Source organism: Rutidosis leptorrhynchoides, chromosome 8 (genome assembly GCF_046630445.1).
Source record: "Rutidosis leptorrhynchoides isolate AG116_Rl617_1_P2 chromosome 8, CSIRO_AGI_Rlap_v1, whole genome shotgun sequence".
NCBI lineage: Eukaryota > Viridiplantae > Streptophyta > Magnoliopsida > Asterales > Asteraceae > Rutidosis > Rutidosis leptorrhynchoides.
Window position 1 is genome coordinate 44,025,457 of NC_092340.1, and position 72,089 is coordinate 44,097,545.

The window sequence follows — 72,089 nt, forward strand, 5'->3', positions numbered from 1 at the left end:
CTCCGCGACTCGCGGAGGGACCAAATTACAGAAAAAAAAATAAAACAGCTGAAACGATCAGTCACTCCCACACACACAAAACACAGAAAAATACTGCGAAAAAGAACTCGAAAATACACCCAAAAACACTCCAAAAATCTCAATTTTTAACCGTTAATCACCAAATTTTTTGCTAAAATCATGTTGAGAAGGATGATATCTAGGAACTACTCAAGAAAAACGGTAAATTTCTACACCTAAACACCATTTAATTCGAATTTTAGTGTTCTTGAGCTATTTTTCCCCAATTTGATTTTGATGCTTTCTAGTGTAATTAGACTTAAATTGTTTATGTATTATGCTTGTATAACCTAGATTGATGCTGTTTAACATGATTAGAAGCCTTAAACTTCAAATTTTGAATAATCTAGGGTTTGTGTTCTTGAGCAATTTGGGGCTTTTTGATATAAACAGGTTATGGCCGATTTTTGTCATGAATTGTTGCTAAATTGAGTAGTGTAACATGTCTAGGTAGTTAAATGATCCAAACTTTGAGCCTAAACATGATTTTGAGAATTAAAGTGGACTTTTTCAAGTCCAAAATTCATGAACTTGATTTTTGAAAGATAATGCCATTTGAGACTTGTTTATTTGCTAGTAATGATTATTTTGACATGTTATTTGAGTTGAATGCTTATGAACTTGGCGAAAATTTTCGTATATGCTTATTTGAAAAAGTGTAGATTTGATAAAAATGTGAAAATAAGCTTAAGTTTGATATAAATTGATAATGTCATTGTAATTATTTTGATTGATGGTTTTGCTGACACTAATGCATATTTGGATGCACAAAATTTGTGTTTGATGTGTTTTGCAGAATGAAAGGGGTGAATCTTCATCCCAAGCCCGCCATGCTCCTGCTGAGAACTTGGAACAACAGGAGGTAGATAACTACTACAAGCAGGATGTACCTCATCCAGTCATGACCTTTTCAGATATGCACTTGGAACAGTTGCACCCGAACCTGCGATTTGACAGACTTTGGATAGATTATCCAAAATATCAACGGGGTTTGCATACTCTTCATTCCAAGGTTGTTGAGGTACCGAGGGTCATAGAATGGGGACCCTTGGAAGCTGTAGAATTGGCCGGGCCAATTAGGGAATTACTGGTACAGAGGTATGGTAATTCTTATTTTAATGACTGGATATGTTTATTCACCATACGCAGACCTGTATATAAAGTATGGTGTGAAGAGTTGTTATGTAGTATAGAGTTGAATGATCGGGTAGCTAGTTTAACCGATCGTTCTTTTATTAGATTTTTGTTAGGCGGTTCGATGCGCCACATGTCTTTACTGGACATGGCTCAGGCTTTACGTATATATACGCCTGAGGAATTAGCGTCTGCCGATTGTAGAGGATTGATACTAAACGGTAGGAAAATAGATGAGAATTTTGATACACACGGTGTGTGGAGTCAAATGACAAGCCACCACCGTTTCAAAGGGGGAAACTACTCTTATTTGGATATAGATAGAGCCGAATTAAGAGTAATACATAGGTTTTTAGCTAATTCGATTACACAAAGGGGTAAAAACAAAGAAAAGGTAAATGAACAAGATTTGTTTTACCATATGTGTATTCGAGACCCACACAGCGCTGTAAGTATACCATATTGTGTGGGTTATTATTTATCAGCTATGGTTCGAGGGATGCGTCCACATAGCATAATAGGAGGTGGTATTTTTATTACTTTGATTGGTGAATATCTCGGTGTGGATATAAGTCGGGGGGGATTATTAGAAGAAGAGCCGGAACCCCGCGACACTATAGGTTTAAATGTATACCATGGTGCGAAAGTTTTGAAGCGGCGAAATAACGCCGCAGTACGATACAATGGTAGACATCCACAGGTAGAGAGAAACCAGGAACAAGGTAATGTAGGAGGGGGGAACCAGATGCAAGAAATGCATAGGTTTATAGCTTCTCAGGAATACGAAAATGCTAGACAGAGAGCATTTGAAGATTGGCAAGTTCATCAGAACCAGATCATAGCGCATTGCCAACATATAGGTAGAAACTATATTCCTACTCCGAAACCCGTCTTCCCTCCTTGGTCGATAGAGATGCAGCCACCATATCCTACGTATGACCCTGCCGAAGCATTCTATAGCACTTATGGTTATGCGTGGAACCCCTATTGGTACCAATATCATCCTTAGTTTACTTATTTTGTTTTATTATTTTGTAATTTGTAATTATTGATATATTTAATATTTTTGTTAATATTGTAATCATTTTTATAATTATCTAACTTTTATTCTTAGATTTTAATAATTTTTGAATGTGGGGTAATATACCAAACTTCAAAAATATGTATATATGTTTGCAGTTTATCTTATGTACACAACAGGGTAAAACAACGCATTTTCAAAGACTGGCATTAAGTTCAGCAAAAGCAAGTAATTTTGACGACAATGATGCAAAATATATGTGAAATAACAACAAGACGGAATGAACAAATGACGTGCACCATTTATCATTCAGCAAACAAACGCCAATATATTTGGAAACTTTGGTAAAAATTTAATCATTTTCACACAAATCACCCTCAATAATTTAAATTGTTACTGATTTCTTGCAAATGAGGGCATTGCAAGATCTTAAGTGTGGGAAGGGGTTAAATTCTTTCGGATTTTAAAAATTTTTATTAAACACTTGGTTACCATTAAAATACTAGTAAAGCAGTAGTTGTATTAGAATCTAGTGCTCTCTGATAAAAAAGAACAGCCCTAGTCTTATATACTGACTACCCAATTCTAGTAAAATTTTTCAAAATTTTCAATTAAATGAATTCAAATCATGTTTATACATATTTATGAACGATAAAACTAGGTTTTAACACCGAAATTATTGTTACCTAGGAAAGGACATAAATTGAGAAACAAACTAAAATGTTAAAATTCATTTAAAATGGAATAGAGGACGATAAAAAGAAAAATAAAAAGCCAAGTGTGGGAAAATTTACCAAGTTATTTTAAACATATGCCACATATATTTGTAACAAATAACTGAAAATACTTTTGCTTTGAACTAAACTAAACTGTTTTACCCAATGAAAGAAAAGAAGAGATGGATCTACACGATGAATCAATTCCATCATTAAAAGGAAGTAAAGTCTTCCGAAAAAGACACGCGCTTCTTGATTTAGGTCATGAAGTTGTCGTTCAGACCAGCTGTAGGTTGACGAAAAATCTAGAAAAATCATCACTAAAATCAGCAGGAAATCCACGGACCTCAGCATTAAACAGGGTCGTCAAGTGGTCAGATTTATCCTAACCATGAGAAGGATTTATCTCGTACAATGGGGAGGCACCGTGCAAATTAGCTGGATAAGACTAATGAATCAGATCCCCAGAAAGGATAATCTCCTTAAAGATTAAAAATCAGCTTTTAAGACTGATATTACTCAATCCTAGAGATTGACCTTAAAGATTGAGAATTCAAACTCATGGAATTCAATGATATCTAAACTCGAGCTTAAACGAAAAAATATTTTGATCAAAATTATAAACCGATTTGTTTTCTGAAAACCCTATTTTCAATGCGTTCATTACCATTGAACGTAAAATCCTAGGAATTCACCTGGAATTCATTAGGTCACCTGAATCAAATCGGGTGTCAACCGTAAGAACGGTGGTTGCATAGCATGGTCAAAGACAGGACCTTGTGCCAGACCGACAAATTATAAGGGTGAGCTTTACTATTGCTCCTACCAAGGATAGTAATTGCGTCCGACACGTTATAGACCATAATCAAAAGCATGTCACGGGACATTGCCTTAAACAGTTGCTTGTTCAACGCTTTCCTTTACAACCGGACGGTAGTTTGCCGAAAGGTAATATACGGAACAAGTAAACTGGACGTGTTGCTTTCCAAATACAAGGTTAGCAAGTGGGTGACACAAAACCGCAAGTTTTGAGCTAAAATTTTCAAATCTGAAACCCACCAAACCCACAAAAATATTTTGCAAACACCGGTAAAGGGTTATTCCGGAAAATTTATCTAGGGTAAAAACTAGATTTAATTTTCAAAAGATCAAATATTTTCATAAAGATCCAATTTCCTTAATGGATCTAAATTTTTATAGTCATGTGGGACTGTAAACCATATCGTTACTACCATTGTTTATACCGCCGTATAGAAATCACTGATGTACAAAGTGTGAAGAATAAAAAAGTGATTCTAGTATTTCAAGACGATATTGCTTGAGGACAAGCAACGCTCAAGTGTGGGAATATTTGATAATGCTAAAAACGAACATATATTTCATAGCATTATTCCTCAAGAAAGACAAGCTTTTAGTTGCAATTGTTCTATTTACAAGTGATATTCGTTTAAATAATAAAAGGTGAAGACAAAAGACAGATTCGACGATTTGAAGACGCAAACGACCAAAAAGCTCAAAAGAACAAAAGACAATCAAAAAGGTTCCAATTATTGATAAGAAACGTCTCGAAATCACAAGAGTACAAGATTCAAAACGCAAAGTACAAGATATTAAATTGTACGCGAGGACGTTCGAAAATCCGGAACCGGGACTAGAGTCAACTCTTAACGCTCGACGCAACGGACTAAAAATTACAAGTTAACTATGTATATAAATATAATATAATATATAATTAATTATATTAATTATATATATATTATATATATATATATTAAAAACTGTCGGCAGCCAGAAACTCCAAGGGTGTGAATTGAAAATACCTCTCCGCGACTCGCGGAGTTTGAAGGGCTTTTTGCCGCAAGTCGCGGAGCCCCAAATTTCACTTCTGGCTATAAAGCCAACCGAATTCTGATCGAATTTATCATCATTTTTTCTTCTCATTCATACGAAGTAATATATATTTATATTTATAATTTATATTTTAATTTTAATTATAATTCTAATAATAAGGGTATGTTAGCAAATGTTGTAAGGGTGTAAGTCGAAATTCTGTCCGTGTAACGCTACGCTATTTTTAATCATTGTAAGTTATGTTCAACCTTTTTATATTAATGTCTCGTAGCTAAGTTATTATTATGCTTGTTTAAAACGAAGTAATCATGATGTTGGGCTAATTACTAAAATTGGGTAATTGGGCTTTGTACCATAATTGGGGTTTGGACAAAAGAACGACACTTGTGGAAACTAGACTATGGGCTATTAATGGGCTTTATATTTGTTTAACTAAATGAAAGTTTGTTAATGTTAATATAAAGATTTACAATTGGGCGTCCCTATAAATTACCATATACACTCGATCGGACACGATGGGCGGGGTATTTATATGTACGAATAATCGTTCATTTAACCGGACACGGGAATGGATTAATAGCCACTAGAATAATTAAAACAGGGGTGAAATTACATTCAAGGGTAATTGGTGTAATTGTTAACAAAGTAGTAAAACCTTGGTTTACACGCAGTCGATAACCTGGTGTATTCATTAAACAAAGTATTAAAACCTTGTTACAATTCGAATCCCCAATTAGTTGGAATATTTATCTTCGGGTATAATAATAATTTGACAAGGACACTTGCAATTTATATTTATGACTGATGGACTGTTATGGACAAAAACCAGACGGACATATTGAATAATCCAGGACAAAGGACAATTAACCCATGGGCATAAAATTAAAATCAACACGTCAAACATCATGATTACGGAAGTTTAAATAAGCATAATTCTTTTATATCATATTTAATTTCCTTTATTTTATATTTAATTGCACTTCTAATTATCGCACTTTTATTTATTGTTATTTAATCGCACTTTTAATTATCGTACTTTTAATTATCGCAATTTAATTTTATCGCATTTTTATTATTCGCAATTTCATTATCGTTATTTACTTTACGCTTTAATTTAAGTCTTGTATTTATTTTATATTTTACATTAGGTTTTAACTGCGACTAAAGTTTTAAAATCGACAAACCGGTCATTAAACGGTAAAAAACCCCCCTTTATAATAATAATATTACCTATATATATATTTGTATTTTTATAAAAGTAAACTAATATAGCGTTGAGCTTTGTTTAAAGATTTCCCTGTGGAACGAACCGGACTTACTAAAAACTACACTACTGTACGATTAGGTACACTGCCTATAAGTGTTGTAGCAAGGTTTAAGTATATCCATTCTATAAATAAATAAATATCTTGTGTAAAATTGTATCGTATTTAATAGTATTTTCCTGCTAAAATTTAATAGTATTTTATACCCCTCTGCTTTGACATCATATATGTACTCATAATTTAATTTTATATGGTTCAGGATCACCCGTAAACAATACGAGAAGATTAATCATAAGATTCCATGATTGTACGCAACACGTCATTTGATAACACCGGTACTTTATGTACGCAACACGTCATTTGACAACATCGGTACCGTGGGTCAAGATTAATCTCGACCAATTCAAATACATCGGGGGTTTTATTTATTTCGATGGGGGTTAAACACCTAAATATGAACCATTAAAAATTGAATTACTAACATCGGACTGCTAACTACGGACTAAGGAATTATTAAAAGTATTAAAAGTATTATAAGTATATATATGTAACGATTGTTTAAAAAGAAAAGGTATTGATATATTATATATGGATAGGTTTGTGATATCAATCGGAGACCAAGTCGAAATTACATATCTTCAAGACAAAAGTGAGTATATAGTCCCAATTTTAAACTCTAAATATTTCGGGATGAGAATACATGTATTTTATGTTTTACGTTATGGACACAAGTAACTGAAAAATATATTCTACGTTGAGTTGTACCACTGGCATACTTCCCTGTAGCTTGGTAACTATTATTTACAGCGGTATTGTAAACGCGAATCCTGTTGATAGATCTATCGGGCCTGACAACCCCAACCGGACTGGACGACCAGTATTCAACGGTTGCACAGTACTTCGTTTTGCGACTACACTTGGTACGGTGTAGTAAGATTTCATAATAAAGGGAATATGCGACGTGATTAAATGTTAAGTATGGTTACCAAGTGCTCAATCACTTAGAATATTTTTATTAAAATGTTTATATATGAAATCTTGTGTTCCATTGTTATAACGCTGCTAGCATCAAACCTATATATCTCACCAACTTTATGTTGACGTTTTAAAGCATGTTATTCTCAGGTATGAATTAAGTCTTCCGCTGTGCATTAGCTCATGTTAAGGATACTACTTGGGACCTTTTAAGCCATGATACAAAGACGTTGCATTCGAGTCATTGGAGTTCAATAGAGAATATTAATAAGTAAATGACAGATTAGGTCATTTGGATATTATGAAATGTTAGACGAAAATGTCAAATATTGATGTAATGATAGTTTTCCTTTTAAGAATAAATGCAACGTTTGTAAAATGTATCATATAGAGGTCAAGTACCTCGCAATGTTATCATATGTTATTGTATTCTTCCCTATGGATTGGGTCGGGTCGTCTCATGTGGTATCAGAGCGTTGGTCTTAGCGAACCAGGCCTTGCATTAGTGTGTCTAACTGGTAGTTGTTAGGATGCATTAGTGAGTCTGGACTTTGACCGTGTGTACATGTCAAAAGTTTTGCTTATCATATCTAGTCGAAAATCATCTGCTTATCATCCTTAGGAATTGCCTGCTTAGTATTCTTAAGTCTAGACACGTCTTACTGCATTTAGTGCATCGATAGTGTATAGACAAAATTCGTATCCTAGCGTATCTGTTGCTATAGACATTGCCTGACGAATTTCAAAGATTCTCCGTAATTCACGGGATTTTGAGTATTATAAATACATATGTAAATTATGTATTGAAGAATACCAAACCCAACTCCTATAATCTATTCCAAACCAAAAATCCATTTCCCCGACTATACAAGATGAACTCCGCGTCCAGTTCGAATTCTTCCGACTCCGACAGCTACGCTGATATGGATTTCCATTCGGGCTCCGAAGGCAGCGTCACTGGAATGGATCAACCAATTTCTCATCATCTATTCTGGATGAATTGGGGATGGGTTCGTAGTATACTAAATTATTGGAGACAAGAAGAAGGTGATCCCTTTCACCCACCGAATTGCCCCATTGGCGACGAACCTGAAGCACTTACCGGCGAACCTGTTCGAGAAACCATTTTCTCTCTCATTTCTCGAGTATCTCGTCATGATTATATCCTATCCCATATTTCGGATCTTGTTCATTCACTCACTCCAACCGCCAATCATCCTGGTGTACTAGCAGAAATTAACGAACTTCGCGCTCGTGTGACGGCTTTGGAGAACACGGTGCGAAGGTTACAAACACCAGCAGCAGCACCAGCAGCATAACCAGTACCGTTAACAACATCAACCTCGCAATCTGTAGTACCAGTAGCATCATCGACGTCAACGGCATCATCAGCATCAACACCAACCGTATCATTACCACCACCAACAATCACATCCGCACCACGTACCTCAACATCATCATCTGAACTTCGAATATGATCTTTGTTCTACATATCATTCTACACCGATTACCTCTTCTTTACGTATCGTTCTTCGTTCGACATGACGATTATGTAATCTCTAATGTTTTGGAGATTATGTAATCTAGTAATAACGATAAATCAAATGAGTTGAATATTTTATTGACTCATTAAATTCATAGTTACATCCGAAGAAAATATATATGCAAATATATTTTCATAAAGATTGTAATTAAAAATTTCTTTCGTACAAACTGTTAATGATGAAAATATTTTAACGGGTGGGTAGTACCCAAGGAATATTTAGAATTCACATTAACAAGTTACACTGTACATTCTTCGAATCTGATTCAACGATCATTTATTATCCTGCTTACAATTACCGATATACGTATCCGTTCACCCCAGATTAACCATTTCCATTTAAATTTCATATTTGGATTTTTACCTATCGGAATCCAACAAGTGGCATAATGAAGAAACATTGGCAAAATAAAAATTGTTAGAAACAGATTGTGATAAGATTACACGCTAACTGTTCCGGCTAACTGTTCCCAGCTAACTGATTAATATTTAATTTATCGCAATTTACATTCTTGCAATTTTAATTTCTGTACTTTACATACCGTCGGGACACATGTACAACAACACGTCGGATTAATTCTGAGACAACACGTTGTATAATGGGTCATGATATATATTTATTTATTTTACGCATTTTAAATAACGGGACACGTATACAAGGTTTCGACTTATCATATTGACCCATCTGTATATATATTTCGGAACAACCATAGACACTCTATATGTGAAGGTGGGAGTTGTCTATACAGGGTCGGAGTTGATTCCAAAATATATATATACTTTGAGTTGTGATCGACACCAAGACCGGTACACGGGTCACGATACGTATTAAGTAATTCGAATATTATATATTTAGTTCATATATGAATTTATTGAACCATTGGACAATCGGACTATTGGACTGCTAACTTTGGACAATTAAAAATGAGTTAAAATGATGATTATTACATATGAAACTAAACAATCCTTCAAGTATGCCACTTGATTCTATTTTAAACCTCATTTGTATCTTGACGATTACAATTCGCATTCATAACTTTTCATGATTCTTGAAAACATCTCGATCGAGAAGTTGAACCAGCCGCACCTCGTCTACGGAAGATAGATTTATGCATACAATTATGCACCTGAAAATTTTCGAACTCGAAGTTATAGTTAAAACGTATCCGCATCGAATTCCTTGTCATCCATTAGCAAAAACAATCACGCGATTCCTTTTCAATTAACTAATTTTGTCACAGCTCAACTTCGATATCTCAGTAAGACTACTCTTATTACAATCTCGATATATATACGTTGTTCTTTCGCCATCGTTACCGGAGAACCTTTTATATTCCATCATATTACCATCAGCGTTTAATCATCTAAAAATACAATTCTCCTTAAACCATCTTGGTTTGATAACCAATGACCCAGATCCGATAACTTTAAAAATACTGACGAAGCAGCATGTTGTAGAAGGTCTTAATGACCAAAAGTTGATGATAAAAGAAGGAAGTGTTAGGAACGCTCGATAGAAAATTAGTACTGAAAACCGGATTGAGCAAACCATGAAGGAGACTCTGAACAAGTTACAAGGACTAAACTTGTACATAAAGAATTATGACGATTCTATAGCAAACACCTTGCTTCTGAATCTAAACTCTTACGGGTCAATCATCATCATCATCCTTCGACATTAGAAATTCCAAGATATTATCATATCTTTCATTATAAATATCCTCAATATTTCTGAAGATATTTTCACCACTATCCTTATCTGAAATCATTTATCTCTCTGTAATATCTGCGTTACAATATAAAGGAAACTGTGTTAGTTTCTAAATCCTTCAAGTTTAAAATAGGAATGTTCTGAAGCAGTGTTAGGAACTGATGCATGAATTAGTATAATATAATGAAACTTGATCAACTTCATTATATTACAGTAAGTCATGTTAAGTTTCTAATGGAATGTGATGATTCACAGTACCGTCATCATGTGCCATGTTACACGGCTTTTACATTCTATCCAATTCCGAAACGTATTAAGAACAAATCATCTTGATAGTTCTATTTTCCTGGATATTCTGGTAATTTGACAAATCAAAATCGTGCCATTACCATTCCTTTCTTAGAGCATTAGCTATGTTCATTCCGAATTTTATACCTACGAATTTCGAACTATTGATCGCTTGACTCAAGGACGGGAAGAAGAAACGAAGGGACAAAGTCCCAAAATAGAAAGTGGGGTATAGATCACAGCAAATAGAAGAGAGTATTAACTATGGATGACAATGATTATGGAAAACAGAAGCAGGAGCATTGAAATATAAGGAAAGATATCAAACCCAATAACCACCCAGAAACTACAAACCGTGTATATCAATACGTATGGCGACGTAGAGACACTGGAGAATTAGAAACATTATAATTCCAAGAAAATCATAAAAGTGAATAGATTCTTCTAGCGGTAGATGAAAGAGAAGAATGAAAGATATGAAAGTTAGAAGTATAACAAAAATCAGAACGGGATGAAGCATTTTAAAGGATACCTTAAGGTATGAATTAGAGGAGGAAGAGTAAGAGATGTGAGGTATGGAAGTAAGAAAGGGAAGGAGGTGGATTTATAGTGAAATATCCGACAAAGAAATCGAAACAGATTATCGCATTAAATCAAAGGAGATCCTGTTTTCTAAATCATCGAAGAACCAAATCTTATTACATAAGATTTTCTTTAAATCCCTTAAATTCTGGAAATCAATCCTAATCTCGACATCGGTTAAAACAATTCCATATTCACTCATTTCATTCTTTTGTGATAGCTTCACTCGTGCGTTTCACATGATCGAATCATTTTATCCATATCTTCCAATAATGATAAAACTCTATTAATACCTCATATTCGTCATGAAAACATTCCTATTGTTATTTATGACAACCTCTACCAAATTTCGGGACGAAATTTCTTTAACGGGTGGGTACTGTAACGACCCGGATTTTTCCGATCGTTTTACACTTATAAGATTAATATTTACATAAATTAAACCTTACCAACATGATAAGCAATCTAAATTGTTGAGATTTATGATTTTGAAAAGAATTTTACACAACGTTTGACCGTCTAATTTGACCGATGATATCACGAACTATACAATATATGATAATTATACGTTTGTGTATATATATATGTATTTATTTATATTTAACATGATTTATGGATGTTTTAATATCTCATTTTGTATTAATAACAATAAGTTATAAGTATATTTTGAAACTACTAACTTAAGTTTTCAAAACGATAACTATACGTAACGTTATTTGACATAAATACTTATAACCTATAATGTTTATACATATATCGTATATGTAATGTATTTAATCACTTTTTAAGGATTTAAATACATAAAACAATATAAGTGTATTCACAAAAGATAGCTATATTTGAATCCTCATTCCATTTTTCACAAGATTTCTATACGTATATCTAGAGTATATATACTCGTATCATACCTAGCTTCTATACGTATTTACTATTGATATATACACATCAAATCACCACCAACCAGCCCTTGTTCATGCCTTATGTATAAGGTAACTACTTTTGTTATCTAGTATGACAATTTCACATGATTAAAAGATTTTTTCACAAAATTACAAACTTATACACCTTTTACACCACCATTTATACTCCATCCATTTTCAATTTTTGATTCATTTTTTACCTCAAACCTCTAGCTAAAAACACACACACTTTTAAGAGCCTTAAACTCCATAACCATTCAGCTAATATCCATGAGGATCTAGCCATAAAAACATCACTTAATCACCATAAGAAAACTCTTACAAAAACACTTCAAGAATCCTTCCAAGAACACAAACTTACTTCCAATCTTTCATCCAATTCCATCACTCTTTTTGTTCTAGGTTTTTACTCCTCTTTTACAGCAATCTTGTCCAAGTAACTTGAGGTAGTAACTTTGTTCATAACCTTATTCGATTCATATATATATAGCTATCTTATTTTGTGGTATAAAATTTTAACAACAAGAACATAGTTTGAATGTTTTCAAACTTGTTTGCAAACTAAATAGATCCTTCTAACTTAACTTTTAAAATACTTCAAGACCTGTAATATAACATAAATATATGCTAATTTAACAAGGTATAACTTGGTTTTTCAAAGAACACCTTAAAAACTGAATTTACGACGTCGGAGTGTAACCGGGGGCTGTTTTGGGTTGGATAATTAAAAACTATCTTGAACTTTGAATTGGAGGTTTATTTTCTGGAAAAATGATATTTACTATGAATATGATAACACATAAAAATTTCATGATTTAATTCAAAGTATAAGTATTTTTAGAAAAATGGTCATTAAATGATGTTTTGTAACAAAAATGATTAACTTCATAAGTTTCACTAAAGTTTGACCTATGACCTGTGATTTCGAATACAAACTAAGGTATTTACAGTTAATATTCTTAAAGAGGGACTCGATCCAAGGAAGTGGTAAGTTGAACCAACGAAAACGGAGTTGTAACGAAGAAACTATGACCGAAACAAAATCGGATATCCAAGACTAGTTTAGCCACGAAAATAATTGGAGAAAAATTAAATAAATCACATCTTTTTAAAATAACATGATATTTTATATATATGTACTCATAATTTAATTTTATATGGTTCAGGATCACCCGTAAACAATACGAGAAGATTAATCATAAGATTCCATGATTGTACGCAACACGTCATTTGATAACACCGGTACTTTATGTACGCAACACGTCATTTGACAACACCGGTACCGTGGGTCAAGATTAATCTCGACCAATTCAAATACATCGGGGGTTTTATTTATTTCGATGGGGGTTAAACACCTAAATATGAACCATTAAAAATTGAATTACTAACATCGGACTGCTAACTACGGACTAAGGAATTATTAAAAGTATTAAAAGTATTATAAGTATATATATGTAACGATTGTTTAAAAAGAAAAGGTATTGATATATTATATATGGATAGGTTTGTGATATCAATCGGAGACCAAGTTGAAATTACATATCTTCAAGACAAAAGTGAGTATATAGTCCCAATTTTAAACTCTAAATATTTCGGGATGAGAATACATGTATTTTATGTTTTACGTTATGGACACAAGTAACTGAAAAATATATTCTACGTTGAGTTGTACCACTGGCATACTTCCCTGTAGCTTGGTAACTATTATTTACAGCGGTATTGTAAACGCGAATCCTGTTGATAGATCTATCGGGCCTGACAACCCCAACCGGACTGGACGACCAGTATTCAACGGTTGCACAGTACTTCGTTTTGCGACTACACTTGGTACGGTGTAGTAAGATTTCATAATAAAGGGAATATGCGACGTGATTAAATGTTAAGTATGGTTACCAAGTGCTCAATCACTTAGAATATTTTTATTAAAATGTTTATATATGAAATCTTGTGTTCCATTGTTATAACGCTGCTAGCATCAAACCTATATATCTCACCAACTTTATGTTGACGTTTTAAAGCATGTTATTCTCAGGTATGAATTAAGTCTTCCGCTGTGCATTAGCTCATGTTAAGGATACTACTTGGGACCTTTTAAGCCATGATACAAAGACGTTGCATTCGAGTCATTGGAGTTCAATAGAGAATATTAATAAGTAAATGACAGATTAGGTCATTTGGATATTATGAAATGTTAGACGAAAATGTCAAATATTGATGTAATGATAGTTTTCCTTTTAAGAATAAATGCAACGTTTGTAAAATGTATCATATAGAGGTCAAGTACCTCGCAATGTTATCATATGTTATTGTATTCTTCCCTATGGATTGGGTCGGGTCGTCTCAAAAGTCAATTTTGACAATTGTTCAACAAAACGAGACGTGCCTTATATAAGGATTCATTTACTCGGTTGGTAATATTTAAAAGTTCACTTTATCAGTCTCGTAAACAAGTTGTTTAAATCTTAATTGCAGATTCAAAAGCAATTTCAATTAACGTCAATCATAATTCAGTTGATTATATCTTTTAATCCGTTCATCGAAACTATTCGATATCTAAATGAAAAGTTATGATTTTTCGCCAGCTTTTCAAAAATATGTATATCATATACCTTTTACCAGTAATATATGTATTTAATTAATGATTCATTATAAACTGTTTAACGATGAAATTTAGCATACAAGCATATATAAATATATATACTCGAGCACTAGACATGGATACATAATTAATATATAAAAGATAAGATATGAGTGCTTACGTATCAGTATTGAGATTCAATATTGTAGGAAAGTACGTAGACGTAACGGAGATGATAAACACTAGGTTTGATTCATAAATATACCCCCGAACATTACCCATAACCTCCTTGGCAATAACCCATAATTTTCTTAGCTCTATCCCGCTTGAAAACCATTTTGAAAGTGACACGCTCATAACCTCGTCGTAGTATTTTATGTATAATACTAATTAATAATATTAATAATAATAAGATAAATAATAATATTAATCTTAATAATAATAATAATAATAATAATAATAATAATAATAATAATATAAATTTAAATATAAATATGGAAAGCAGAGAGATAGATCTGAATTGAATTCGATCACTGGCTTCGCGTTTTATACTATCTGACTTGTCCCAGCCCACCATGCGATCGCATGGTTTTTGGGCATCAAGGCCATGCGATCGCATGGCCCTCTGATCCAGCTCACATTGTTTTAACTTTTTGTTTGTCGACATAATTTAATAATAATATATATAATATATATAATTAAAATTAATTAATTATATATTATATTTTATTCCCGTGTGTAGTGGACTTGTAACTTTTGCTCCGATAAGTCGTACGTCGTCACTCGACTTATGTCCCGGTTCCGATTTTTCGGTTGTCCTTTCGTACATTTAGAAAACTTGCATTTTACGTTTCGTGTCACGTACCTTTGTCAAAATATAGCCTTAAATTATCCATAAACTATATCACTCAAAGTGTATCTTAAACTTTCGAGTGTTTTGGTCATTTACTTCTATAAATCATTGTCTCGCTATTTGTTGATATATATATAATAACAAATCGTTTTATGACCAAGTTAATATATATTTTCAACATTCATAAACACGTTTTAAATATACGTCGCAAGTTATTCATACAATTAATATTCCAACTTATCATATATATTCAAATAAATATTTAAACCAATAAGTTTAATGTACGGTATTAAACAATTAATACATTGTTATGTTTTCAAGTTATAGTATATATATATGTATCTATATACATATAATTGTTCGCGAATCGTCGAGAACAACCGAAAGGTATTTGAATAGTTCAAAAATTTTGAGATTCAGTTTTACAGACTTTGCTTATCGTGTCGGAAATGTTAATCATACAAAGATTAAGTTTAAATTTGGTCAGAAATTTCCTGATCATCACACAAATGATGACTTAGAGCCGCCCCTGAGGCTGGGCCTCATGAGCGAAAAGGGCAACAAAATATGAGAGGTTGATTATTTTTCTTCAAAGGAACAAAGTTGCAGGTATAGAAATGGTAGAGGAAAAGAGCACAAAATGAAAGAAGAGAAAAAGTAAAAGGTGGATAGAGAAAAATAATCTGATATGCATATATGACTTACATATTTTTTTCAAACGGCGATATTGTCATCACCCATAGGGGAGTTAACTACCTTCGCGATTATATGTTACCCACACACACGTTAAGAGAAAATCCAGTTCGTGACGCATTGATATTTTGAACTTGCATCATGCATCTTTATGGAAATCATAAATATTACTGCTTTCTAGTCTGTGTGTGGTACATGTTAAACGAAAAAGAAGGCGTGTTACACCAGAAGGTTATGTTGTCTCAATGAAAACCTCGTAAGCACGCATCACAAACCAGGTTACACGCCTGATTTTTTTTATGTATTTATTTTTTGGCAAAAAACTTTAACTTATGTAAAAACTCGAGCTTCATCAAAAAAATGAAGACCCGCAACAAGGATACAAAGAGAGGCAACAAGGCCCGAACACAACAGACAACCACTAAAGATAACCACCAAACAAACGACTATAAACCCAAAAAAAAAAAAAAAAAAAAAAAAAAAAACTAACAACAATGAAACCAACACTATCAACCTAAATAAACGAAATAAACGATAAGGAAGCATCACAAACCATCAACGTTGAGCCTACATGGCTCCTCCCCGTGAACATTCTTTGTCTTAAGCCTCTTTCTCCCTATTCGTTTCAGAAGCTCCTTCGAATTGAACCGTATACCTTCCACCCTAACAAACCCTTCAAGCTCTTTAGCCACCTCCTCGAAAAACTCGAACCAAAACCCGAAGTATTACCAACACCTAGACCCGAACAAGCAGGCCCAACCCTAGAAGAACCCTCAAGGCCCACCCGTACCTCACGGCCCGTCTTCAAAACCTCTTGGATCCAAATCGTCCTAAGAAAAACCATCACAATCCTTTAACTTGTTAACCGGAAGCACACCAGGATCTATACCACATGATTACCACTATAGCCTCGAATCGAACCACAACCCCCATTGTCCTTCTTGCAAGTCTCCGCAGGTTACACGCCTGACGCGTTGTGCGTTATGCGTTGCAATTATTGTAAACACGACATTACCATTACCAATAATACTAATTGCGATGAGGGGTTACTATTCACGATGGCATTACCGTAAATACCCTCAACTTCAGGGGTATTTTGGTAAACCTTTTTATTTTTCAAAAACTTTTTTCATAATTTTTTATTATTTTTTTTCCTTCTTCCTTTTTCTTCTTCCTTTTTCTCTCTATTTTTCTACCGTTTAATAGTCCGATCGTTAACCGTTTTATTTTACCTGTCAACTAATTGATCTGTAAGCCGCTTTTTTAACGTTCACTTAACTGACCGTTAACCGACTAAAAACATCCGGTACCGAAGCGCGGACTTTTTATCGTGCTTTTGATCAATTTTCTAAATGTAAATGTACGTATCAAATCCAACGTCCAGAATTATATGACCCACTCACCTTGCCATGAGGGTGACCGCTTCCTAACAAAACTCCCACTACTATCTTTATCACACTTTACTTCGTTGTTATCTAAAGTTTCCAAAATATCCCCCCCTCTTTCTCTCTCTTTAAGACACATATATACACATACGTATATAGATAGATAAATAAATGTATGTACACACGGTGCTACCGAAATCAAAACCCTAGAAAACCTCCGATTACGATCGGAGATAGTCGGAGTCAATGATCGGCATTATTGATCGGAGGTTTGATCTGACCTAATATTAGTCACCTTGAACTTATTGATTGATTTGAAATTGATTATTACTAAGAGAGATGTATAAGAACCAGCTGCAGGAGCTGGCACAGAGAAGCTGTTTTAATTTACCGTCGTATATAAGTATTAGAGAAGGTCCAGATCACGCGCCGAGGTTTAAAGCTACAGTTAACTTTAATGGCGAGACGTTTGAGAGCCCTAATTATTGTACCACGTTAAGGCAGGCGGAACATTTAGCTGCTGAGGTGGCGTTAAATGCACTTGCTAGCCGTGGTCCGTCTAATTCTTTGGCTGCTCGGATTTTGGTGAGTTATATATTTCTAGGGTTTGTAATTAGTCAATTGCTGTAGTGATTCAACAAAATTGTTTAGTTTATAATGTTCAATTTTTTAGGCTTAGGTGGAAAATAGCACATTTAGTTCGTACTGCCCCGTATGGGATTGATGCGGGTTTCTCCTGGGCACGGGACGGGTATAATTGTGTAGGAGATGAACGCTTGGGTGGTTAAGTCCCCGGGGGTGATCCTAACAGCTGTCCAAAAAAGATGATGACGTATGTAGTTGCCTTCGGGGATAAAGCATAAATTGGGGAGGTGGTGAGTTTGAATGATTTGTGGATATGTTTAGAAATGAGAAAGTTTGATTTTTCTTTGTTATTTTTGTTCGTTTTTTCACATTTGTGACGAACTACGGCATTATAAATGGTCTGATCAGAGAGTTAAATTCAGTACAGGCACTTAACGTTACAATAAGTTCCTACATGGCAGCATGCTTAATATCATTGATGTTCAAATCTCTTGTCAATGTAATTTGATAGTTGCAAGCCTTTTTTAATCCTTGTTGTTGTCTTCTTGTATACTGTTGCTGTTATATGCTTTTAATAATCTGTTTCGCTCTATCATGTACTCTTATGTTTTCATGTATTACTCTCTGGACATGTTTTCAACTGCAGTACAGTTTACGTTTTACATTTAACAACTTTTTTTAAGAACTCTATCAATCAGCTAAGTTTGTAATGGACAGGACGAGACAGGGGTGTACAAGAACCTACTGCAGGAGGTTTCTCAAAGAGTAGGGGCATCACTACCAATATATACAGCTTTTAAGTCAGGCCATGGGCATTTGCTCGCATTCACCTGCACCGTAGAATTGGCTGGCTGTACATTTACGGGTGAACCAGCCAAGAATAAAAAACAAGCTGAAAAGAATGCAGCCATGTCGGCGTGGTCATCTTTAAAACTTTGTAAGCCATGTCATTTTGTATTGAGCAGTCTTGCAATGTCTTTCAAATAACTGTTTTTTTTTTTTTTTTTTGTCTGTTCAGTGACCCAGCAAACAGAAAGTTCATCATTGCAAAAAGGGGTCGTCGAGGAACAGGAGCATGTGATTGTAGCTCGAGCTTTGCAAAAATTCAGATTAAAGGCAAGAATGTCGAATATACCCTTTCCTATCCAGTTTCAATCACCAAATTTAAAGCCACATTCTGCACCTTCATCTTCTTCCACAACATCAAAAATACTTCCCTTAATATGCCCCAAAACAACACCACAAAACCTGACACCTTCAAAATCATCTACACTGAACCAATTCAAAATTACTTACGCATCTGAAGTCAATAAAAACTCTACAATAACCCGACCTCAAAAGTTTCCTGCATTTGGAGCTGCACCTTATATCCCCGTCGGCCACTTCAGGGCTCATCACGCGATTGCGCCACCTGTCACCATACGCAACGTGATTCCTGTTTTTGCTGCTCCACCTCTCCCCATTCCTCATATGGGCATGGCACATGCTAATCAGTTTCCGCCGCCACAGTTCAGGGGGATGCCGCCAACCATGGGCGGCATAGCACCGCCAGTCACTATAAGACAAGCAATGCCAGTTTGTTCTGCTCCCAGCATCTCCAAATCACCTATCAAGCCATCAGTTATTTCTGCCAGCTCAATGGGCAGTTTATCTGTACCAAAAGAAGAGGAGGGCAATTTTCAAGACCACAAATTGGAAGAGAACTTGAAAGAGTTGCAAATTTAATATAAGGTGAGAAATGATTTAAACAAGAAACAATATTTTTTTAAATGTAGGTATCCGACTTTTGTCTACTGTTGCTTTACGTATATACATATTCAGTTCCACTGGAGTTTATTCTAAGTATGTTGGGTTGTCTGCCCAAGGGAAGATGGGAGTTGTATGGGTTTTAAAACAAATGCACTGTACCTCTAAACAGGTCGTGGTGATTTGGGTTGTAGGTAGAATCTTGGAAAATATTGTTGTATAAATTTATGATTTGGTACGACGCTGCTCAGGTTGTATCATCAGCTTGTCTTCGACTCGAAGCTAAGCTATTACTACATAGTATCAGTTATTCGTCTATTTTTGGTTTCCATCTCTTCTAGCTGAATCTTGAATTATTTGATTGGTTTCTTATCTCAAATGACAAATGATTTTATGAAACTACTTGTTAATAATCTAAATGGAAATAATAGCGTATAGAATTATAACGTGGCCATACGCTATCATATATAACCGCTCGTTTCTTTTATATGTTTGAGAAAATACTGAAGTGAATCTTGAATCCACTTCCCTGAACTTGTTAGATTCAAGATATTGCGTATGGACATTATGCACCATATGGATTCCTAGCCCAAAACATACTTGCAATCTACAGCTCGGTCCAGTTTTAGCGTGAAAAGTCAACTAGCATTTGAGGATTTTGAATGTGCAGGTGATAACTTGATAGATCTTATGCTCTACTATGTGCAGGAACTGTTTATATTGGCTCTTATGAAGAGAAAATAGTTTCTATTAGCTGCTGTATTATATCAGGGCTATTGTTGAAGGGATTCGAACATTGGCTACTTTTATAGCCTTTCACTCCATGTTTCGAAGCATGTCAATTTGTACTCGCGGTTGCCCAAATATTGTATGTTAATAGCTGTGAAACATTTAATCCAGTTTCATCCGAATTCTGCTGCCAAGAAAGATAGGTTGCAAGTTGCAACATTTTCAAACACAAATGGCCGATAACTTGTAAATTATCAAAAAGAAAAAGAAGTTTATGAACCATCACAAGATAGCCTAGTGTTTGGGGCTCTGGGACCTCAAGGTCTCAGGTTCGAATCCCGTCTAGGATAATTATATTGTAGTGGTCAGGATGGGTTGGAACCAGTTAGGTAGTAATCCTCCTGGGCTGCGTACGATAGACCGAATAGGGAAAAATCTTGCCTTCTATAACTTTTAATTTATTTTGATTTTAAAGGGCGGAAGTAATATGTGGTTCCTAAGACAAAAAAACGAATAATACAACATATGGTGTATTTTTGATAGAAAAAACATTGATTTGCTTGGTAAATCTTCTATACCTTAAGCATATGAGAAATGAGTGATCACATGAAGATGCATTTTAGCTTAAGCAGATTATATGTATTGTTTGTGCGGTAAAAACACAAAAGAAGCCTAAGGTGTTAATTTTATTGATAATGATTTTAATAAGATACCACATGTGAAAGCAAATCTACAATATTCCTTAGGTTAACTTATTAATTACAAAACTCACCATGAGAAGTGGACCATATCAACAATTATAAATTGCAAATGTTAAAAGGTTTAAAAATTAGTTAGCATACATGCATTTTCCTCAATCAAAAGAACAATTTGATCAAGAACAACTTGTCATTAAATTAAATCATCAATTAAATGTAGACTTAATTAAGTGTTAATGTCTCACCCTTTTCATCACATGTTTCCACATCACAGCTTACTTTATCTAACAATTTTCTAAGAAAAACAAATCAAAATTAGATATCTCCATTGACAAGTCGCTTTATAATAGCATTTAAATTAAATTAATAATATTAAATTAAATTAAATTAATATTAATCCATAATTGCACAAGCAATATGATTAATAGATTTTAAAATCCCCGACCCGACCCGGAAAATCTTCCTCTAAGAAAAGAACAAAAAAACACCCAGAAATGCTACACAACACAACAATTCAGTTTGTGTCGAGTGTATAACGAGAATAACAAATGTTGTCTGTTAGCATGGAATCCTAAATTCTCAAATTCATCCTTCTGTCATCATCTTCTTTATCTTTCCTTGATCCAAACTTAAATCATTCAAAAATTTGAATCAAGGCGAGACAGAATCTGTATCTTTTGACCCAAGAAATGTGGACCATACCTATGGGAACTACCCTCTCTCCCAATTACAACAAATTACCAATTTATTATCCTTCTAGGGTTCATAAATCATCTCTTTCTCATCATCTTTCAAGATCAGGTACTATCTTGCTCTCTGTAGATGCAAGTATATGAAAATATGTATTTTGATCAGGGGCTAAATTTTGTGGCTTTATTGATTATAATAGTATAAAATTTTGATCTTTTTGATTTGAAGTCATAAAATTCAGGTGATTTGTTGTCTACTTGTCTTTATCTGTTTTTCTTGATTTCAATAACATGAGTTTTGGTGACTTGGCATATTCACTACTGCATATTCGAATTGGTTTTGTTGTTGTTCTTATATGGATGCTGCTAATGATTTTGTGGGTTGCAGCAAGCCTTAAGTTAGTTGTTCAGACTTCAATTAGATGTTTATTAGTTTGTGGTTTAAGCTAAAATGAAAAGAGAAGTTCATGGTAGGGTGTATATAGTTTGATCTTCATAGTAATAACAAAAATTTATTCCAAAATAATTAGATACCAAGTTAATATCTGCAATGGTGGAGTACCTATAATATTGCCCCTTGATCTTGTGAAAATTGGGACACTTCACAAGATATAAAGCTCAATGAGAGTGCATACAAGTGCAAAAGTATTAATTTGTATGCCTTAAAACCTTTTCCTGATTCTTAATTCATCATTATCTGTTTTTATGTATACTCCATAGGAATTTGCAAAGCAAGTCAAGTTGTTGAAATATTTCCACTTGTCTCCCCCGAGATCGTTGTTCGCGAGGCAAGAATTGAAGATTGTTGGGAAGTTGCAGAAACACATTGTAGCTCCTTCTTCCCTGAATACTCATTCCCATTAGACTTTGTTTTGAGGCTTGACAGACTACTTGCACTCGTGTTTGGATTGTCAGTACCCCCTGGTTGTAGAAGAACATGTTTGGTTGCTGTTACTGGTGCTTCTGAAGACGACACTTTCACCGTCGGTGATGATGATCTCAAAATTGCAGGTTTTGGTGCAAAGATTAGTCTGAATAAAGGATATGTTGCTGGAATTTTGACTTTAGATACCGTCGCCGATTTTCTTCCTAGGAAAGGACCTCTTCGACAGAGAAGGTGAGCTTCTAATAACATTCCGAGGCAGTTTTGACTTTTTTGGGTCAAAGTAGTTGTTCTTTCTCACTGTTGTGAAAGTCGGGGTTTGGGGACTAACCCGTCCCGACTCGCCCAAAATCGCCTTAAAAGTCGGTCAACGCTAGTCAGGTCAATGTCAGTCAAAGTCGGGTTGAGTTGGCCTAGTTGGGTTTGAGTCGGTCAAAGTTAAAGTTGGGTTAAAAAATTATTATTTTAAAAATTAAATTTTGTGTCATATATCTATGTTTGAAAAATATTTATGTTTTATGTTTGGTATATCTGTGTGTAATACATATGTTTAATTTATTTATTACTAAAAGTCAACGTTGGTCAACGCCCAACTCGTCATCTCTCGTCGACCGACTACTCCTTCCAAAGTCTCGACGGACTCATCCCCAACTCGTGACTTTTACAACCTTTGTTCTTATAAAAAAATGCATTAAGTTATGCTACTAAATAGTTTTACATTTGATGTCACATAAACTAGTTACCTACTTAACATTCGCGACTACTTCTACACATTTTTTCGAAATTTTGATGATTAGAATATATACTTCATAAGATTTACTTTTAGTCTGGAAATGACTATATTTGACTTATTATGTGTCAGTATGAATCTTGAAACTGAATTTCGAGAGGATTGACTTCAAAAGTCGAACTAGAGGAACTAATCATACGCGAGTCTGTTTGCAGGACTGGGATTGCGTACGTGTCAAATGTTGCAGTTCGAGAAAGATATAGACGGAAGGGAATAGCAAAGAGGCTCATAGAAAAAGCGGAGGCCCAAGCAAGAACCTGGGGATGTCGGTCCATTGCATTACATTGCGACCTAAACAACCCCGGTGCAATCAACTTATATAGAAGCCAGGGTTTTAAAAGTATCACAATACCCGAAGGAGCCAAATGGCCCCAGCCCAGGACCGCACCAGACATGCAGTTCAACTTCATGATGAAGCTCCTTGATACAAACTGAAACACTTGCTAGATTCATTTGGTCCCACTACTATTTCGAAAGGTGCGATGAATCAAGTAAAGTAATGTATGTTAGGGTTCATAGCAACTGTCATTATATATCATTATATAGTCTAGGGGTTACTTGTTCTTGTAAGATAAATGGAAATTTGAGGTTTTTTTCCCTTTGTAAAATGTACATTTATAATACATGGCTCCAACTTGTATACTACATAATGCTCGCTTATAACAAACAAATCATACATCTATATGTCACAATCAACAAAATTAATGTATGCCACGATTAATCGCATCAAACATCAAAACAGCAAACCTCTTTCGTAAGTATTTCAAGTGTATTTAGTTATAGAAGTATTAGAACAGCCAAAATTCGACAGTTTATAAGCCCTGTAACTACGTATTACAACCGATATCCCCAAACGCAGGTCGCATTTTATGACAGAAATGTAGTCGAACATTACTGCTGTACGAATTTTTCCAAGGCTGATACGTCGAGAGCAGAGAAATCATTTGCAGCTGATAGCACTGCTAGGCCAAGTTTTACTGCATCTTCTTTGGTTGGCGCCTGCAGATTTTAAAATGTTTATTTCGTTCCTTCATGCACGTATACAATTTATTTACTGCGTAGTTAAAAAGACGTCTGTTTACCTCGATGTTAAGGGGCAAGACAGGGTCATGAAGTGAAAGTCTTAGAAGGAACCATCCACCATAGCCAGATACTCGTACACCTTCGTAGTTAACAGGAGCTTTTTGAAGTTTCGAATCCGATTCACTTTTGTTTTCCAATTGCTTAAGGACTGCTTCCCCGTAGTCACGGAAAGATCTGCACGAGTTTGATAGATTAAATTTCGAATTCTCGAGGATTGTGCAGTAATTACGCAGGTCAATGAACATACCCTCCTTTGAGATCTGCATGGTTTTGATCTATCTTTAATCTAAGCTCAACAGCAAAACCAGGTTCCTCCAGTTCCTCTACCAAATCGGTCAAAACTTTGCTACCGCCAGTTTGACCTGAAGCTCTGGCTGATGCAAGTTTGTTCAATAACTTGACCTGCAAATGAAATCATATCAGGACAAAACAACAAATATCCATGTGTGTGTGTTGTTAAAATGCAATGCAAATTTGGTATTATAAAATAATATGGAATTTGTAGATGTATATATGTAAAATATCTAGATATTAATACGTATAAGAAAATATCTAGATATTAGAAAATAAAAGAAAAATCTAGAAAAGAAAAATATAGATATTTGTATAGAAATATCTAGATATTTATCCATGAAAATATCTAGTTTCTAGAATGTTCCATGGGGTAGTATAAATATGGGTGATGAGTAGTTCATTTGTGTAAGGTGTGAAAAGAGTGAGTTAAGAAGTAGAGAAGAAGTAAGAAGTGAGAAGAGTGTGAGTAGAGAAGAAAAGCTTGTAAGTAAGCAATATTGTAATTGTATTTTGTATTAATAAAAGTGTTCTTTGTTAAGTTTCCCGGTTAAGCCTTAGTTTGTGTTTAAGTTCTTAGTGCACTTGTGTTGTTCTTATTATATGGTCGGCTCTGCCGCCTAAGTGATACATGGTCGGTTATACCGCCTAAATGATATATGGTCGACACTGTCGCCTAAGTACTATTGTGCACTAAGAATTCATAAAATTAAAGGCGAATCAACGTCAAAGTGTTGGTGTAGTGAGTCTAGTATAGTCTAGATCCTCTATAGTGGGTGTGTTGGGCTCGTCGAAGCTTCCAACAATTGGTATCAGAGCGGGTCGTTCGGGACCATTGCTAGTGGAGGTACTCATCGGTAAACGTTGGACGTTTACATCGTCTTGTTAACACCAAGGCCCTAAGGGAGATTCTGTCAGAGCACAGTTAGGAACTGTGAAAGCTCATAGGCCTGGGACCAAGCTTATTGGACGTTGGACGTCACGATGGCAGATCTTGCAAGTACGAGCAGTGGAATCAAGAGTCTCAATAACCACAACTATGGTTATTGGCGGACTTGTATAGAATCCTACCTACAAGGACAGGATTTATGGGAAATAGTTGCTGGCAGTGACACAACGCCTCCACCAAAAGAAAATGCCGAAGCCTTGAGAAAATGGAACATCAAGGCTGGGAAGGCTTTATTTATACTGAAGACTACAATCGAGGAGGATCTATTGGAGCACATCCGTGACGAGAAAACACCAAAGGCAGCTTGGGAAACTTTTGAAAAATTATTTTCAAAGAAGAAGAAGAATGAAGCACGCCTCCAGCTCTTGAAAAATGAGCTCGCGGGTATCTCACAAGGAAGTCTGTCTATTTCTCAGTATTTCACCAAGTTGAAATCTATTTGTCGTGAGATATCTCAACTTTCTCCTGAAGAGAAAGTGAGTGATGCAAGGATGAATAGAATTATCATTCATGGCTTAAGATCCGAGTATAATGGATTTATAGCCGCTGTGAGAGGATGGCCTACTCAACCATCATTAATAGAGCTGGAGAATAAGCAGATGAATGAAGTAACCATAAAAGACGGAGAAGATGCACTCTTCACCAATAAGAAGAAAGCAACATCTCGAAGACAAGAGGCGATGAAAGAAAGTAAGACATATGGGTGGAAGGGTCACCCAAAATCAAAAGGCAACGTTTCAGGGGGAGCTCCTTATGTGGCCACCGCAAAAGATGAGAAGAAAGAGGTCACATTTGAAGCAACCATTAATGAGGAAACTTGAGATGCAGAAACAGGACTCTCCGCTGAAGCTGACATGGATGATCAAGCTCTTACAACAACCTTAAAGTCAAAAATAAACTACAAAGATGATTGGATCATTGATTCTGGGTGCTCAAATCATATGACCAATGATGAGACGAAGCTGCAAGAAATGGATGATTACAAAGGAAAGAGAGTCGTGTTGACAGCCGACAATTCAAGGTTATCTATTTCTCACATTGGAAAGACAATAATTCCAAATGAAGGCGACTCTCATAAGCTCCAACTCGAGAAGGTGTATCTTGTCCCTGACCTAAAGAAGAATTTACTATCAGTACCACAATTGACAGCAGAAGGGAATTATGTGCTCTTTGGACCAGAAGATGTGACCGTATTCAAGAGAGTGAAGGTGGTTGGCAATCCAATTATGCAAGGAAGAAGAATAGAGTCGGTCTATGTATTATCTGCTGAAACAACTTATGTGGATAAGACTCGAAAGAATGAGACGGCTGATCTTTGGCATGAACGTCTTGGGCATGTGGGCTACAACAAGTTAAAGGAGATGATGGTAAAACACATAGTAAATGGGCTTCCTCAAATTGATATCCGAACGGATACAATATGTGCTGGATGTCAATTTGAAAAAGCTCACCAATTGCCATTCAAGGAGTCACAACATCAGTCCAAGACACCACTAGAGCTCATACACTCTGACGTCTTTGGCCCAGTGAAACAAACAACACTTGGAGGAATGAAGTATATGGTGACATTCATTGATGACTTCTCAAGGTATGTGTGGGTTTACTTCATGAAGGAAAAGTCGGAGACTTTTCAGAAGTTTAAAGAGTTCAAGAAGAAGATAGAAAGTGAGCTCAATAATAAGATTAGGTGCTTACGCACAGATAATGGAGGAGAATATTTATCGAATGAGTTCAATATCTATCTTGAGAAGTACAAGATCAGAAGGCAATTAACTTGCCCCAATACTCCACAGCAGAATGGAGTGGCGGAACGCATGAATCGTCACCTTGCCGAAACTTGTCGAAGTATGCTTCATGGTAAGAATGTACCTGGCAGATTTTGGGCTGAATGTATGAGGACGGCATCGTACGTGATTAACAGACTCCCACAAACAAAGTTGGGATATATTTCACCATATGAAAGATTATGGAAGATCAAGCCAACCGTCAACCATCTCAAAGTTTTTGGATGTGTATGCTACGTCTTCGTGCCAGATCATCTACGAAGCAAATTTGATAAGAAGGAAATTCGGTGCATTTTTGTCGGTTATGATGAATCAAGAAAAGGATGGAGATGCTGTGATCCAAATACTGGAAAGTGTCATACTTCAAGAAATGTGGTATTTGATGAAGCTTCTTCATGGTGGTCACCTCAAAAGATAGAGCTTCCAGAATCTCATGGATTAGAAGTAGTTCCAGAAGAGAAAAAAGAACATAAAGAGCACATATCGGATCCAATTAAAGAAGGAGATGGATCGTACTCTAAGGAAACGAGTCCATGGAAAACTGGGGTACATCAATCTACATCCGAAGAGGTTCGTCCAAGCCAAATGGATGCCGATGAGCATGTGCAAGAATTACGGAGATCAACAAGGCCGAGGCAACCTAATCCGAGGTATGCTAATGCTGCTCATGTGGATGAATCAATACCTATTGAGCCTTCCACTTATGAAGAAGCAGCACAAAGTCAAGAATGGCAGAAAGCGATGGAAGAAGAAATTAATGCACTAAAAGAAAACCAGACATGGAGTTTAGTTCCAAAGCCAAAAGATGTAAAACCAATATCTTGTAAATGGGTTTACAAGGTGAAGACTCGATCAGATGGCTCCATTGAAAGGTATAAAGCTCGACTTGTTGCTAGAGGTTTTTCTCAACAATATGGGCTGGATTATGAAGAAACGTTTAGTCCAGTAGCGAAGATCACAACAATTCGAGCTCTACTAGCTTTAGCCGCCAGCAAATCTTGGAAGATGTGGCAAATGGATGTCAAGAATGCTTTCTTACATGGAGAACTTGACAAAGACATTTATATGGAGCAACCAAGAGGCTTTGAGAACAAGTCCCATCCTAACCATGTCTGCAAATTAAAGAAAGCACTATACGGCTTGAAGCAATCTCCAAGAGCTTGGTACGGGAAGATTGGCGAGTTCTTAGTACAAAGTGGTTTCACAGTTGCTCCTTCAGATTCTAGTTTATTTGTGAAACATGATCAAGGAAAACTAGCCATAGTGCTAGTATATGTGGATGACTTAATCATCACGGGAGATCACTATGAGGAGATCCAAAGAACAAGAGAGAATCTGTCTATCAGATTTCATATGAAGGAGCTTGGAGAACTCAAACATTTTCTTGGACTCGAAATATAGCAGAAAAGAGAAGGATTATTTCTGGGACAACAGAAATATGCGCGAGATCTTTTACAAAAGTACGAAATGCTTAATTGCAAACCTATCTCAACTCCGATGGATCCGAATACAAAACTACGAGCAGATGAAGGAAAAAGTCTTCAAGATGTTACTATGTATCGAAAGATGGTCGGAAGTCTTATTTATCTCACACTAAGCCGGCCAGACATATCTTATGCAGTTGGAGTGGTTAGTCGATACATGAGCAATCCGAAGAAGCCTCACCTTGATGTTGTACGACGCATCTTAAGGTATGTTAAAGGCACTATTAACTTTGGCATTTTATATAAGAGAACAAAAGAATGTCGGGTGACTAGATATTGTGACGCTGATTATGCTGGAGACTACGATACACGACGGTCAACAACTGGATACATGTTTAGTCTTGGATCAGGAGTAATATCGTGGTGCAGCAAGAGACAACCAACTGTATCCTTATCAAGCAACGAAGCAGAATATCGATCGGCAGCATCAACAACACAAGAAATTACTTGGTTAAAGCAGCTAATGGAAGATCTTCATCAATCAACAGATTATCAAGTAAAGCTTTTCTGCGATAACTTATCAGCTATACGTCTAGCAGAAAATCCAGTCTTTCATGCGAGAACAAAACATATAGAAGTGCACTATCACTATGTTCGCGAGAAGGTCCTTGAAGGGGAGATCAAGATGGTGCCAACAAAGACAGATGAACAAGTTGCAGATATATTCACCAAGAGCCTAAGTAAACCAAAGTTTGAAAAATTCAGAGAAGCACTTGGAATGATCTGCAAGTCATCAACGGAAGAAAATTTGCATTGAGGGGGAGTGTTAAAATGCAATGCAAATTTGGTATTATAAAATAATATGGAATTTGTAGATGTATATATGTAAAATATCTAGATATTAATACGTATAAGAAAATATCTAGATATTAGAAAATAAAAGAAAAATCTAGAAAAGAAAAATATAGATATTTGTATAGAAATATCTAGATATTTATCCATGGAAATATCTAGTTTCTAGAATGTTCCATGGGGTAGTATAAATATGGGTGATGAGTAGTTCATTTGTGTAAGGTGTGAAAAGAGTGAGTTAAGAAGTAGAGAAGAAGTAAGAAGTGAGAAGAGTGTGAGTAGAGAAGAAAAGCTTGTAAGTAAGTAATATTATAATTGTATTTTGTATTAATAAAAGTGTTCTTTGTTAAGTTTCCCGGTTAAGCCTTAGTTTGTGTTTAAGTTCTTAGTGCACTTGTGTTGTTCTTATTATATGGTCGGCTCTGCCGCCTAAGTGATACATGGTCGGTTATACCGCCTAAATGATATATGGTCGACACTGTCGCCTAAGTACTATTGTGCACTAAGAATTCATAAAATTAAAGGCGAATCAACGTCAAAGTGTTGGTGTAGTGAGTCTAGTATAGTCTAGATCCTCTATAGTGGGTGTGTTGGGCTCGTCGAAGCTTCCAACATGTGTGTGTGTGTGTGTGTGTGTATATACAAGAAACACGTACCATGAGATAAGCACCATCATCAAGCCAGTGATTCTCTTTGAGTGCACCATGGCCGCTCGTCTCAATAGCCAAATGTGATTCCGCCCCAACGGAGTTCTGTAAAAACGCCACGTCAGCTTCGTAGTAAAATGTCATTTGGAACAAGTACTGTCCTAAGTTGAACTCTTACCAGACGAATCGCTTCGTCAATAACATTTTTATACCCTCTTTTGAACCGATGGTGCTTCCCACCTGCAAGAATTTGGAAACATCAGCCAACGGGTCAAATCTTGCAGATCCAATTCGGCCCGTTCATGACTACACACAACCCGATAAATCAAATATTGCAATTGGATTGAGTTGAGGATGTTGTTACCTAGTTTTTTCTCGATGAATGTTGTAAGCCCATCTGAAGTAACACTGTCTGTGACAATAGTTGTTCCAGGGTTCTAATATGAACAAACAAAAAACGTAAGTAGTTTATAACCATGATGCTAAGCAATTTCGCAAACAATTTAACGAACTTACTTCCTCTAAAACAATAGCAGACATCAAAGCAATCAAACGATTCCGATTGAACTCACGACCAGCAGAATCCACAGCAGCAGATCTGTTTTAGACACCATGATTTACAAATTTACAAAAAAATGCTCAAATATTTCTGGCTAACGAAATGATTTAAATGTATATAATATTAATCACCGATCAACATCTGTGTCGAAGATGATTCCTAAATCAGCCTTGTTATCAAGAACCGCTTGTGTTATTGCCTTCATTGCAGCCTTGTCCTCGGGGTTAGGAATATGATTGGGAAATAAACCTGACCATTAGTCATGTTAACTCAAGTTACTTTGATGCCATAACTTATATAGTTAACTCGGTTGGTTATTTTATTACCATCTGGTTCTAGAAACTGACTGCCAGAAGTAATAGCACCTAACGGCTCCAGTACCTTGCCCTGAAAATATAAATAAATATAAACATTATGGGTGTCCGGGTTTTCATTAAAAAATGACAATGGTTATGGGTTTTTCCAAATTTACGAAACTCCTAACTTGGGAATGAAAACCATTTCTTCATTCCCAAACCCACTAACCAAACACACCCTAAAGTGACCTTTTCGGCACATCCACATGAATTCGGACCGATAAAGTATTTATTGAACTTACTGCAAAAAATCCACCAGCTCCATTTCCAGCATCTACAACTATATGAAATCCTTCCAATGGCTTTTCTGATGACACAAGGAATAAACTTAACATGAAAAAATGTGCCAATTAAAAATAAATTTAATAATATTTATATGAAGGAATGTAATACCTATGTTTCCGGAAGCTTTGCGAACAGCTGATACAAGGTCAGAAGAATAGACAGACATGTAGTCAACTTTACTTACAGAAGATGACGCTTTTCTTTCGGCGTCTTTTAGAGACTCTGGTGTGAACCCTTTGTATATGTTTGCAGCACGCTCTAATATGTCCTTAATATCGGCTTTTCCAAGCCCTCCCGCATTGGTAAAGAATTTGAACCCGTTTCTATTATAAGGAAGATGGCTTGCTGTCAAAAAAAGTAAACAGGAAGCCTAATTTCAGTAAGTGAAAAAGTGTATACAACATTCCAGTTCGACGATTTGGTTCATTTCTTTTACCTGTTATCATGATAGCTCCATCAACTGGACAGAGGACATCTTCATTATTAGTCAACGTACTATTGAACATTGCTGGTGTGGATGCTAATCTACAGAATCGTTTATTGTAAGACTTTAACAGAAAATATTAGTGAATAGTTTATGATGATGTGTTTAATAAATAATAGCTACACTACCCGAATTGCACAACATCAAAGTCAGCACTAGCGATTCCCCGAGAAGCTGCATCCTGGAAAAATCACGCCCATCTTTCATCTTTCAGACAAGTAACATTCGTATATAGTGTTATACAAGGGCGGACCAAAGAAGGGGCAGGGTGGGGCGCCCACCCCCAGTGGATTTCCAAATTTTAGTGCAAATTTTTTCGGTTTTTCGATTTTGCCCCCGGTGGAATTTTTTTTTCCCCTAACCCTCTATATATTTTGCCCCAAAACCTCCATATTTTGCCCCAAAACCTTCGTATTTTGCCCCAAAACCTTCGTATTTTGCCCAAAAAACCTCCAAATTTTGCTCAAAAAACTCTATAATTTATCCCAAATCCTCCATATTCTGCCAAAAAATCCCTAGGTTTTTAAAAAAATGTTTGCCCCCGGTAAAAAAAAAAAATTTGGGTCCGCCACTGGTGTTATATACACATATATAAATAAATATATAATATGAATTTTTAATCCAGCAGAAGTGGGGATTGATACCTGTAGCTTTTGTGCAGAAATACGAGAATCATGGCCGATAGAAATTTTATAACGTTTAGATGAATCACCCTTTTTCTTATCTGAAAGCCATGCTGCAAACGCTGCTGCTATGGCTTGTGTCACTGGCTCCGTGAGGTTTAGAGATTCTCCCACAACACCATCAACGGCAACACCACGAATGTCGCTGCATTGACGTATTTATGTAATAAAAAAATTGACAATACACCACATACACACATCAACTTTCGCTCTACTATTTTGTACTAATATGTTTATATATATTTTGTAGCAACTCAACATGGACCAATTTAAAATATATATATCAGAAGCACAAACGTTCTTTCAGTTATCATCAGAGTGTGTTTGAAAGAAAATACATATTAAAAATAAATTATACCTGCCATTTTGAAGTTTGAGAAAATCTACAATTTCAAGTGATGGTGCTGCTGTAGCTGAAGGGGAAGCTGCAAAAGAAGTCTGTTAGAAACCGGCCTTTGTGGACGAAAAGATAAAAGCCTAAAAGCACATAAAATTGTTCTTCCTTCTTAAATGCAGCATATGAAAACAAATAACAATCTCAGACTAGGCCTTGTTTGTTTACATGAATTTTTAACCGAATGGTCTGATTTTTAAATCTTTTATACACCACCGATATTCATATGCTTCTTAATCGCGTAGTATATCTTTTATTATACGAGAGTTATGAGTTCATTTCATTCAAGCACGGTAAATACTCGTGTTCTCCAACCTAGGATATGTAACTATAACATGCACTGATGATTATCTATGCAAGCTTATCACTAATATCTCAATCGTAAATCGTCCAATAAGTCAGTTAAGAATCTTAAGGGTGTTCAAATCTTGGTTGCATTAGTTATCAACCAGGATGGTAAGACTCTAGAACAGACCATTGCAATGAACAACTCTTCTGTTAACGTTTGACACATTACGCAACTGGATGGCCGATATCCCCGTCCATGCCAACTTCTTCCCTTGAAAAGGAAGCAAGTTGCGTTTATATCGGGCATATTGATCCCTTTGATATAGGGATCCGCACTGCCTACTTTGTGGGCAGCATTGTGCACTCGGTAAATTATGAACAATTTTCCCCACCATTTCTGCATAAAAGATTGGGAGTTTTATCAGATTATATCAAGGTTTCATATAAAATAAAAATTTTATTAAGCTGATGGATTTGTATTTTCACTAGTTATGTTGCTTTATCAATCATTCGAAATCCAAAAAAAAGTTTGTTTGGGAAATTTGTATGAATGTGGACACATGAAGTGGAGAAGAGATAAGGGATATATATTTCGGAAATTCGAACATTAAAGACCAAACAAAAACAAGGCTTTTATCTTTACATACTACTCATTTTTCATTTAATTCATCGTCTATTTAACTTAGATTAAATTAAACCTTATTAATATTGTAATCCAATCCGATTGTTACTTATACTCTTAAACAGAATATGAACTCAACCACTTAAAAAACTTAGTGTAGCTACAATCATAAAACAAATTCAATTTATTCGAAACATACTTAATAAATACGGAGTAATAGTATATAAGAGTAAATTTGTGTCTTAATTGATTAATTTTAATCTATGTCTACATAGTTATACAAACAAGTTGTTATCAATGAATATGAAAATCTCAATTCCGATTTAAATCACAGGTAAAGTCGTTAGCTGAAATCTCGAAACTAAATAACTTAAAGTATGATAATGATGATGATGATGATGATGATAAGAGTTAAAACATAGGGTAAATTCCTGATTAGTTGATGACAGATGTAAAAATTGATATTAACGAATAGATAATTAACTGACCTGCCATTATTATTACACCGAAGCTCTGCCTGTGTAAGAGAGGTAGTAAAGTAATATAAAAGATGAAAAGTGGATGATGACGATGGGAACTAAGTAGACGAAGCCGGAAGCCTCCGCAGCGTGCGTGGGTTGCACGTGCATCGTATTCACCTAACCGTTTATTCTATCTGGGTCTCATGGATCCGGTTCGGATGGGCCAGCTGGTCTGAATTCTGGAACACTTGGTATCATTTTTATTTAATTTATTTTTAGACCCTATTTTTATTATTTATATTAATATTAAATATTGTAAATATTAATTAATAATTAATAATTAATAATAATATATTAATATAATTAATATTTATAATCATATACAAATATATGAATATTATAATGATATTCGTAATCGTTGGCTACAGTATCAATCATTCTTAGCACGCAATCACATCATGATAAGCTAATAAAGGTAGAACTCTCAAATTGTCAGTGGCGCACCACATATTAGTCCAAGCTTGGTCATGACATAAGCGCCTCGATAAGCTTTTAACGATTTTGGAAGATGAACACATAAAAAAACATTTATGCTCGCATGATTGTTGAATAACACTCTTCCGATTTTAGGATGTAACGAGGTCAGGTCAGGAGCATGCAATAACAAATTACATGATTCAACTATGGTTGTTTTTGACAATTTTGATGACGTGCTACATGTCGATACTGCATTACACCCTGAGAGATTACACATTGGAGAAGGAAAATGCTTATCAAAAGGTAGCCAAAATACGCAATGAATAATAATATGGCTTGAACATGCTCATAATCTGTCAACATCAACATTATTCTACTAAAGTCGGTTGTTACTTATTATGAACATACGTTTGACATGTTCACCAACTATTTGGCGATTGGTATGGTTCCAAACCTACCACACGTTCACACGTTGATGTAAATTCTTTACATTCTATTCAAAGAGTGGGAGAAAGCTTTATTACACTAAAAAATACCTAAGAGAATTCATTTGTGTCCGTATTAACTTTGACTGCAAATAATCTTCATAGCCAATGACGACTCTTGATAGTATTCCGTGGGGTCACGGGACACCACTAGTTCGAAATTTTATTAGAAAATACCCTTTAAATTCTATATGATACAACTAAATTCAACTATAGGACCCCATATATTTTCCGAATTTATAGTTTTTTCTTTGAATTGTATAGAGTACGACCAAATATATATATTTCAAATTTGTAACTTTTTGAAGGTAAACTACCATTAAAAATACTATTTAAATATAATTGATAGTGAAAAAAATTTCAAGAACTCCATTGAATTCTGATTCTGAAATCGTCACTGTTCATAGCCAAAATTTGTTATGAGCGTTAGATCGTTATAAAAAAAGGAAAAAAAAATCTGTGCTTAAATAATTAGTACGCATTTTATATTATATACACATATCTAAAGGGTAAAGGTGAAATGAATAGTACTATTCCTTCTTCAATTTTCACAAACTTAACTCCCTAACTTTCATTAAAATACAAATCGAACCCTCACTTTATACGTATATTTTTTCTCAAATTTCACAAGTTTAACCCCTTAACTTTTATTAAAATACAAATCGAATCCCCACTTTACTAACCTTTTTTTCCTTCTAATATTCAATTTTCACAAACTTAACACCCTAACTTTTATTAAAATACAAATCGAACCCCCACTTTATACTTAAATTTTTTTCAAATTTCACAAACTTAACCCACCAACTTTTATTAAAATACAAATCGAACCCCCACTTTACTAACTTTTTTTTAAAAAATAAAACCCGAACACTAAAAGAAGCAACATTCACAAAAGGAACAACCCTTCAATGTTATGTCGAAAAGGTAAAGGGGAAATAAATAGTACTATTCCCTTTTCAATTTCCACAAACTTAACCCCTAACTTTCATTAAAATACAAATCGAACCCCCACTTTATACGTATATTTTTTTCCCAAATTTCACAAGCTTAACCCCCTAACTTTTATTAAAATACAAATCGAACCCCCACTTTACTAACTTTTTTTTTCTTCTAATATTCAATTTTCACAAACTTAACACCCTAACTTTCATTAAAATACAAATCGAACCCCCACTTTATACGTATATTTTTTCTCAAATTTCACAAGTTTAACCCCCTAACTTTTATTAAAATACAAATCGAATCCCCACTTTACTAACTTTTTTTTTCTAATATTCAATTTTCACAAACTTAACACCCTAACTTTTATTAAAATACAAATCGAACCTCCACTTTATACGTAAATTTTTTCAAATTTCACAAACTTAACCCACTAACTTTTATTAAAATACAAATCGAACCCCCACTTTACTAACTTTTTTTTTTAAAATAAAACCCGAACACTAAAAGAAGCAACATTCACAAAAGGAACAACCCTTCAATGTTATGTCGAAAAGGTAAAGGGGAAATAAATAGTACTATTCCCTTTTCAATTTCCACAAACTTAACCCCCTAACTTTCATTAAAATACAAATCGAACCCCCACTTTATACGTATATTTTTTCCCAAATTTCACAAGCTTAACCCCCTAACTTTTATTAAAATACAAATCGAACCCCCACTTTACTAACTTTTTTTTCTTCTTCTAATATTCAATTTTCACAAACTTAACACCCTAACTTTTATTAAAATACAAATCGAACCCCCACTTTATACGTAAATTTTTTTCAAATTTCACAAACTTAACCCACTAACTTTTATTAAAATACAAATCGAACCCCCACTTTACTAACTTTTTTTTTAAAATAAAACCCGAACGCTAAAAGAAGCAACTTTTACAAAAGGAACAACCCTTCAATGTTATGTCGAAAAAAATTCTTTTTTACAAAATAGATCAAGACTTTTTTTTTAACTCGCATTCAAAACGGAGCCTCCGGCGCGAAGCGAGGGCTCCACAACTAGTTTTATAATATTATCTAAAGAGAACATGAGAAAATCAAAAACGTTATAAACACTCCGTAGTTTACAAAATTGTTCCTTAACAAGTACGAACATTACATATCGGAAAGTTAAGGGGTCAATGTGCAATTCCGAGAAAGCCAGCCCCCAAAACCGCCTTGGATTTTATATATAAGGTCCACAACGCGCATCCTAAAATCAGAAATTAGGGTTTGGAATTTCACACAGAGTCGATTCACCAATCGTATTGCAGAACAAAAAAAATTAAATTTAACAAACATGATCGAGGTGGTTTTGAACGATCGTTTAGGAAAGAAGGTGCGAGTGAAGTGCAACGATGACGACACAATCGGAGATTTGAAAAAGCTTGTTGCAGCTCAAACCGGAACCCGTGCCGATAAGATCAGGATCCAGAAGTGGTACAATATTTACAAGGATCATATCACTCTTAAGGATTACGAGATTCATGATGGCATGGGCCTTGAACTCTACTACAATTGAGGTTCAATTGTTGCTATATATGATCGTATTTGTAAGTTTGATGAATTTGACTTGAATTTGGTTATGTTTGAATAAAGTAAACAATTTAAACTGTTGAATTGTGTAATGGTAAGAATGAAATACAGTATATGTTTGTAATTTGAATTTAGGGTTCTATGATTTGGTTGCTGAAGTTTAACGCTTTATGTTTTTTGTTGATATATTAGGGATTTAGGTTAAATTTTGTGTGTGCGCGGTTACTTGACATTGAATTTTATTGAGAAATTCTACATTTACATACATCTTATATATACAAAAATTTACATGCTGATATGGAGATCCAACTTGGCATTACAACTCATCAATTAACCTAACCATCCCACTAATATAAACTAACCCTATAACTCAAATTAAATTAAATAATTTATTTGTATTAATTATTCACTTATTCGTTTCCAAAAACAGAGAACCATTAACAAATCACTAGATAATCTCATATCCAAAAAAAAAAAAAAAAGTTAAATACAGTTGAGAGAAATCTGCTAGTATCATCACGTGGTCTAATCTTCTTCATCATTATCGTAACCGCTCTTCGCATATTTTCTTCTTTATTAGAACCATCCAAATTAATCGCTCGTCGCTAGTCTGCTACTCGTTAGAATCATCTTATCTTAATAAATATAAATCAATCGTCATATTTGTGTTCTTCATTAAGCATATCGGATCAATCATCTTATAACTCTTCAACTTTACGTGATGATGATGACGACTACTTATCATCAGGTACACATAAATCATACTGGGCATGCTAACTCTCCAAATCATTGTGGTGGTTTTATTCCAAGTTATCCTATTCAACAACCACAATATCCATCGTTAACCGACCTTATGTTTCACCAGTATCACCACAATTTCAACACTTAGGCGTCCAAATTCAACAATCATCACAAGTCAACTCCCTAAATGTAGCTTTTAATGCTCCAAATATGACATTTGACGATCTGTTCATGTAAATTGACGATGTAACTTATATTCACCAAGTTTCATTTTATCGATCACCTTAGAGATTTCAGGAGGAGATTACTATAGAGTTCATCACGTGGATTGAATGTAATCCATTTAATTTTCACAAATAAAATTATTTGTCTTTTGGAAAAAGAAAAAATAGCAAATACAACATGAATGCTTCTCATTATTTCCTGAAACATGTATTCATGTCTGTTAAAACCCACTGAGAATTAAAATAACTTAGTGACATCAATTTCAAACGTAACTGTAACTGTTTTGTTTTACCGATAACGAAAGCATAGACCTATAAACATATGTGAAGATTGAAGAGCAGTTACGATAATGATGAAGATCGGATCACATCACATGATGTTACCTAACAGATTTCTCTTAATTTGTTAGTGATTCTCTGTTTTTGGAAACAAAAAAGTGAATATAATTAATAAGAATAAATTATTTAATTTAACTTGAGTTAAATGGGTTAGTTTATGATAGTGAGTTGGTTAAGTCAATTGATGAGTTGTAATGCCAAGTTGGATCTCCATGTCAGCATGTAAACTTTTGTATGTAAGATGTATGTAAATGTAGAATTTCTCAATTTTATTAGTTAGTTTTCCTTTTTATATTTAGGTTGAGATTAGGTTAATTATGTTTTGCTTACATTTTTTGAATTATTTATGTATTTCGGAGCTATAAATAGATTAGTTTGTGATTGTTAATTGCTGGACGTGTATGACTGAAAACAGATTATTGAGATTTAAGTAAAAGATTATTTTGTGATTCAAACTGACTAATGGAATAATATCTCACTGTTAATGAACATTTTAGGTGACATAACTGTATATTAACACCTTAAGTGTCATAACGTAGTATTAATTCAAGTCTCGAAATAGAATATAAGGAGGGGCTTTGATCTTCTACTGTTGGCAACACAGTAGGTTCAGTCCTCTCTTCATCGGACCAACAAACTAAGGATGCATCAAATTTCTTGATTTGTATGGTTCTCTAACCTTTCATGATTGAATGCTCCAAATGTGAATTGAGTTATTTGTGTAGCTGGTAATCACAGAGGAACATTCGAAGTCGCTACATTTGTGAATGATGTTGCAGTAAATCTATTTAAGGTGGCCTTGTACAGCCTCTTAGTTCCAGTAAATCTATTTAAGGTGGCCTTGTACAGCCTCTTGGGTCCACCTCTGTTCATGCTCATGCAAAGGTAATGCAGATTAGTCTGTTCGTGTGTTGGATGTATGTGTTTTGTGTGTTGAAAATCTGTAACCGGATTGATACTAGAATCGTGGTGTCACTTTCATAATCGAGTATTCCGACCCACTTGATCACGGGTATCACTAAATCACGATTAGGATATGACTAGTTTGAACAACCGTCTTAACCAAACGATAATTGTTCCTTGCAATTATAGAAAATATAATCTCGAAGTTTGAGTATTGAAAGTATGCTTAGAAATGTCAAATTTTTGGAACCTTTCTTCAATGAATCAAGGTTTGCATTTATAGTAGGTCAAAAGGTGGAATGAAGTGTTAGAAACCTTATGATTAAATGACACATCACTTTGCACTAGACATGTTTGAGAGGGTCCAAAAACGTCTAAGTACACCGTTCAACCATCTATGAAACGTTGCAAAACGTTTAGGAAAAAGTGCAACCTTTCTGTAGAATCTGCAGCATCGTGCAGCGCACCTCATTACTTTCATGTTTGGTGTGCCGCACTCAGAAGAAACACCTGATTTGATTTCTGTTAATGATTTTGTGGTTTCACGTTATGTGGTGCGGCGTGGCGTGATAGCCTTCTATTGCGGCGCACCCTTTGCCTTACTAGTGCGGCGCACCAACAAATGACGCACAGTAGGATCCTTACCCGTTGTTGAATCCGAGAGAAACAAGGAAATCATGAAAGAGTCAAGAGTACGTTTTGGAAGATTAAAGTCCACGTGCTTCTCAACTCTCATGTATGTTTTTGACCATGTCCATGATCTTATTAGTGTGCATGATTGTGGGTCATGGATATATAGTGGCCTTTTTTCTAGTTGGTTATATTAGCTATAAATATCAGGAAAAAGAGAGATTAGATAGCCTTTGTTTTCTATTATTCTTTTTTTTTTTTTTTTTTGGAACGGCCAAAATTTTATTAAAAAACTAGTAAGGAGTTAGAGAAAAGAACAAATATAAATGAGAAATACAAAAAACCAAAAAAAAAAAAAACAAAATGAAAAAGCAATTTACAACGAATGCAAAGGGTCCTTCAACTACTCCGATCAATTAATTTTGGCTTTGTGGTATCTCGAATACAACCAATAAAAACCCGAGGCAACGATGCTATCGAAAACGTGTGATTTTCTAACCTTGTGCTCTTTAAAGATGATACCATTGCGAAGATTCCAAATGTTCCATAAAGTCGAGAAAACAATTATCGAAATTATTAGCTTCTTGGAACCGTGATTAGAGAACGAGTCTATCCGGGGCTAGATTTCTTCAACCGCGTTCCATATAGGGATTTGAATACCTATCCAACTACACCAAATTTGGTAAGATGTGTCGCACTGAACGAATAAATGATTATGGGATTCTTCCGATACGTCACAAAGAACACAACGTGATCTATCAAATGATAACCCTTTAGATTCCAAGTTCCGAAGGGTGGCAAGCCTGTGTAGTTTGAGACGCCAAATGAAGATGTTGATTTTAATCGGTACAACCAGGGCCGGCTAAGGCTATGGACGAGGCGGGCTACGGCCCGGGGCATCATGCGGTTAGAGGCATCATTTCGAAAAAAATTATTAATACCCATAGTTTAAACCTCATAAAAATATATGTTTACGTAACTGTTGGGGGCATTTTATAATCATTTCGCTCTGGGCATGCAAAAACTTTGACCAAAGTTTGACCGGCCCTGGGTACAACGTTACACCAAACCGTTCGAACAGAGAACGTAGCATGATTTTTATCCGCAATGATCTTTCTAGCCTTTGAAACAAAATACACACCATCACTAGAGAGGTCCCACCGCCATCTGTCATGATTTTTGCAGGACCAATTTGTTTTCTATTATTCTGTATGTAAACAAAGAGAAAAAAAGGGGATAGGCCTCTAATTTACTTCTGTACGCATTGGTGAATTAGTGAGAAATAATAAAAAGATTATTAGTCCCAAATCTTACGTGTTAGTTATCTTTATCCTTCATTCAACGTTACAACAAACACACATATTATATTCCGTCACTTTGTTTTTTTTATTTACGTTCAACAAAAACTAGAAGCAAATAAACAACATCCTTGCAATATCGTCGTGTCCATCTCTTTTCGTAACAGATTAAGTGGTATTCAGAGCATCGTTCCTACGGTGATCAACTACAAAACTTTCGCGAATTTTTCAAGTACTGTCAAAGGAATGGCCAAGAAAAAGAAGAAATAGAGGAAGAAAAAGAAAATAACAGAGAAATGAGTATGAAGGAAAAAAACAAGTTGCCATGTTTACATTTTTAAAATGTTGAACATGACAAGATTATTAACTCTTCCTTTTGTTTATAAAAACAAAGGAAGAAGAAGGAAAAAAACTCTTGTAGTCCCATGAAAACAAAAGTTTTTGGGAAAACATGGAAAAATAAAAATATCATCCCATGTGTGATATTACATGGAGAAATTGCATCTTCTTTTTTGTTCATAAAGGGAAGATAGAAAGATAAGGCCTCAAATTAAAAACAACATATAGTTGTAATTTGAGAGAGTTGACATCAATAGATTAAGGACTAGTAGGCGCTAGTCGTTTCCACCGAAGAAGGGGAGGCGGGATCCATTACGATCTTTGAGTCAAAAATAGATCAAGAATGACAAAGTCATAGAAGTTACAAGTTTGTGACTAGTTATACTCCTAATTAATTACATGCATAAATGGATTAATTAGTGGTCAACAACATAAAACATGGAGTGAATTTGCACTCATAAGCCCATGAAGTCTATGCACGTGATGGATAGAATACATGGAGAAACAAGTTGGCTTCTTTTGCAGTATACTGGTATTATATATACTTGTATTATATATAGAGTTGTAAAAGAAAGATATGCTTCTGGTTCATAATTTTTGTATATGTGAATTAGAGAGAGACAAGGGGTTTTTATTCTTTTAATTACATCATTCACTATGTGTAATTAATTAGACCATTCTCATCGGTACGCTATAGAGGTGGTCATCAAACCCGTCATGTGAGGGCGCCGATGGCAATGGTCCCGCCCTCGGCCGCCCTCCACCGCCCTCGGCCACTTCGCCCTGAAATTTTTCATCAATAAGCATAATTGAGGACGGAGAGCTGCAATATTTTGGGGCTTTTTCAAGTTTATATCTAATGTTTAAGTGTATTTCTAATTAATTTTCACTCTTTGATGGCAACTTATTTTTTTAATTTAAGAAAAATGGAGGTTTTAAAAAATGAGTTAAAGGAAGAAGATGAAGTAGGTGGTCATTTTTATTTTATATTTATATTTATATATTTAATTAATAATTAATATTTAATATATGATGGACCCATAGCATTGATTTTTTTTTTTTTACTAATTACCATTATTTGATTTATTTATTTAATTATGTCATGGTTGACAATGATGTGTTCTGGGAATGTTATGAGAGGAAGTGGTAAGAAAGGAGGAGAGAAAGCTGATGTGGCGCTGAGAAAATGCCCATGACAACGTCATGGTTGAGATTAGTCTTAAAGAGAGCAATAGACTTTAATTTTCCCAATATTATATTGTATGTTCCTTTATATATATACTTTTCTTCGATTGTGGTTCCATTATTAAAACATCAACGTAAGACTTCTATATCCTTACGAGAAACTTCTATATCCTTACGAGATCGGGATCGTTGTGTACTTAAATCTCGTAACGGATCATAAACACTTTCCGATCGACCCGTTAATTATAGGTTACATTCATGATATTGCATTGCTAATCTATCCATTAAAGGTGAAAACATACACATGTACATACATCCGATTTTCATATTATATAATACATTGCCACTGCAAAAAGGTACATCCGAGACGAAATGCTTAGAACGAACACTTGTAACGACCGACTAAAGAGAGTTAACTAACGAACATACATATGAAGTTACATAATATAACAACCTTAACTAATTAAAAGCTAGCACCATATATACATCATACAGTCCGGTAGCACTATCATTCAGGTCTTGGTTCGATATTTAGACTCATCGATGTCGATACCTTCTTCTTCAACACGCTCTTGTCCAGACTTATCAGTGGTACTTAAACCACCTTTACGCCCCATCTCCTTATAGCCTTCAGTACCCATTTGCTCTTTACGAGCCTGCCCACCTTTGCTACCCATCTCCTGGTAGCCTTGTGTCCCGAGCTGTTCCTTACGAGCCTGACCGCCCTTGCTACCAATCTCCTGGTACCCTTCAGTCCCAAGCTGCTCCTTCCTTGTCTGACCACCTTTGCTTCCCATCTCTTGGTACCCTTCTGTCCCAAGCTGCTCCTTCCTAGTTTGCCCTCCCTTACTCCTTCCTAAATATTATTCATCCATTATATTTATTAATTAATGTTTCAATAGTTAACAAATTAACAAAAGTATAATCATTTACCTTCAGCTAGATGTTGTTGAGCATCGAGGGTTTTGCCTCCGGTGCCACCGGGGACGACAGTTTCTCCTCGCTTGGCCTTTTCATCCAACTCCGACCTCTTTTCCTGACCTGATGCCATAATTAATAATTACTTTGATTTGTTTTACCTTTTTAAACTAATTATGTTCTTTATGTTCCTGTACAACCATGTAACTATATATAATGTGTTATTTTTAATTTTAAAGATTTAAATCAAAAGTGTTGGAAGAGTTATGTGATCCATGTGGGAGTGACACGTAATATTACCATGTAAATGACGTGGCAAGTGGGTACACAGTTAAGCGGTTAAATGACGACACGCACTTGATTACTCACTATATATATATACCTTCGCCCTAATTATCTTTTTTTCTTTTTCCAGTTTATTTTTTACCTTTTAATTTAAACGAGCGAAGAAATTGCACGTGCGTTGCGAAAATTAGTTTAGTTCAATAACATAAAAATTGTTTTAGTTGTAGAGATGATCGGCTAATTATGATTGAAAATCGTTTTCATCAATACATAGTTCCGATGTATATACATTAAACATTTTCTCGATTATTTTATTTATAATTATAATACTGATATCAAAATTAGTACAAAGCTTTTTTATTAAATAAATTCTTAAAAATATTTTTAAAAAGTGGAGAGATCGTATGCGCGTTGCTGGTGTAAATAATTTCTAGTATACCTTAAACATTGTTTCATTAGTAGAGATGTCTCGCGCATCGCGATAATTTTTTATTTTCAAAAACACAAATATTGTTCCACTATATACATTAAACCTTTTTCCGTAGTTTATAATTACAATACATTTGACAATGGTTTACCTGTTTAGGCAAATGACAGTGGCAAAGCTGGATGGAATTTTTGAGGAGACGAAAGTTTTCAAAGAAGTAAAGTTTAATGTATATATGAATAGTGTTTTTCTGGTTCAACTATTCGGGAAAAGGAGTATTTTTACTCTAATAAACGCGGCCTAATTAGCCGGTTAATCAATGATTGTTTTTCGACACTTTTTCCTAGCATCACAAGATTTGTTGCTAGGAGGTTTGAACTAGAGGACTCATGTAAAGCAAATTGTTGACAATATAAATTCTTGTAAACCTTCATTAATGATAATATTTAAATTTTAGTAATCTTGATTTTGATGATACTAACAAATAAGGAATGATTGCAGCTAGAATTAAGATCATATGCTAACATATCAGGAATGATTACACCTAAAATGAACACGTAAGTTTATAAGCTACATTTATCTAACAATTGATCAAAACTTAAAATTGTATCAAATGCAAGTTGTTTTCTAACAGCCCCTCTGCAGTTCAATCCGCGATTTGACCGTAGACCGGCCACAGTAGGGTATCGCATCTTTGATCAAACCATATTATGAAAATAGACCACGGATGATATACAGTCGAACCATGAACCATGACACCGATCACGGATAAAATAAAATAAAAACGGACTATGAGAGTCAGCACATCTTAAAGGAAAATCATTTGTAAAACCCGTTTACAATAACCAAATCTTGAATCGAGGAAACACACATTTATTCAAGATCTTCATTTGGTAACAAAGTAGACACATTATATGTCATAACCCGTCCTTAACCATAAGAACGTGTTAGATAACGTATGATTTCATTGCGAGGTATTGACCTCTATATGCGACATTTTTTTAAAGAAAAACTGCATATATTATACATTACAAACCATGATCCTTATTTTTGATACAAGCTTTGGACAAAATAAAGATGATTATCGTTTAGCGATAATCTTCGACTTACAAACTTTACAAATGATAATAACAACCCGATTTCTAGCATATTTTACAACACAAGTTCTTGGATATGCAGTCTTATTTTTGACACAAATATGCGTACGCAAGATCCTGCTTAGATTCAACATGATGCAGCGGAAGCTTCTAATTATCACCTGAGAATAGACATGTTTAAAACGTCAACATAAAGTTGGTGAGATATAGGTTTAATGCCGGCAGCGATATAAATATAGACCACAAGATTTCATATATAAACATTTTAATAAAAATATTCTAAGTGGTTGAGCACTTGGTAACCATACTTAACATTTAATCACGTCGCATATTCCCTTTATTATGAAATCTTACTACACCGTACCAAGTGTAGTCACGAAACGAAGTACTGTGCAACCGTTGAATACTGGTCGTCCAGTCCGGTTGGGGTTGTCAGGCCCGATAGATCTATCAACAGGATTCGCGTTTACAATACCGCTGTAAATAACAGTTACCAAGCTACAGGGAAGTATGCCAGTGGTACAACTCAACGTAGAATATATTTTTCAGTTACTTGTGTCCATATCGTAAAACATAAAATACATGTATTCTCATCCCGAAATATTTAGAGTTTAAAAGTGGGACTATATACTCACTGTTGTCTTGAAGATATATATAATTTGACTTGGTCTCCGGTTGATATCACGAACCTATCCATATATAATATATCAATACCTTTTCTTTTTAAACAAACGTCACATATATATACTTGTTATACTTTTAATACTTTGAATAATTCCTTAGTCCGTAGTTAGCAGTTCGTTGTTAGTAATTCAATTTTAATGGTTCATTTTTAGATGTTTAATATACCCGCAATGAAATAAATAAAACCCCCTAACGAAATAAATAAAACCCCATCGTATATGTATTGGTCGAGATTAATCTTGACCCACGGTACCGGTGTTGTCAAATGACGTGTTGCGTACATAAAGTACCGGTGTTGTCAAATGACGTGTTGCGTACAAACATGGGATCTTATGATTAATCTTCTCGTGTTGTTTGCGGGTGATCCTGAACCATATAAAATTGAATTATAAGTACATATATATAAAATATCATGTTATCTTAGAAATATGTGATTTTATTTAATTTTTCCCAATTAATCCCGAAGTTAAACAAGTCTTAGATATCCGATCTCGTTTTGGTCATAGTTTCTTCGTTACAACTCCGTTTTCGTTGATTCAACTTGTCACTTCCTTGGATCGAGTCCCTCTTTAAGACTATGAACTGTAAATACCTTAGTTTGTATTCGAAATCACAGGTCATAGGTCAAACTTTAGTGAAACTTATGAAGTTAATCATTTTCCATCATGTAAACAACCTTAAATGATTATTTTTCTAAAAATACTTATACTTTGAGTTAAATCATGAAATTTTTATGTGTTATCATATTCATAGTAAAAATCATTTTTCCAGAAAATAAACCTCCAATTCAAAGTTTAAGATGGTTTTTAATTATCCAACCCAAAACAGCCCCCGGTTGCACTCCGACGTCGTAAATTCAGTTTTTAAGGTGTTCTTTGAAAAACCAAGTTATACCTTGTTAAATTAGCATATATTTATGATATATTACAGGTCTTGAAGTATTTTAAAAGTTAAGTTAGAAGGATCTATTTAGTTTGCAAACAAGTTTGAAAACATTCAAACTATGTTCTTGTTGTTAAAATTTTATACCACAAAATAAGATAGCTATATATATATGAATCGAATAAGGTTATGAACATAGATTCTACCTCAAGTTCCTTGGACAAGGTTGCTGTAAAAGAGGAGTAAAAAGCTAGAACCAAAAGGGTGATGGAATTGGATGAAAGATTGGAAGTAAGTTTGTGTTCTTGGAAGGATTTCTTGAAGTGTTTTTGTATGGTTTTCTTATGGTGATTAAGTAAGGTTTTTGAAGCTAAATGATGGGGAAAATGCTTGGAGATGATCAAGTATGAAGTTAAGAGTATTTTGAGAGAGAAATGGAAGTGTAAGTATGAGAAAATGGGGTGAAGAAATGGTGTGCATGCATAAAAACGTTTTTAGGTTATAAAGGAAAAAAAAGATACCTAACTTTGTTTTCTTGCTAAATAATTCATGCTACTTGACAAATGGTTGGTTCCACATGTTTCTTAATCATTTAAGGCTTCTAAGGAGCAGATTTTTATTGGTATATACCAATAGTAAATACATCTAGAAGCTGCGTATGATACGGGTACATATACTCTAGGTATACGTATAGAAATCTTTGAGGAAACGGAACGAGGATTCAAATATAGCTATCTTTTGTAAATATACTTATATTGTTTTATGTATGTAAGCCCTTTAAAAGTGATAAAATACATATCTATACGATGCATGTATAAGTAATATAGGTTATAAGTATTTACGTCGAAAAACATTACGTATAGTTATCGTTTTGAAAACTTAAGTTAGTAGTTTTAAAATATACTTATAACTTATTGTTATTAATACAAAATGAGATATTAAAACATTCTTAGATCATGTTAAATATGTATATATACATATATATACACAAACGTATAATTATCATATGTTATATAGTTCGTGATATCATCGGTCAAACGTTGTGTAAACTCTTTTCGGAAATATAAATCTCGACAATTTGGATTGCTTATCATGTTGGTAAGGTTTAATTTATGTAAATATTAATCTTATAAGTATAGAACGATCGAAAAAGTGCGGGTCGTTACATTACCTCCCCGTTAAATAAATTTCGTCCCGAAATTTTAAAATTGTACCTATTTTGCGTCATCGAGAAACAAGTGTGGATACTTTTGTTTCATCTAATCCTCTCGTTCCCAAGTAAACTCAGGACCTCTTCGAGCATTCCAACGAACCTTAACGATCGGTATGTTGCTCTGCTTGAGCTGTTTAACTTCACGATCCATGATTTCGATTGGTTCTTCGATGAATTGTAGTTTCTCGTCGACATGGATTTCTTCAAGAGGAATGGTGAGGTCTTCCTTTGCAAGACACTTCTTAAGGTTTGAGATGTGAAAGGTATTATGTACTCCGGCGAGTTGTTGCGGTAACTCGAGTCGATAAGCTACCGGTCCAATGCGTTCGATGATCTTGAACGGGCCTACATATCTTGGGTTCAGTTTACCTCTTTTACCGAAACGTATTACACCTTTCCAAGGTGACACCTTTAGCATAACCATGTCACCGATCTGAAACTCTAATGGTTTCCTTCGGACATCGGCGTAGCTCTTTTGGCGACTACGGGCTGTTTTCAATCTCTCTTTGATTTGTACTATCTTTTCAGTAGTTTCATGTATGATCTCGGGACCAGTTAATTGTCGATCTCCTACTTCATTCCAACAGATAGGAGATCTACACTTCCTTCCGTACAATGCTTCGAATGGCGCAGCTCCAATGCTCGCATGATAACTATTATTATACGAGAATTCTGCTAACGGTAGATATTTATCCCATCCGTTTCCAAAATCGATCACACATGCCCTGAGCATGTCTTCAAGAGTCTGAATTGTTCTTTCACTCTGCCCGTCGGTTTGCGGATGATATGCGGTACTCATATCCAAACGAGTTCCTAGTGCCTCCTGTAGTGATTGCCAGAACTTTGAGGTAAATCTACTATCACGATCGGATATAATGGAAATAGGTATTCCATGCCTTGAAACTATTTCCTTTATATATAATCGTAATAATTTCTCCATTCTATCTGTTTCCTTTATAGGCAAGAAATGTGCAGATTTGGTAAGACGATCAACAATTACCCAAATGGTGTCGTATCCCCAGGCAGTCTTTGGTAACTTCGTGATGAAATCCATGGTAATACCGTCCCATTTCCATTCTGGAATTTCTGGTTGTTGAAGTAACCCTGACGGCTTCTGGTGTTCTGCTTTGACTTTGGAACAAGTTAAACATTCCCCAACATATGTTGCAACGTCTGTCTTCAAATTAGGCCACCAATAATGCGTCTTAAGATCTTGGTACATCTTTCCAACTCCAGGATGTATCGAATATCTTGTCTTATGTGCCTCGTTCAATATCAACTTCCTTAATCCACCCAACTTCGGTACCCAAATACGATTTGCAAAATATCGAATTCCATCTTCCCGCATAACGAGTTGCTTCTCATACTTCTTCATTATTTCATTTCCTATATTTTCTTTAGTAAGTGCTTCTCGTTGAACTTCTTTGATTTGTGAGTTGAGATTCATGCGAATTTTTATGTTCATCGCTCGTACTCGAATTGGTTCTCGTTCCTTTCTGCTTAATGCGTCAGCCACTACATTTGCTTTCCCGGGATGATAGCGAATCTCACAATCGTAGTCGTTTATCAGCTCGACCCACCTACGTTGCCTCATGTTCAGCTGTTTCTGATCGAAAATATGCTGAAGACTTTTATGATCAGTAAACACAGTGCATTTAACCCCATACAAGTAGTGTCTCCATATCTTCAATGCAAACACGACTGCTCCCAGTTCTAGATCATGCGTCGTATAATTCCGCTCGTGAATCTTTAATTGTCAGGATGCGTATGCAATAACTTTCTTCCGTTGCATAAGAACGCAACCAAAACCTTGTCGCGAAGCGTCACAATATATTTCAAAATCATCGTTCCCTTCTGGTAACGATAAAATAGGCGCCGTAGTCAACTTCTTTTTCAGTAATTGAAATGCACTCTCCTGCTCAGAAGTCCATTCATATTTCTTCCCTTTTTGCGTTAATGCTGTCAACGGCTTAGCTATTCGGGAAAAATCTTGAATAAACCTTCTATAATAACCGGCTAAACCCAAAAATTGGCGTATCTGCGTTGGTGTCTTAGGAGTCTCCCATTTTTCAATGGCTTCAATTTTTGCTGGATCAACCTGAATTCCTTTGCTACTAACAACGTGGCCAAGAAATTGCACTTCTTTCAACCAGAAAGCACATTTAGAAAATTTAGCATATAGCTGTTCTTTTCTTAACAACTCTAATATCAACCTTACATGCTGCTCATGCTCTTGCTCACTCTTGGAATAGATAAGAATATCATCAATGAAAACGATAACAAACTTACCTAAATATGGACTACAAACTCGATTCATGAGGTCCATGAATACAGCTGGCGCATTCGTCAATCCAAACGGCATAACCAAAAATTCGTAATGACCGTAGCGTGTCCGAAAAGCAGTTTTCGGTATATCTTCTTCTTTGACACGTAATTGATGATAGCCCGATCTTAGGTCAATTTTCGAGTACACACATGATCCTTGGAGTTGATCAAATAAGTCGTCAATTCTCGGTAGTGGATACCGATTCTTGATAGTTAACTTATTTAATTCACGATAATCTATACACATTCGGAAAGATCCGTCTTTCTTCTTGACGAATAAAATTGGAGCTCCCCACGGTGAAGTACTTGGTCGTATGAATCCACGATCCAGTAATTCTTTTAACTGACTCTGAAGTTCTTTTAACTCGGACGGTGCAAGTCTATATGGAGCACGGGCAACCGGTGCAGCTCCTGGTACAAGATCTATTTGAAATTCTACAGATCTAAATGGAGGTAATCCCGGCAACTCTTCCGGAAATACTTCAGGAAAATCTCTTGCCACAGGCACGTCATTGATGCACTTCTCTTTTTCTTTCTTTTCGACTTTATTAACATGTGCTAAGATAGCATAGCACCCTTTCTTCAAGCACTTTTGAGCTTTCAAATAACTAAGGAGTTTTAGCTTTGAGTTACCCTTCTCTCCATAAATCATTACTGGCGTTTTATTCTTACGAGGAATGCGAATTGCCTTCTTGGCGCACACAACTTCGGCTCCTATTTTGGACATCCAGTCCATGCCGACTATTACATCAAAACTTCCTAATTCTACGGGTATTAAGTCAATTTTAAATGTTTCTCCGGCTAAATTTATTTTACAATCACGGCAAATTTTATCGGCTTTAATTAGTTTACCATTAGCTAACTCAATCATGTACTTAGCATCTAGAGGTAATGATGAACAATTCCATTTAGCGTGAAAGTCTCTACACACGTAACTTCTATCAGCACCAATATCAAATATAATAGATGCGGATAAGTTATTAATGGTAAACGTACCCGTAACAAGCTCTGGGTCTTCACACGCCTCTCTAGCATTAATAACAAATGCTCTCCCACGTGCAGGTCCGATATTCTTCTCTGGATTCGGGCACTGGCTCTTATAGTGACCTTGTTTTCCACACCCAAAACAAGTAATGGTAGCCAAAGCAGTTATATTTGCATTGGTGGCAGGAGTCTTGGTACCATTTGTATTTGTAACGAGAGCCCTACAATCTTCAGCAAGATGACCCTTTCGATTACATTTGTTGCATACCACATTACAGTAACCAGAGTGATGTTTGTGGCATCGGTTGCATAAAGGATTTTGTCCTTTATAACCAAAGCTTAAACCACTACCCGCACCTTGCGTGATTTCTTGTTTCTTAAAAGATTGTTGTTGGTTACCTCGATCATAATTTCCATTCCACTTTCTTTTGTTACCTGATACCTTCACATCAGTATTGGATACTTTCTTATCCATGATGACCTGATCCATTAGCTCGTTTGCCATGGTTATAGCTTCATGAATTGTCTTAGGTTTCGATGCTGTAACATTTGCCTTGACCTTTTTGGGCAAACCATCTTTGTACATTTCAATCTTCCGTTCTTCGGTTGGAACCAATTCAGGACATAGCAAAACTAATTCCATGAATCGCTGATTGTAGTTGGTGATTTCAGTACCAATAACCTTCAGACTTCGTAACTCATCTTCCAACTTCCTAACCTCGTTCCTTGGACAATACTCGTTGATTAACATTGTTTTGAATTCTTCCCAAGGAGTATCATAAGCTACATCTCCTCCTACAGCCTTCACATAATTTTTCCACCACGTGAGTGCACTATCTTGTAAAGTGCACGATGCATACTTGGTCATGTCCTTTTCAACACAACCACTTATTTTAAACACAGTCTCCATCTTTTCTATCCATCGGGTTAAACCGATCGGTCCTTCTGTTCCACTGAATGATGAGGGCTTGCAAGCTTGAAAAGTTTTGTAAGTGCACCCCACACGAGGATTTAGGTTAACTGCAGCACCTCTTGCAGCCTCGACCCATAACATTCTGTCGTTCACTCGCTGATTGATGAGTTCCTGGATTTCTTGTTCCGTCATTCGGTTCAATCGCGCCATATTCTTCTATAAGAATGAAAAGAAAATAATTATTCACATGGAATATTATAGATGTAGTGTATATTTACAGTACATTATAGCTTATTAATAATATGAACCAGGTATTATTATAAAAGCCTTTTCTTCTTATTAGCGTTTAATAATTATATCTAGGGTAGTACCTACCCGTTAATGTCCATACTTAATAGCTTAGTACAGAATCAATTACTACCATCTAAATAATACTTAACCATGGAAAATTATTGCATTTCACACTTCACTATTTTACATATGCTTATCTTACATCGAACATTAAACAAACCACACTAATAATATTATACAAAACATTATATGATCCCATGGTTTAATACGGCAGCGCATCGTTTGGTCTATTTTCTAAGACGTTTAGGTTCAATGAATCGCCTAACGCTTATCCTAGCTGTCTGCCTATATTGTGGCTGTGGGACTGAAGAACTGGATGCCGGGATAGAACGAATAGGAATAGCGGGAATAGGGGTGGTAGTGTCTAGTGGAGTTGGTGCCACATCATCCTTACTAAACTCGAGATTTGAATTTTCTAATTCATTAGCCTTTCGTTTCTTTCCTAGTTCGAACTCGTCTTTTGTAATTTCCTGTATTTCTTCCTCGGGTTCACTTTCCTCCTCGGGTTCACTTTCCTCCTCGGGTTCAGTTTCCGGGTTCTCTATAGTCGGTTCATCCGGAATTTGTGAGTCTTCCCCAAAGATATCATTTTCGTCATCGGATAGGTTAATGACTGGAACACCATCTGAAGATTCTGGTTCGGAGTCGCTGAATGTGATAACAAGTTTTGAGCCCGACATCTATCATACAACAACTAACCCATTAGTACTACATAATATTTACATATAAATTTTAACCAACAATGATAAGCAATGGTTTTTAAATCAGACCCGGTCAAAGTCCAGACTTACTAATGTATCCTAACGACTTATCGGTTAGACACACTAATGTAAACCTGGTTCGCTAAGACCACCGCTCTGATACCACATGTCATAACCCGTCCTTAACCATAAGAACGTGTTAGATAACGTATGATTTCATTGCGAGGTATTGACCTCTATATGCGACATTTTTTTAAAGAAAAACTGCATATATTATACATTACAAACCATGATCCTTATTTTTGATACAAGCTTTGGACAAAATAAAGATGATTATCGTTTAGCGATAATCTTCGACTTACAAACTTTACAAATGATAATAACAACCCGATTTCTAGCATATTTTACAACACAAGTTCTTGGATATGCAGTCTTATTTTTGACACAAATATGCGTACGCAAGATCCTGCTTAGATTCAACATGATGCAGCGGAAGCTTCTAATTATCACCTGAGAATAGACATGTTTAAAACGTCAACATAAAGTTGGTGAGATATAGGTTTAATGCCGGCAGCGATATAAATATAGACCACAAGATTTCATATATAAACATTTTAATAAAAATATTCTAAGTGGTTGAGCACTTGGTAACCATACTTAACATTTAATCACGTCGCATATTCCCTTTATTATGAAATCTTACTACACCGTACCAAGTGTAGTCACGAAACGAAGTACTGTGCAACCGTTGAATACTGGTCGTCCAGTCCGGTTGGGGTTGTCAGGCCCGATAGATCTATCAACAGGATTCGCGTTTACAATACCGCTGTAAATAACAGTTACCAAGCTACAGGGAAGTATGCCAGTGGTACAACTCAACGTAGAATATATTTTTCAGTTACTTGTGTCCATATCGTAAAACATAAAATACATGTATTCTCATCCCGAAATATTTAGAGTTTAAAAGTGGGACTATATACTCACTGTTGTCTTGAAGATATATATAATTTGACTTGGTCTCCGGTTGATATCACGAACCTATCCATATATAATATATCAATACCTTTTCTTTTTAAACAAACGTCACATATATATACTTGTTATACTTTTAATACTTTGAATAATTCCTTAGTCCGTAGTTAGCAGTTCGTTGTTAGTAATTCAATTTTAATGGTTCATTTTTAGATGTTTAATATACCCGCAATGAAATAAATAAAACCCCCTAACGAAATAAATAAAACCCCATCGTATATGTATTGGTCGAGATTAATCTTGACCCACGGTACCGGTGTTGTCAAATGACGTGTTGCGTACATAAAGTACCGGTGTTGTCAAATGACGTGTTGCGTACAAACATGGGATCTTATGATTAATCTTCTCGTGTTGTTTGCGGGTGATCCTGAACCATATAAAATTGAATTATAAGTACATATATATAAAATATCATGTTATCTTAGAAATATGTGATTTTATTTAATTTTTCCCAATTAATCCCGAAGTTAAACAAGTCTTAGATATCCGATCTCGTTTTGGTCATAGTTTCTTCGTTACAACTCCGTTTTCGTTGATTCAACTTGTCACTTCCTTGGATCGAGTCCCTCTTTAAGACTATGAACTGTAAATACCTTAGTTTGTATTCGAAATCACAGGTCATAGGTCAAACTTTAGTGAAACTTATGAAGTTAATCATTTTCCATCATGTAAACAACCTTAAATGATTATTTTTCTAAAAATACTTATACTTTGAGTTAAATCATGAAATTTTTATGTGTTATCATATTCATAGTAAAAATCATTTTTCCAGAAAATAAACCTCCAATTCAAAGTTTAAGATGGTTTTTAATTATCCAACCCAAAACAGCCCCCGGTTGCACTCCGACGTCGTAAATTCAGTTTTTAAGGTGTTCTTTGAAAAACCAAGTTATACCTTGTTAAATTAGCATATATTTATGATATATTACAGGTCTTGAAGTATTTTAAAAGTTAAGTTAGAAGGATCTATTTAGTTTGCAAACAAGTTTGAAAACATTCAAACTATGTTCTTGTTGTTAAAATTTTATACCACAAAATAAGATAGCTATATATATATGAATCGAATAAGGTTATGAACATAGATTCTACCTCAAGTTCCTTGGACAAGGTTGCTGTAAAAGAGGAGTAAAAAGCTAGAACCAAAAGGGTGATGGAATTGGATGAAAGATTGGAAGTAAGTTTGTGTTCTTGGAAGGATTTCTTGAAGTGTTTTTGTATGGTTTTCTTATGGTGATTAAGTAAGGTTTTTGAAGCTAAATGATGGGGAAAATGCTTGGAGATGATCAAGTATGAAGTTAAGAGTATTTTGAGAGAGAAATGGAAGTGTAAGTATGAGAAAATGGGGTGAAGAAATGGTGTGCATGCATAAAAACGTTTTTAGGTTATAAAGGAAAAAAAAGATACCTAACTTTGTTTTCTTGCTAAATAATTCATGCTACTTGACAAATGGTTGGTTCTACATGTTTCTTAATCATTTAAGGCTGCTAAGGAGCAGATTTTTATTGGTATATACCAATAGTAAATACATCTAGAAGCTGCGTATGATACGAGTACATATACTCTAGGTATACGTATAGAAATCTTTGAGGAAACGGAACGAGGATTCAAATATAGCTATCTTTTGTAAATATACTTATATTGTTTTATGTATGTAAGCCCTTTAAAAGTGATAAAATACATATCTATACGATGCATGTATAAGTAATATAGGTTATAAGTATTTACGTCGAAAAACATTACGTATAGTTATCGTTTTGAAAACTTAAGTTAGTAGTTTTAAAATATACTTATAACTTATTGTTATTAATACAAAATGAGATATTAAAACATTCTTAGATCATGTTAAATATGTATATATACATATATATACACAAACGTATAATTATCATATGTTATATAGTTCGTGATATCATCGGTCAAACGTTGTGTAAACTCTTTTCGGAAATATAAATCTCGACAATTTGGATTGCTTATCATGTTGGTAAGGTTTAATTTATGTAAATATTAATCTTATAAGTATAGAACGATCGAAAAAGTGCGGGTCGTTACATTATATAACAACCCTCACTTTTCCATTCCTACTTTTACTATATTGCCCTTAGGATTTTTGCTTGCTCGTAAACTTGCTTTAACAAAACGTTGACCAAATAGTAAACTTTTAGTCGACACTTCCTGTTAAGTAAGGTTAATGCATTAATGTGATATTATAAATATTAAACTGTAAGTAATAAATAAAATGAGACATTTCTCTAAACTAATAAAGTTTTGGAAAACAATTTAAATTAAATAAAGTTGTGGGTCTAATTAAATGAAAATAATAATACTTATTATCTAAAAAAAAACATAAAATATATATAAATGTTTATATAGCCGAAAAAAATATTAATATAAATAGAAAAAAAAAAAGTCAGGTAGCTTTAAAAAAAAATAAGATAGCTAAAATACAAAGGACTAATCCTAATGCTACAAGGACTAATCCTAATCTAAATGGAATGAATAATCCTAACTTAATCACAACTTCTAATCCTAATCCTAATCTTTCCATCATCTTTAAGCAAATTGATTTGAATTCAAACTCTAAATGCATGGCCTATAAAAACACCCATCTAGCTCATCATAATTTGCATAAAAAAATAAATAAATAAATAAATAAATAAATAAATAAATAAACACAACCATCTCACTTTCTCTTTTCTGTTCGGCAACCAACATCACTGCACCACAGTTTTTTTTTCTTTTCTTTAGGCTGTCATCTGCAGCTCACAAAACTGCCATTCAGCTGCCTTTTCGCAGCCATCACCGCCGCTGCTACAGCAGCCTTTTATGCTGTCTTCCGCCACCAATAGCAGCCCTTTTTCAACTGTTTTCGACCCCAAAGTGCAGCCTTCTGCTGCAGCTGTAAACCGCCCACCAACACCGCCATTTACTGCAGTTTTCTGCAGTCCAAAACCGCTCCATCACCGCCACTGGTTGCTGTCTTTTTGCAGCCTCCTGTCCACCATTCTTCTGCAGCTTTGCGGCTGTTTCTGCACGTCCAAAACAGCCCACAAACCCGCCAAAATCGAGCTACTGCAGCTGCGTTTTTTGCTGCTGCTGTTCGCTGTGAATACACTACCAAAACCGCCACCTTTGTTGTCTTTTTCGTCACCGTTTGGCTGCTGTTTCGAAGCTGCTTTTGTTCATAGCCGATCGCCACCGAACACCACCACAAACCATCGTGTTTTGCCGCTATTTGTCCATTGTTTTCTGCTGCCGTGTCTTGCACTTTTCTGCTGAAACCGAGGCCTCTTCGGTTGTTGCTTTTGCTCGTGTTTGGTTTCTGCTGATCGAATGGAATATACACGACACACACAAATTGTCTTGATCGAATACTTCAAAGGTATTCTTTATCCTAACTCTTGTATTAATATGTTATTAAGGTTCACCGATAATCCAGTGTTCATGTATTTAATCCGAAACCAACTGTTAAAATTAATGTTTCGATATTGAAAAGTGGAAGTTTTTGAAACTTGAACTAGTTGTTTATCATCGATTTATAACTTGTTGTACTAAGTTTAATAATATGGGATTTTAAAATTGATATTATGAGGAAGATGATTTGATCAATCTTAATATAACCTCGTTGGGTTAGTCTAAAAACCCATCATTGATATTTTTAGAATTCACAAAATAATAAAACTAATACATATATATACATGTTTTAAAGCACCATGGATATATTCAAGATATATATAATTTAGCTCTTCAAATATTTAATATCTTTTTGATGTATGTATGAATAAGGTTAAAGGGATTATGAATTTATGTAAGTGAATAAGTAGGAGATTAGTTAGATGTTATAATGAAAGATTATGGTTGATAATAAGTTAGCTAATAATAATAGTTGATTAGTAAATAATAATGATTATGATATTATGATATAGATTATAAAGATGAGTTAAGTATTTATTAAGGTTAAGGTTAATGAATATGATAAGTAGGTTTTGATTGTATGGTTTGTAAGTGTACATCCATGCATGCATGCATACGTACGTATGTGCATGTATACATTGTAGGTATATGTGTGTGTGTATATGTGAATATATGCATACGTGTATATGTATGTGTATATATGTGTGTATATGTACGTCTTTATGTATGTATGAAGGCGTACTACGTAAGTTATATAAGGTTAGTAAATATAATAAAAAAAAGTAATAAGTATATATATATGTATCATCTTACACTTATGTATATGTAACACCTACACCTAATATATATATATATATATATATATATATATATATATATATATATATATATATATATATATATATATATATATATATATCATATAGTTATGAACACATACATGTATAATAATAATAATAATAATAATAAAGAATGTATATATATGTATGTATCACATAGGTATAATTATATATGTAACATATAATGAAAAGTTTACATAATAATTGAATAATTAAAGACTAATAATACTATTATTAGTATAACTTATACACTTATCTATATAGTAACACTTAAGTACACTAAGTATATTATCACTTATATAAATATAACTTTTCTCGAAAACGGTCACTGTTAATATAGTTTGCTATATTAATAAACAAACTTTATGTCTATTAGACATTAACTAATCGAACATAATATCTCTAGGTTGAGATCTCCGTGTTCAACACTCCGATCATATAACTTGTGTGGAATATCTATCTGCTATTGAGGTGAACTTCATAGCCCCTCTTTTTACTATTTCTTAACTGTTTTATAACTTTGGGGTGAGACACATGCTTGCTTTTAAACTGTTTTTACGATTAGACACAAGTACTCAAACTTTATTTTGATCAGTTCAAACTATTTGCTAACATGCTTTGATTCATGCTTAATCCCTACCATGATATCGTTAATTGCTACGTATAAAGGCAAGCTTAGTTATTGTGATAGCGCTATTGAGGGTGACGTCTCTATCTGGATGACCGCTGGTCAATGGATACATAATAACGATGAACGACACGAACGTGATGTGTTTAGGGTAACTAATGGTTAGTATCGATATCATATACACCAGCACTACTACCGAACTGATTAAACCGCTTATTTAAATCTTGTGGTCTAAAACTTGTTATAATTATTAAACCTATGTTGTTCACTCAACCATTTTGGTTGACACTTTAAGCATGTTTTGTCTCAGGTACTTAGATACTTTGCTTCCGCTGTAGAACTTTGCTGTTACTTAGAAGTCAAGCCGAGCACTGGGACCAGAGTTAACATCCACGTCAATGGCGATTTTGGCGGGGTGTTACAGTTGGTATCAGAGCTCTGGTTATAGGGAACTAGGTTACATTAGTGTGACTAACATGAATAGTTAGGATGCATTAGTGAGTCTAGTCTATAACCGAGTTGTTCATTTGCATTGATTATTTGCATTACATTCTAGATTATGTGCATTAAGTTCACTTATATTTGTTATGCCTAAAACTCCTATACCATTCAAAATCTTTAGAAACACTTTGTTATAGGAGCTATACTTACACGTCTGACTCTTAGAATAAGAGTCATGACTTACTTGTATTCCAACAATAGAATGCCCCTATAGCTATCTCATTATGTAATTTAGGATAGCCGAGCTGTTATAGAGAAGCAGGATTGCATTTTATGTGTGCCTTATGTGTTAGCTAGGGTGTCTTAGCAATCTTTAGGACTATAACCTTTTCTGCCTTAGTTTTAAGCGTTTTCCTTTAATCTTTATAATGCCAATTCATCTTAGTACATGCTTTTACCTCTTTTTATATTCTGTATCCTTTCCTAAGGATATCAAACCAAACCCTATCATCTTGCCTGATCCCGACTCTAAAGGATCGGTTAGTATGTGATTGTTATAATATCCATATGATAATGCTAAAAACGAACATATATTTCATAGCATTATTCCTCAAGAAAGACAAGCTTTTAGTTGCAATTGTTCTATTTACAAGTGATATTCATTTAAATAATAAAAGGTGAAGACAAAAGACAGATTCGACGAATTGAAGACGCAAACGACCAAAAAGCTCAAAAGTACAAAAGACAATCAAAAAGGTTCCAATTATTGATAAGAAACGTCTCGAAATTACAAGAGTACAAGATTCAAAACGCAAAGTACAAAATATAAAATTGTACGCAAGGACGTTCGAAAATCCGGAACCGGGACCAGAGTCAACTCTTAACGCTCGACGCAACGGACTAAAAATTACAAGTTAACTAGGCATATAAATATAATATAATATATAATTAATTATATTAATTATATATATATTATATATATATTATAAAACCGTCGGCAGAGAAAGACTCCAAGGGTGTGAGCTGTAAATTCATTCTCCGCGACTCGCGGAGTTTGAAGAGGATTTTGCCGCGAGTCGCGGAGCCCCAAAATTCGACTTTTCCTATAAAAGCAACCGAATTCTGATCGCAATTCATAATCTATTTCTCTCTTCTCTCATATATACGTAAAATATATATATATAATTTATATTTTAATTTTAATTTTAATTATAATTCTAATAATAAGGGTATGTTAGCGAATGTTGTAAGGGTGTAAGTCGAAATTCTGTCCGTGTAACGCTACGCTATTTTTAATCATTGTAAGTTATGTTCAACCTTTTTATATTAATGTCTCGTAGCTAAGTTATTATTATGCTTATTTAAAACGAAGTAATCATGATGTTGGGCTAATTACTAAAATTGGGTAATTGGGCTTTGTACCATAATTGGGGTTTGGACAAAAGAACGACACTTGTGGAAATTAGATTATGGGCTATTAATGGGCTTAATATTTGTTTAACTAAATGATAGTTTGTTAATGTTAATATAAAGATTTACAATTGGGAGTCCCTATAAATTACCATATACACTCGATCGGACACGATGGGCGGGGTATTTATATGTACGAATAATCGTTCATTTAACCGGACACGGGAATGGATTAATAGCCACTAGAATAATTAAAACAGGGGTGAAATTACATTCAAGGGTAATTGGTGTAATTGTTAACAAAGTAGTAAAACCTTGGTTTACACGCAGTTGATAACCTGGTGTATTCATTAAACAAAGTATTAAAACCTTGTTACAATTCGAATCCCCAATTAGTTGGAATATTTAAACTTCGGGTATAATAATAATTTGACGAGGACACTTGCACTTTATATTTATGACTGATGGACTGTTATGGACAAAAACCAGACGGACATATTAAATAATCCAGGACAAAGGACAATTAACCCATGGGCATAAAACTAAAATCAACACGTCAAACATCATGATTACGGAAGTTTAAATAAGCATAATTCTTTTATTTCATATTTAATTTCCTTTATTTTATATTTAATTGCACTTCTAATTATCGCACTTTTATTTATTCGCACTTTTAATTATCGTACTTTTTAATTATCGCAATTTTATTTTATCGCACTTTTATTATTCGCAATTTCATTATCATTATTTACTTTACGCTTAAATTTAAGTCTTGTATTTATTTTATATTTTACATTAGGTTTTAACTGCGACTAAAGTTTTAAAATCGACAAACCGGTCATTAAACGGTAAAAACCCCCCCTTTATAATAATAATATTACTTATATATATGTTTGTATTTTTATAAAAGTAAACTAATATAGCGTTAAGCTTTGTTTAAAGATTTCCCTGTGGAACGAACCGGACTTACTAAAAACTACACTACTGTACGATTAGGTACACTGCCTATAAGTGTTGTAGCAAGGTTTAAGTATATCCATTCTATAAATAAGTAAATATCTTGTGTAAAATTGTATCGTATTTAATAGTTTTTCCTAGTAAAATATAAACTATTTCGTATACACCTCGCAACACATCAAGTATTTTTGGCGCCGCTGCCGGGGAATACGAAATACTTGATACGTTTTAAATATTGATGTGTTGCGAGGTGTATACGAAATAGTTTATATTTTACTAGGAAAAACTATTAAATACGATACAATTTTACACAAGATATTTATTTATTTATAGAATGGATATACTTAAACCTTGCTAAAACACTTATAGGCAGTGTACCTAATCGTACAGTAGTGTAGTTTTTAGTAAGTCCGGTTCGTTCCACAGGGAAATCTTTAAACAAAGCGTAACGCTATATTAGTTTACTTTTATAAAAATACAAACATATATATAAGTAATATTATTATTATAAAGGGGGGGTTTTTACCGTTTAATGACCGGTTTGTCGATTTTAAAACTTTAGTCGCAGTTAAAACCTAATGTAAAATATAAAATAAATACAAGACTTAAATTTAAGCGTAAAGTAAATAATGATAATGAAATTGCGAATAATAAAAGTGCGATAAAATAAAATTGCGATAATTAAAAAGTACGATAATTAAAAGTGCGAATAAATAAAAGTGCGATAATTAGAAGTGCAATTAAATATAAAATAAAGGAAATTAAATATGAAATAAAAGAATTATGCTTATTTAAACTTCCGTAATCATGATGTTTAACGTGTTGATTTTAGTTTTATGCCCATGGGTTAATTGTCCTTTGTCCTGGATTATTTAATATGTCCGTCTGGTTTTTGTCCATAACAGTCCATCAGTCATAAATATAAAGTGCAAGTGTCCTCGTCAAATTATTATTATACCCGAAGTTTAAATATTCCAACTAATTGGGGATTCGAATTGTAACAAGGTTTTAATACTTTGTTTAATGAATACACCAGGTTATCAACTGCGTGTAAACCAAGGTTTTACTACTTTGTTAACAATTACACCAATTACCCTTGAATGTAATTTCACTCCTGTTTTAATTATTCTAGTGGCTATTAATCCATTCCCGTGTCCGGTTAAATGAACGATTATTCGTACATATAAATACCCCGCCCATCGTGTCCGATCGAGTGTATATGGTAATTTATAGGGATGCCCAATTGTAAATCTTTATATTAACATTAACAAACTATCATTTAGTTAAACAAATATTAAGCCCATTAATAGCCCATAATCTAATTTCCACAAGTGTCGTTCTTTTGTCCAAACCCCAATTATGGTACAAAGCCCAATTACCCAATTTTAGTAATTAGCCCAACATCATGATTACTTCGTTTTAAATAAGCATAATAATAACTTAGCTACGAGACATTAATATAAAAAGGTTGAACATAACTTACAATGATTAAAAATAGCGTAGCGTTACACGGACAGAATTTCGACTTACACCCTTACAACATTCGCTAACATACCCTTATTATTAGAATTATAATTAAAATTAAAATTAAAATATAAATTATATATATATATTTTACGTATATATAAGAGAAGAGAGAAATAGATTATGAATTGCGATCAGAATTCGGTTGCTTTTATAGGAAAAGTCGAATTTTGGGGCTCCGCGACTCGCGGAAAAATCCTCTTCAAACTCCGCGAGTCGCGGAGAATGAATTTACAGCTCACACCCTTGGAGTCTTTCTCTGCCGACGGTTTTATAATATATATATAATATATATATAATTAATATAATTAATTATATATTATATTATATTTATATGCCTAGTTAACTTGTAATTTTTAGTCCGTTGCGTCGAGCGTTAAGAGTTGACTCTGGTCCCGGTTCCGGATTTTCGAACGTCCTTGCGTACAATTTTATATTTTGTACTTTGCGTTTTGAATCTTGTACTCTTGTAATTTCGAGACGTTTCTTATCAATAATTGGAACCTTTTTGATTGTCTTTTGTACTTTTGAGCTTTTTGGTCGTTTGCGTCTTCAATTCGTCGAATCTGTCTTTTGTCTTCACCTTTTATTATTTAAACGAATATCACTTGTAAATAGAACAATTGCAACTAAAAACTTGTCTTTCTTGAGGAATAATGCTATGAAATATATGTTCGTTTTTAGCATTATCAAATATTCCCACACTTGAGCGTTGCTTGTCCTCAAGCAATATTGTCTTGAAATACTAGAATCACTTCTTTATTCTTCACTCTTTGTACATCAGTGATTTCTATACGGCGGTATAAACAATGGTAGTAACGATATGGTTTACAGTCCCACATGACTATAAAAAATTTATATCCATTAAGGAAATTGGATCTTTATGAAAACATTTGATCTTTTGAAAATTAAATCTAGTTTTTTACCCTAGATAAGTTTTCCGGAATAACCCTTTACCGGTGTTTGCAAAATATTTTTGTGGGTTTGGTAGGTTTTAGATTTGAAAATTTTAGCTCAAAACTTGCGGTTTTGTGTCACCCACTTGCTAACCTTGTATTTGGAAAGCAACACGTCCAGTTTACTTGTCCCGTATATTACCTTTCGGTAAACTACCGTCCGGTTGTAAAGGAAAGCGTTGAACAAGCAACTGTTAAGGCAATGTCCCCTGACATGCTTTTAATTATGGTCTATAACGTGTCGGACGCAATTACTATCCTTGGTAGGAGCAATAGTAAAGCTCACCCTTATAATTTTTCGGTATGGCACAAGGTCCTGTCTTTGACCACTATGCAACCACCGTTCTTACGGTTGACACCCGATTTAGTTCAGGTGACCTAATGAATTCCAGGTGAATTCCTAGGATTTTACGTTCAATGGTAATGAACGCATTGAAAATAGGGTTTTCAGAAAACAAATCGGTTTGTAATTTTGATCAAAATATTTTCTCGTTCAAGCTCGAGTTTAGATATCATTGAATTCCATGAGTTTGAATTCTCAATCTTTAGGGTCAATCTTTAGGATTGAGTGATATCAGTCTTAAAAGCTGATTTTTAATCTTTAAGGAGATTATCCTTTCTGGGGATCTGATTCATTAGTCTTATCCAGCTAATTTGCATGGTGCCCCCCCATTGTACGAGATAAATCCTTCTCATGGTTAGGATAAATCTGACCACTTGGCGACCCTGTTTAATGCTGAGGTCCGTGGATTTCCAACCGATTTTAGTGATGACTTTTCTAGATTTTTCGTCAACCTACAGCTGGTCTGGACGACAACTTCATGACCTAAATCAAGAAGCGCGTGTCTTTTTCGGAAGACTTTACTTCCTTTTAATGATGGAATTGATTCATCGTGTAGATCCATCTCTTCTTTTCTTTCATCGGGTAAAACAGTTTAGTTTAGTCCAAAGTATTTTCAGTTATTTGTTACAGATATATGTGACATATGTTTAAAATAACTTGGTAAATTTTCCCACACTTGGCTTTTTATTTTTCTTTTTATCGTCCTCTATTCCATTTTAAATGAATTTTGACATTTTAGTTTGTTTCTTAATTTATGTCCTTTCCGAGGTAACAATAATTTCGGTGTTAAAACCTAGTTTTATCGTTCATAAATATGTATAAACATGATTTGAATTCATTTAATTGAAAATTTTGAAAAATTTTACTAGAATTGGGTAGTCAGTATATAAGACTAGGGCTGTTCTTTTTTATCAGAGAGCACTAGATTCTAATACAACTACTGCTTTACTAGTATTTTTAATGGTAACCAAGTGTTTAAGATAAAAATTTTAAAATCCGAAAGAATTTAACCCCTTCCCACACTTAAGATCTTGCAATGCCCTCATTTGCAAGAAATCAGTAACAATTTAAATTATTGAGGGTGATTTGTGTGAAAATGATTAAATTTTTACCAAAGTTTCCAAATATATTGGCGTTTGTTTGCTGAATGATAAATGGTGCACATCATTTGTTCATTCCGTCTTGTTGTTATTTCACATATATTTTGCATCTTGTCGTCAAAATTAGTTGCTTTTGCTGAACTTAATGCCAGTCTTTGAAAATGCGTTGTTTTACCCTGTTGTGTACATAAGATAAACTGCAAACATATATACATATTTTTGAAGTTTGGTATATTACCCCACATTCAAAAATTATTAAAATCTAAGAATAAAAGTTAGATAATTATAAAAATGATTACAATATTAACAAAAGTATTAAACGTATCAATAATTACAAATTACAAAATAAAAAAAATAATAAGTAAACTAAGGATGATATTGGTACCAATAGGGGTTCCAGGCATAACCATAGGTGCTATAGAATGCTTCAGCAGGGTCATACGTAGGATATGGTGGCTGCATCTCTATAGACCAAGGAGGGAAGATGGGTTTCGGTGTAGGAATATAGTTTCTACCTATATGTTGGCAATGAGCTATGATTTGGTTCTGATGAACTTGCCAATCTTCAAATGCTCTCTGTCTAGCATTTTCGTATTCCTGAGAAGCTATAAACCTATGCATTTCTTGCATCTCATTCCCCCCTCCTACATTACCTTGCTGCTGGTTTCTCTCCACCTGTGGATGTCTACCATGGCATCGTACTGCGGCGTTATTTCGCCTTTTCAAAACTTTCGCACCATGGTATACATTTAAACCTATAGTATCGCGGGGTTCTGGTTCTTCTACTAATAATCCCCCCCGACTTATATCCACACCGAGATATTCACCAATCAAAGTAATAAAAATACCACCTCCTATTATGCTATGTGGTCGCATCCCCCGAACCATAGCTGATAAATAATAACCCACACAATATGGTATACTTACAGCGCTTTGTGGGTCTCGAATACACATATGGTAAAACAAATCCTGTTCATTTACTTTTTCCTTGTTTTTACCCCTTTGTGTAATCGAATTAGCTAAAAACCTATGTATCACTCTTAATTCGGCTCTATCTATATCCAAATAAGAGTAATTTCCCCCTTTGAAACGGTGATGGCTTGTCATTTGACTCCACACACCGTGTGTATCAAAATTCTCATCTATCTTTCTACCGTTTAGTATCAATCCTCTACAATCGGCAGACGCTAACTCCTCAGGCGTATATATACGTAAAGCCTGAGCCATGTCCAGTAAAGACATGTGGCGCATCGAACCGCCTAACAAAAATCTAATAAAAGAACGATCGGTTAAACTAGCTACCCGATCATTCAACTCTATACTACATAACAATTCTTCACACCATACTTTATATACAGGTCTACGTATGGTGAATAAATGTACCCAGTCATTAAAAGAAGAATTACCATACCTCTGTACAAGTAATTCCCTAATTGGCCCGGCCAATTCTACAGCTTCTAAGGGTCCCCATTCTATGACCCTCGGTACCTCAACAACCTTAGAATGAAGAGTATGCAAACCCCTTTGATATTTTGAATAATCTATCCAAAGTCTGTCAAATCTCAGGTTCGGGTGCAACTCTTCCAAGTGCATATCGGAAAAGATCATGACTGGATGAGGTATATCCTGCTTGTAGTAGTTATCCACCTCCTGTTGTTCCAAATTCTCAGCAGGAGCATTGCGGGCTTGGGATGAAGATTCACCCCTTTCATTCTACAAAACACATCAAACACAATTTTTGTGCATCCAAATATGCATTAGTGTCAGCAAAATCATCAATCAAAATAATTACAATGACATTATCAATTTATATCAAACTTAAGCTCATTTTCACATTTTTATCAAATCTACACTTTTTCAAATAAGCATATACAAAAATGTTCGCCAAGTTCATAAGCATTCAACTCAAATAACATGTCAAAATAATCATTACTAGCAATCAAACAAGTCTCAAATGGCATTATCTTTCAAAAATCAAGTTCATGAATTTTAGACTTGAAAAAGTCCACTTTAATTCTCAAAATCATGTTTAGGCTCAAAGTTTGGATCATTTAACTACCTAGACATGTTACACTACTTATTTTAGCAACAATTCATGACAAAAATCGGCCATAACCTGTTTATATCAAAAAGCCCCAAATTTGCTCAAGAACACAAACCCTAGATTACTCAAAATTTGAAGTTTAAGGCTTCTAATCATGTTAAACAGCATCAATCTAGGTTATACAAGCATAATACATAAACAATTTAAGCCTAATTACACTAAAAAGCATCAAAATCAAATTGGGAAAAAAATTGCTCAAGAACATCAAATTTCGAATTAAATGGTGTTTAGGTGTAGAAATTTACCGTTTTTCTTGAGTAATTCTTAGATAGCATCCTTCTCAACATGATTTTAGCAAAAAATTTGGTGATTAACGGTTAAAAATTGGGATTTTTGGGGTGTTTTTGGGTGGTTTTTCGGAGTTTTTTCGTGCAGAATTCTGTTTTGGGTGTGTGAAACTGAGCTGTTGCAGCTCTATATTTTTTTTCTGATTTCCGACCCCTCCGCGAGTCGCGGAGATTTAGGCTCCAAACTCCGCGAGTCGCGGAGTTTGGTGTTTTTTTTTTTTTTTTTTTTTTTATAATCATTAACTTATTAAAACAATTAAGTAATTAATTTTAAAATTTTGTTTCCCTTGTTATTTAGGACGAGGTCGTTTCGGATCGATGTCATAGTCTGTCCTTCGACAAAATTTTAAAATTTGTCTTTTTGTAGCGATTGTTTTAAAAGCTAAGATTTTTGGGTAGTTTTTCGATGTTTTTGGCATACTTTAATTCAATAAGATTAAAAATAATGATAATAAAAGTTCTCGTCCCTCCCTCGGGTAAAGCAATTTCGGTTCAAAGACCTAGTCTTCAACTTACGACGAATTTTAAAAATCATATTCTTAACTTAATGAGATAAAGTAAATTTTTGTTTTTAAATTCACACAACTTAAATATAAAATTCAAAATTAATATTAAAAATTCACACCAAACTTAAAATTTGAAATGCATAAAATTAAAAATTTATATTTTAAAAATTAAAAGTTCACACCAAACTTAATTTAAAAAATCAAATAATTATAATTTTAAAAATATTTTTTTTACAAAGTTTACAATATTAATTTAAGATTTAAATATTAATTTTAAAAACATGGTAAAAATAAATTTAAAAATCTTTTTGTCTTTTTATCCCACTTTAATCAATCAAATATTATCAAAAATATGCGCCCCTCTTTTCGGTAAAGTAATTTCGGTTCCAAGACCTAATTTAACTCATGACGAATTTTTGAAATATTTTGGGTTGATTGTTTAAAGATATTTATACCTTAAGAATAAACGTTAAATTTCGCAGTGATGTAATAAATTTTTGAATGATATCAATAATTTCGGTCGCCAAACCTAATTTTATTCAATACCAATTTAATACTTTTTAGCGAACAAATTAGCGTTTATTATCAAAGGGTTAAAAATAAAAATAAAAATAAAAACTGTACAGACATACCTGTGAAATAGATTTCTTAGTTATATGATCTATCCCATTCATAAGATAGTCGGTTTAATTGGTTTTCCATGGCTACATAGGCGTAACCTCGAGCATTCAGTATCTTTTCTTCTAAACATATGAACGGTCCGTCTCTGCATAAAGTAACAAATTCGGTATTTGAATAGGTTTGATTATTTGAACATTTACCTCCATGTGACCATTTTCCGCATTTGTGACATCGTTCTAGGTGTCGTGCTCTTCTTTTCGCTGCGGATTTTGATTTTCCTTTACCAAATTGTAACTTATTATCTTCGCATCTGGATTCTTTTCTAACTCCGTCCATTCTTTCTCTGATTACTGATACTATTTCACTCGGGAGTATGTCATTATTACGTTTAGTGATCAAAGCGTGTAGCATTAGACCATGGTTTAGTTCACAGGCAGTCTTCATTTCGTAAAAACCTAAAAAAAATAAAAATTCAGAATGGGGGAAGAAGACTAGTTCTTTAGGGTCTGCTAGGGAAAGACCATTCGGGTTCCATTTTCGAGAACTACACGAAAACAGACAATCTAACTCTAACAGAAATACATATTATCCTTTAAAGACTTGATTCTCCCCACACTTAGTTAGCTGTGGTGTCCAAATTGTGATTAACTTCGTTGTCGACTTCCATCGGACCATGTATGTAATGTTTAACTCTGTGACCATTAACTTTAAATTCAATCCCATTTGAATTTATTAATTCTATCGTTCCGTATGGGAAAACTCTTTTGACTATGAATGGTCCAGACCATCTTGATTTCAATTTTCCAGGAAATAGCTTGAATCGTGAATTGAAAAGAAGAACTCTGTCTCCTTCTTTAAATTCTTTTGAACTTCTGATTCTTTTATCATGCCATTTCTTCGTTCTTTCCTTATAGATTAACGAATTTTCGTATGCTTTATGTCTTAATTCTTCTAATTCGTTTAGTTGACTTAATCGTAGACGTCCGGCTTCATGTAAATCAAGATTACATGTCTTCAAAGCCCAAAATGCTTTGTGTTCAATTTCTACTGGAAGATGACATGCTTTTCCATAAACAAGTCTAAAAGGTGTGGTTCCAATTGGAGTTTTGTAGGCTGTTCTAAAAGCCCAGAGTGCATCCTCCAATTTAATGGACCATTC

At 34.4% G+C, this 72,089-nt stretch overlaps 5 protein-coding genes across 10 annotated transcripts; 3 read left to right on the forward strand and 2 right to left on the reverse strand.

Annotated features, from left to right (window-relative positions):
- The first annotated feature begins 17,691 nt into the window (after nt 1-17,691).
- LOC139862102 (double-stranded RNA-binding protein 2-like) lies at nt 17,692-21,159 on the forward strand. 3 transcript variants are annotated; one of them, XM_071850653.1, is made up of 4 exons: nt 17,692-18,160; nt 18,878-19,097; nt 19,179-19,891; nt 20,449-20,574. In XM_071850653.1, exons 1-3 carry the CDS (start codon nt 17,915-17,917, stop codon nt 19,883-19,885), a joined length of 1,173 nt encoding a protein of 390 aa, XP_071706754.1. In that variant the 5' UTR covers nt 17,692-17,914; the 3' UTR covers nt 19,886-19,891; nt 20,449-20,574. The 3 variants fall into 3 exon arrangements, with proteins under 3 accessions (XP_071706754.1, XP_071706753.1, XP_071706752.1); XM_071850652.1 differs by lacking the exon at nt 20,449-20,574 and adding an exon at nt 20,615-21,159 and having other exon boundaries at nt 17,693-18,160; XM_071850651.1 differs by lacking the exon at nt 20,449-20,574 and having other exon boundaries at nt 17,694-18,160; nt 19,179-19,991.
- Nucleotides 21,160-21,828: 669 nt separating this feature from the next.
- Nucleotides 21,829-24,349, forward strand: LOC139862103 (GCN5-related N-acetyltransferase 4, chloroplastic-like). The gene is made up of 3 exons (XM_071850654.1): nt 21,829-22,134; nt 22,743-23,139; nt 23,851-24,349. Exons 1-3 carry the CDS (start codon nt 22,023-22,025, stop codon nt 24,128-24,130), a joined length of 789 nt encoding a protein of 262 aa, XP_071706755.1. The 5' UTR covers nt 21,829-22,022; the 3' UTR covers nt 24,131-24,349.
- On the reverse strand, nt 24,313-35,066 carry LOC139862100 (uncharacterized). Of its 2 annotated transcripts, XM_071850649.1 has the most exons (17): nt 34,885-35,066; nt 33,962-34,171; nt 33,451-33,517; nt 33,054-33,237; nt 32,538-32,590; nt 32,362-32,450; nt 32,034-32,270; nt 31,883-31,947; nt 31,611-31,671; nt 31,416-31,533; nt 31,242-31,323; nt 31,090-31,162; nt 30,904-30,965; nt 30,735-30,830; nt 25,026-25,180; nt 24,778-24,952; nt 24,313-24,694 (listed from the first exon to the last, which is right to left on the reverse strand). In XM_071850649.1, the coding sequence occupies exons 1-17, from the start codon at nt 34,889-34,891 to the stop codon at nt 24,587-24,589; spliced, it is 1,842 nt and encodes a 613-aa protein (XP_071706750.1). In that variant the 5' UTR covers nt 34,892-35,066; the 3' UTR covers nt 24,313-24,586. The 2 variants fall into 2 exon arrangements, with proteins under 2 accessions (XP_071706750.1, XP_071706751.1); XM_071850650.1 differs by lacking the exon at nt 33,962-34,171 and having other exon boundaries at nt 24,315-24,694; nt 34,885-35,064.
- Nucleotides 35,067-37,991: 2,925 nt separating this feature from the next.
- On the forward strand, nt 37,992-38,456 carry LOC139862415 (ubiquitin-like protein 5). The gene has a single exon (XM_071851015.1). The coding sequence runs from the start codon at nt 38,097-38,099 to the stop codon at nt 38,316-38,318; it is 222 nt and encodes a 73-aa protein (XP_071707116.1). The 5' UTR covers nt 37,992-38,096; the 3' UTR covers nt 38,319-38,456.
- A 6,047-nt stretch (nt 38,457-44,503) lies between these two features.
- On the reverse strand, nt 44,504-45,042 carry LOC139862627 (carrot ABA-induced in somatic embryos 3-like). 3 transcript variants are annotated; one of them, XM_071851247.1, is made up of 3 exons: nt 44,925-45,042; nt 44,776-44,847; nt 44,504-44,595 (listed from the first exon to the last, which is right to left on the reverse strand). In XM_071851247.1, exons 1-3 carry the CDS (start codon nt 45,040-45,042, stop codon nt 44,504-44,506), a joined length of 282 nt encoding a protein of 93 aa, XP_071707348.1. The 3 variants fall into 3 exon arrangements, with proteins under 3 accessions (XP_071707348.1, XP_071707347.1, XP_071707346.1); XM_071851246.1 differs by having other exon boundaries at nt 44,504-44,655; XM_071851245.1 differs by having other exon boundaries at nt 44,504-44,847.
- Between the last annotated feature and the right edge of the window lie 27,047 nt (nt 45,043-72,089).

Bases quoted from the DNA above. Each gene is read 5' to 3' on its own strand.
- LOC139862102 (XM_071850653.1), top strand. From the start codon at position 17,915: ATGTATAAGAACCAGCTGCAGGAGCTGGCACAGAGAAGCTGTTTTAAT. The intron at 18,161-18,877 runs GTGAGTTATATA...TGTAATGGACAG, and splicing joins CTTTGGCTGCTCGGATTTTG to GACGAGACAGGGGTGTACAA. The intron at 19,098-19,178 runs GTAAGCCATGTC...TTGTCTGTTCAG, and splicing joins GTGGTCATCTTTAAAACTTT to TGACCCAGCAAACAGAAAGT.
- LOC139862103 (XM_071850654.1), top strand. From the start codon at position 22,023: ATGTGGACCATACCTATGGGAACTACCCTCTCTCCCAATTACAACAAA. The intron at 22,135-22,742 runs GTACTATCTTGC...TATACTCCATAG, and splicing joins TCATCATCTTTCAAGATCAG to GAATTTGCAAAGCAAGTCAA. The intron at 23,140-23,850 runs GTGAGCTTCTAA...GTCTGTTTGCAG, and splicing joins GGACCTCTTCGACAGAGAAG to GACTGGGATTGCGTACGTGT.
- LOC139862100 (XM_071850649.1), bottom strand. The intron at 32,591-33,053 runs GTATCAATCCCC...TGATTTTTCCAG, and splicing joins TTTCTGCACAAAAGCTACAG to GATGCAGCTTCTCGGGGAAT. The intron at 31,948-32,033 runs GTATTACATTCC...TTGTGTCATCAG, and splicing joins CAAAGCTTCCGGAAACATAG to AAAAGCCATTGGAAGGATTT.
- LOC139862415 (XM_071851015.1), top strand. From the start codon at position 38,097: ATGATCGAGGTGGTTTTGAACGATCGTTTAGGAAAGAAGGTGCGAGTG.
- LOC139862627 (XM_071851245.1), bottom strand. From the start codon at position 45,042: ATGGCATCAGGTCAGGAAAAGAGGTCGGAGTTGGATGAAAAGGCCAAG. The intron at 44,848-44,924 runs GTAAATGATTAT...AATAATATTTAG, and splicing joins TCAACAACATCTAGCTGAAG to GAAGGAGTAAGGGAGGGCAA.